Here is a 71252-nt window from a genome sequence, read left to right as displayed (position 1 = left end):
ATCAACAGTTTGGTTATGAAATGGATAAAAGAAAATGAATGATTAAAACCAGAAGAGTCGACTGATCCCGAACCCAATGCATTATTCATGTGTCACTTAACAATAGCAAGTTGTACACAGCATATTATCTTTCTGCACTTCAGATCAATCCAGATTATCTGTTTACAACTAAAGCACAGTCAAAGATTACACATCTTGACAGACCCAATTTGGGGGGACCATATTTTAGAATTATTTTGTGAAATTTCCCTTCAGTTGAAGTACTCCTTGAACTAGACAGACGGAAGAATGAAGTCGATACCTGCTCACTTCTGAAAGGCCATCTGATACTTTGAACAAAAAATGAACTCATCGTGAAACCATATATACATATTTGATGTAAATATACACATATATATACATATATAAATAATGAGTTCTTATTGTCAATGCAAAGTAGGGTACAGGTTGACTAACTACTTGATGCTACCAAGTTAGAATGTCCTACAACACTATTTTTCTTCTCCACAAGGAAAAAAAATAATAAAAAGAGTATTCTGATGACCTGAAAGTCTCTGGATTTGTAGGAGCAGGGGAATTATTCGGAATTATCTTTTTATCAGGAAACAGTAGCTCATTTTTCAGAGATAAAATGTCTCAAGGTTTGGAGATGTTTGGGCCAAGAATATTGGGGGTGGTGCCAGCTATCTATGTCATTGATATCGGCTGACATCTGGCAAAGCCTGTCGATCTATGTTCGTATCTGCACAGAATTCATGCCAGTCAAGCACAGACAGGTATCATTTGGAAGAGGAGCATGGCTTTGCTATTCCTCTTTGTCTGGCTGCTTTGGTCAGATCTTCTCTTCCAGGAAGACTCCTAGATTTCAAGTTGAGCAGGCTACTGCAGAACAGGGCATTTGGACAGCCCTTTCTGTGCGCCTTCTCTTTGCTTCAAAACAAGTCTGCCATGATGCACAGTTGGGCTTTTTCAGACTCCTTGGAGGAGACAACTTCATCACATTCTCCAGTGAATCTCAGGAATCCCTACAGCTTCCTTCCATTTAACTAATAGGCTATGTCTGCAGCATTAATTTTGGAAGCTCGTCTTTTTGCTGAGATCTCTAGCTGAGCTTTCAGCTTTCACCTCCACTTATGAAAACCAGAATCAACATTTAAGCTGAACTCTCAGAGCCTACTCATGAAGTTGTATGTTTTCAACAACCAAATCTCGTTTAAGCTGGTATTTGCCACGTCAAGCATAGTAATTTGTAAATTGTTTTCTTCTGGATGTCTGCACTGACTGGCATGTTATTGCCTGAGGAGGCATTTACAAAGCACGAATTTGGTCTAGGGACACTAACCCCCCAGCTTTCCTCTAGACTAACTGAAGGTAGCTGCCCCCTTGAAGAACAGTTGTTTGGATCAACTAAATTTGGCTCCTTCACTAAAACCATGTTTATGTATAGTATTTGGCTCTTGGTCAACCCAGTCAATGGGAGTATAGCACACCAACATTAGGGACTGTCCAGAACTAACCCCCTTATTTCACACTATCACTGGAACAGAAAATGGACTCCAAACCCAAAATCATCTTGTACACAACTGAAAGATGATTTTAAGACTTTTTACATCCATTTTATTCTTCACTTTTGAATTTTTTTTCAAAGCTACTGCTATTTTGATGTGAGAGTAAATAGCAGCTTCACACTAAATGAGTGATCAGTGATGGAGAGATGAGGAAACAAGAACTTGTACAGTTTCCATGCTGATGCTAGTAAATGTATCTTGGAACTAAAGGCAGCAGCTCACAGTGATTAAACAACATTTCACGCACCGAGGAAGGCTAAAGCCCACCTAGAGATGAGGCTTGCAAAAGAGATAAAAGATAATAAGAAGGGTTTTTTTAAGTATGTAAACAGTAAAAGGAAGACTAGGGATAATGCGGGTCCCTTACTGAACAAGGGGGGTGTCCTGGTAACAGGAGACGCCGAGAAGGCAGAGATACTGAATGCTTTCTTTGCTTCAGTCTTTGCTTCAAGGACTGTCCCCTGGGACTCCTCAACCCTGGAGGGAGAAGAAAGGGGCTGGGAAATGGAGGGCTCCCCCCTGTTTGAGAGAGTGGTTCGGGAGCATCTAAGTGGGCTCAACGCACGCAAATCCATGGGTCCCGATGGGATGCATCAACGTGTGCTAAGGGAGCTGGCAGAGGTGATCGCCGAACTGCTCTCTATCATCTTTGAAAGGTCCTGGAGAACAGAAGAGGTGCCTGAAGATTGGAGGATAGCCAATGTCACTCCGGTCTTCAAGAAGGGCAAGAAGGAGGATCCGGGAAACTACAGGCCAGTTAGTCTCACCTCTGTCCCTGGAAAGGTGTTGGAACAGCTCGTTCTGGATGTCATCTCCAAGCAACTGGAAGAGAAGAATGTTATGGGGAGTAGTCAGCATGGATTCACCAAGGGGAAGTCGTGCTCGACCAACCTCGTTGCTTTCTATGATGGCATCACCAGCTGGGTAGATGGGGGGAGAGCAGTGGATGTCATCTACCTTGACTTTAGCAAGGCTTTCAATACTGTCTCCCATGACATCCTGATAGCAAAGCTGAGAAAGTGTGGGATAGAGGAGTGGACAGTTAGGTGAGTTGAGAACTGGCTGACTGGCCGAGCTCAGAGGGTGGTGATCAGCGGTGCAGAGTCCAACTGGAGACCTGTGACTAGTGGCGTTCCCCAGGGGACGGTGCTGGGTCCGGTCTTGTTCAACATCTTCATCGACGACCTTGATGAGGGAATAGCGTCTGCCCTCAGCAAGTACGCCGATGACACAAAGCTGGGAGGAGTGGCTGACACACCAGAAGGTAGTGCTGCCATTCAGCGAGACCTGGACCGGCTGGAGAGATGGGCAGGAATAAACCAAATGAGGTTTAAAAAGAGCAAGTGTAGAGTCCTGCACCTGGGAAGGAACAAGCGGATGTATCAGTACAGGCTGGGGGACGACCTGCTGAAGAGGAGCGCTGAGGAGAAGGACCTAGAGGGTCCTGGTGGACGACAGGTTGACCATGAGCTGGCAGTGTGCCCTCGTGGCCAAGAGGGCCAATGGGATCCTGGTGTGCATTAAAAGGACCGTGGCCAGCAGGTCAAGGGAGGTGATCCTCCCCCTCTACTCTGCCCTGGTCAGGCCTCATCTGGAGTACTGTGTCCAGTTCTGGGCTCCCCAGTACAAAAAAGACAGGGATCTCCTGGAAAGAGTCCAGCGGAGGGCCACAAAGATGATACGGGGCCTGGAGCATCTTCCCTATGAGGAAAGGCTGAGGGACCTGGGTCTGTTCAGCCTGGAGATGAGAAGGCTGAGAGGGCATCTCATCAATGTGTATAAATACCTGAGGTGTGGGAGACAGAGGGATTTGGCCAACCTCTTTTCAGTGGTTTGTGGGGATAGGACAAGAGGCAATGGCCACAAGATAGAGCACAGGAAGCTCCGCACCACCATGAGAATGAACTTCTTCACAGTGAGGGTGACAGAGCACTGGGACAGGCTGCCCAGGGAGGTTGTGGAGTCTCCTTCTCTGGAGATATTCAAGGCCCGTCTGGATGCCTACATGAGCAGCCTGGTCTAAGGAACCTGCTTTGGCAGGGGGGTTGGACCCGAAGATCTTTCGAGGTCCCTTCCAACCCCTTCAATTCTGTGATTCTGTGATTCTGTGATTGTCATTTGCTTGTGGCTGAGAACCCCTGATATGTAGTTCGTGTTGGTGGAAAGGGGAGGACAAGGTGTGCAGCCATGAGTGAAGTCGTATGTGGGGTAAAGTTGTGTCATGTCACTGACATGACAAGCCAGCTCCTTCCAACTGAGCAATAGGCCACCCTCTCAGGGACAACATGTGTGTGTATATATATGTGAGTTTATTTGTTTTAAAAAAGTCCCCAAATATGAAATGAAAGGCACTAATTTCAGAGGCAATGTGAAAACAAGACACAGCAGAAACACAGCCTGACGTGAGAAGGGAAAGATGGTAATGAGATATGAAAAAGTTAATTCAACATGCAATTGTGAAGCATATTATAGCTATTTCTTTCAAAGGTGTGAGAAGACAGATCCTAATACACTATAAGTGGGAAGGATAGGGCACCAAAGGTGCTAACACAAAACAAAAAAAAAAAAAAAAAGAAAATTACTAGTATGTCAGGAACAGAGAAGAATAAAATGCACTGCTCATGGTCTGGAATTCAACGCAATGCCAACCTGCTTATATTTAATATGCTGACTGTTCCCAGACCTGTTTAACAGTAGTGTGAACAGCCCTAATCTTCTAATTTTTCAGGGTTTCAAAACCATATTCATGTCCTGTTTTGCTGGATATTGCTCAAATAATCATGAGGGAACACTTGCTTTCAGCTTAAGTAATTTTTCAGCCATTAACTGAGAATAATTTTTGTCCGTAAGCTCCGCTGAGGTGGTGCCATATAATTTCCTTTGTGTTTTGATCCTGTACACCGTTTATTCATGATTCCTTTGTGCCATCAGACCCTAGAAAGAAGTTACCAGAATATATCTTATAGGTTATCAGAATACAACTTATCAGAAGTTACCAGATAAGAAAAGGATCACGGTGTGTAGGGTAGGGACCATACCTTCCCAGATCCCTCCAGCAGCACTGGCAGCAGGAAGGTCAACGTGTCAGCAGTCTCCCCAGCTTCAAGACTAGTACCAGCTCTGTTTCTTCTTTGCCTTTTTCCTATGGCCTAGCAATAATTTAGGTGCATTCCTTTCTCCTTTGAATGACAGAACTCAATTCTCTCCACTTTGTGGGAAGTTCTGAACCACGGTGAGAGGTAGCATCACTCCGACGGAACAGGTGAAGCTGGTCCTTCTTGTCTTTGTTCCTTATTTTTGATATCAGGAATAGCATCTGGCAGAACTGACACAGGACAGAACAGGCCCTGGTTCTGATGGACACAAACAGAGATGTTTGGCACACAGGGTCACATGGAATGGCAAATGCTAGAGAACCCTTTTGAACACAGGCATGAGGATATTGGGTAAAATCCATGCAATGCTCTCTCCAGTAGAGTCCATTAACTGCATTCTTGCTTGTGTAGTGTTGCATGCTTCACTGGAGGAGGGAAAAGAGGGATTTGTTTTGAGGGGAGTTTGTTATATTTATTTAAATGTAGTCAAAGGAAAGGTTACCAGACTGAAAGACAAGAGGTCAAGGTATTTTTAGTACCTTTGGGAGCAGATCTGAAGTACGTACTGATATAATTTACCCAAGCAGTGTAAACTAGTTATGTTGACACCCTGGAGCCTCTGGACCCCATCTGGTCTTACAAATGTTCTAAGGACTGAAGCTCCGAGGTGTACCTGCCTCTGTTCCACCTCCTGCTTTCTCCAGAAAGGCAGGAATACAGCAGAGCAGGGATGTGATACCAGGTTGTGATATATGGCTGGGTACCAGTGCAAACAGACAGCAGGGTAGGGTTCAAGGGCACAGTCAGGAACTCAACCACATGGCACTACAGATGAACTTGAAGGTCCTGCTCCGGCCCTGCTATTGCCTACTGTGTGACACTCATCGAGTTACTCCCTTCCTCTCTCCACCTCTGATTTATCCGCTGAGACTGCACAGTATCCAAGGTCTCAGTGACCTCCTACTATTTCTCATCAGTGTCTGGTAACGATGCGGTGCCATTATTGGCTTTCGCCCCTCAGCACCATTGTAATGCAACAACAATAGTTTTAAGAAGGAGGCCAATTTTCTTGCATATTAGGATTTGGCTAATTTTACCGTTACTAATTTCTAAATGGACCCACACTGGGAATTCAGAAATGCCAGGATTACAAACTACTATTTAGAGAGAAAAATAGCTGAGAGACTAAATCCTGTAAAAACTGTAGTGGAAAATATAAGTGGAAATTCATGGAGATGCTTCTCTTGGATGGAGAAGGACAGGTTTCCTTGTTTGACCTGGAACATGGTGTTTAATAGAGAAAGAGGACAGAAAGACTGGGAAACAAAGGCACAACAGAGAGAAATGTTGATAATAAATCTCGTATTAGGTGGAATGGTGGAACTTCTGTTCTACAATAAGCTGAGGTAGCACCAAGAGTGCTTTTTAAAATGGCCCTGTCAAGGATAGCATTCAGTACAGCTGCCTGCTTGTCAAATGCTAGCAAAACCCACTGCTAAGGCAACTCCCCTAGCTCTTAAGTTCTTGTAAAAGATTTTGCTTGGCCATGAGTTCGGGTGTCCTGAACAGGGATGGCACTAGGACCCTCATATCAAGACCTTCCGTCGCTTTTGGGCTCTTCATCAAATTTGCAAAATCATTCTCAGGTCTCTTTTTCTGCCTTCAGGTTATATTTACATGAGTGGCAAAAGTCACAGCTCTTCTGTCTGACTTCCTTCCCACGGCCTTTTGCCCCTTCAAGTCAAATACTGTTTCATCCTTGCTATACAAAACAGCCAACTTCAAACTGGCAGGAAATACAGCAAAGAGTAGGACTCAATTAATTGCAAGGAAAAGAACAGAGATCACTGTGTTACTTTCTTGATATTATTAGATCCTAGGCACTGACATTTTAATTATTTGACTTTTCTAGGTTTACTGAGCTGCAGTTACATGTTGCTTTCAGAGGGCATATCCCACACTGCATTCACAGGTGCCTTAGGGTTTACTTCCTGGCACTTCATTCCCTCTTTGCAATGGTGTGAAGTAACCTGTGCTGGGATGCAAGAGATCACCTAAATTGCAAAAAATAATTCCATCAAGTGTTATCAACTTGCATTCAGGTGCTATGCTCATTTCTCTTGATACTTGACTGGAAACAAAAGTGGGAACAAAAGTGGTTAATTTAAATGTTTAGTGGATAACCCCTATATTTGCAGAGAGAAACTTTCAGCTTTTTCTCCATCTTCAAACTTTGCTCAGCTATGCTTTGCTAATATTGGGATGCCTTTCTGATTACTCTCCAAGGACTACTCTACAGTGAAAAACTAGAAAGAAAATAAAAGGCCTCAGTAAAGCTAGGCATCACTACAGACTGCTGCACTTCTAGGTAGGTGTTATATATATATATTCCTCTGCTGTTTAAGTAATCTCCTGTGCATTGGAGAAAAATATTGTCTCACTCTAAAGATGCTGGTTCTGGTTATTCTGTAGTAGACCATGCTTAAAAACAGCAACAGCAACTGTGAATACTTTCTGCAGTCAATTACACTGAAAAAACAGAGATGAACCTAGCCTGGGAAAAAAACAAAGCAGTCTTGTGGTGAGGGCCCTGGGGAGTGCTGGGTTCAGTTCCTTGCCTTGCCACAGCCTTCCTGTCTGCTGTTCGGCAAGTGACTGAATTTTTTTCTGTGCCTTAATGCCCTCAAATTAAACTATGGATGTCAATAAAGCTTTCTTCTCCTTTGTATCCGCTAAATCACTAGCACACTCTGGGGCAGCGTTGTGGCCTCTGCAGATCACCCTTCTCTCAGGCAATGTCTGGGCACAGTTCGAAGGCCGCCAGTGGACAGGGACCATTTGTAGCAGGCTGTTTCTCTCCTAAGTTGGGAGGGAAGAAGGTTTAGGCCCATACATCCGAGCTGTGCTATGCAACTACTGCTTAGAGAAGGGCTGATGGCTTGTTCTACTTACACAGAGCAACAGAGGCCACCACGGCACCCTTTGGCTTATCTAGAAGTATAGAGATGTTTGTCTCTTGGAGAATCCCTCCCCACAAGCATTTGCTATTCAGTCTGTGCTGCAAACACATTTGTTTGTTTGTTTGTAGGCCCCGTCTCCTTAATTAGGAGAGGATTTCTGTATTCATTCAGAAGGGAAAATTCTAGGCCATCTTTACCCATTACGGTTATTAGGAAAAACTCTGACACTGTGAATACAACAGGCACAAAAACCATGAGGTAAATAAAGAACCGTAATTATGGTGCTTTCTTCATTCCTTGTTTCTGTGATCCTGACTTGTGACCACTTTAGTGCGTGGAGTTGACAGGATAATATCAATGTTTTTGCTTGTAACTGAATATATTAAAATATCTGTCTGTCACATGTACTTAGATGGATTTTATAACCCTAACATTAGAAGCCAAACTACTGGCTTCTAACTAAATATATTAAAATCTCTGTCTGTCATGTGTACTTAAATGGATTTTATAACCCTAACATTATAAGCAGAATTTATTTCAGCTAAATATAACCACTTAAATTTTTTAGATTCTGCTCTGTTGAGGCCACACCTTGAGTACTGTGTTCAGTTTTGGGCCCCTCACTACAAGAAGGACATTGAGGCCCTGGGACACGTCCAGAGCAGGGCTATGAAGCTGGTGAAGGGCCTGGAGCACAAGTCCTGTGAGGAGTGCCTGAGGGAACTGGGGGAGTTTGGTCTGGAGAAGAGGAGGCTCAGGGGAAACCTTATTGCTCTCTGCAACTGCCTGAAAGGAAGGTGTGGGGAGCTGGGGGTCGGCCTCTTTTCACAGGTAACTAGTGATAGGACAAGAGGGAATGGCCTCAAGTTGTGCCACGAGAGGTTTCGATTGGAAATGCGGAGACATTTCTTCTCAGAAAGAGCAGTCAGGCAGTGGGATGGGTTGCCCAGGGAGGTGGTGGCGTCACCGTCCCCTGGGGGTGTTCAAGGAAAGGTTGGACGTGGTGCTTAGGGACATGGTTCAGTGGGTGACATTGGTGGTAGGGGGATGGTTGGACCAGATGATCTTGGAGGGCTTTTCCAACCCTAATGACTCTGTGATTCTATGATTCAAACTGGTCTTCCAGACCTCGTCTAAAGTCAATGGTGAAAGACAGACACTCTCAGTGGAGAAATGTGCACCTCATCTGAAGCACCTTCTGATGTTACAGGGAGCCCAGACAACTGTCTTAAACCAGTCATGTTTGAAGTGGCTAGACATGGTTGAACTGGATACTGTCCTGGGAGATTTATTCAATGCAAAGCCAAAAAAAAAAAAAAAAAGCGATAGCAGAGTATGAGTTGGAAAGTAACCGTCTCGTATCTTGAGTTAAGGCTTTAAAATTGGGTATGTTCTTGTTTCCACTACTACCAAAATCTGAAATTCCTCAGACCTCACAGCAGCAATGAATCCTGCTTGCTATTTAAAATGAAAAGTATTTTAGCTGTGCAACCTTAACACTGTTTTCCCAAGGGTTTTAAATGACCAGTTTCTTCCTGCAGAAACAAGATCAGGACTAATGTTTTATCAGTATTTGAATGATCCCAGTTTGACTGTGAAAGACATTACACTGGCCTGAACAGCAGGGGGAACATGGGTTTGCCACTTTGCTGCTGCAGGAAATCGGGGGTACCTGTAAGGCTCTGCCAGTAGGGCAATAGCATGTTCTCTCAGGCATTCTCCATCCACAATAGAGCAATCTTTCCCAGAAACTGAAAAGGAAGATTGGAGCAGTGGGGTGAGTAAAAGTATTGCAAAAGAACCCACAATGCCACAAAATTAAGATAAATCCTTAAACCTTCATATTATCTCTCCAAAGATTTCACTTGCCCCAAAAGCTACAATGTCCTTTCATGTTACTTATGGTTGATTAATGAAGTTTTAGGCTTCAGTAATGCAGTTCAATGATATATTTTGTCTTATCAGTTCTCCCTTATATATACAATATCTCTGGCTGGCTGGCAGAGAAGAACACCATGCAGTTTGCTCTGAAAAGTTTTGTATACATTGAATTCCTATCAAAGACGCTTTCAGTCCCCTCATCACCAGAGGTAGTTTATTTAATCCCTCAGACTTGCTACTCAGATGTAGCTTCAAAGTGGCTGAATGACGGAAGGGTAAAGATTGTACACCAGGGAAGCAGTTAATGATGGATTCAAGTTCTGGTTATAGTGCTGTAAACTCCAGTCACCCACAGGCCCCTCTCCGTTGTGGTTTACCACTGATAGGCAGCTAAGCACTGCACAACCGTGCTATCACAGCCCCTCCTCAGCGGGATGGGGTGGGGGGAGAAAATGAGGTGGAGGGAAAAATAAATAAATGAATAAATAAATAAAAACAACTTGCAGGTTTGTGGTAAGAGCAGTTTAATGAAAGGAAAAAGCAAAAGCCATGCAGAAAAAAAAAAAAATTCTTTACTTCCCATCAGCAAGAGATGTTCAGAGAGGTTTTGGGAAGTGGAGCCTCAATACACATCGTGATTGCTTGGGAAGATCAATGCTTCCATAATGAAAGACCTACTGGTCTTTGTGGGAGGGGGGTTCGGAGAGCCAGCCTTGGTGTTGCACCAGCTCTGCTCAGCAATAGCCAAGTGTGATGCCGATGCTCTTCAAGCTACAAGTGCAGAGCACAGCACTGTGTGGGCTGCTGTGGGGAAAGTTAACCCCCCCTTACGGCACTGTCAGGGACAGGCACCCTCCAGATGAAGCATCCTCCCATCTCCCTTCAGCTGGAGCTGACCTGACCTTCACAGATCGTAACAAGGACCTAGCTAAGCATTTTAAAGCAGACTCCCAGATTTACTCCTGTTTCTGGTGAGCCAACTGATCAGCCTGCTGAGTCTCTGACGAAGGGGATAACACAGAGACTGGATGGGGAAGCTGCTCTTTGTAAAGCACAGGCCAGTGGTTGCCTTGGATTAGATGGACAGGGGTTAAATATTGATTGCTGTGATAATGAAGACTGTGGACTAGATCCACCAAATCAGAAGAGGCTCAGGCACTACGGGAAGGGATTGTTGTGCTGACATATACCCAGCCTTTACGGCTCACTGAGCCCCCATACTAGTCTATGACTCACTTTGCTCTGCCAGCTCTGCTCTGAGAGTGGCAAAACATTAATAATAAAAAACAGAAGAACGATGTTATCTTAAATTGTGGCACCCAGCTGCTAAATTAATGTATGCTTAAACCCCAGGGCTCACAGAGCCTGCTGAAGCAAATGGAAAGATTCCCGTTGACCTCAGCAAGCTGTGAATCATTCTCGAGTGGGGATGGAGCTCCAGTTCCAGTGGCTGCTCCCATCTCCATGCAGATTAGTCTTGGACCAGATCTCATATTGGCCGTGGTGTTTGTTGGGTGATAAAGCCATTTGCTGCTGATAGAGCAAAGCATAACCTCATTGTGCTCTGAAATGGGGACGGGAGGAGTTCATCTAATCCCGTTAGACATCTACGTCTAAGCTAATTGCCCTCTGCTCCTCTGGTACTCAGTGAAGAGAAGCAGCATTTCATCTGCAACTCATCACTCCAAAATGGACATCTAAAATAGGTCAGATGACTCACACTCTAAATGCCTTTTTCTTTCAATTGACAATAAAGGGAGCCTGGGGTAATTTTCTCAGATTCAGACATTGACATGTGGTCTAAAGAATTTCACTCCAAGCATCTTCATTAGACAAGCTTCAAAAATGTTGTGTTTTTACATCTGATTGCTAAATCAAATGGCTAAGTCAACACAAGATCTTCGCAGAGACAGGTTCAGGTAGTTTTCAGTCTTGGTTAACTAATCTGAGTCAGCTTTGCCTTGCACAAACTACAGAGTTTTGTCCTCCATAGCAAATTAACAACTTAAAAATATGACAAGTTATTTAGTGACAAGATAGCCTTGCTCAGGGTTTCATACTCTAGATATGGGTCCAAAATGGTCTCAGGTGTATTCCAAATACACATAAAAATATGAAATGGACAAGAAGCTTCATATTCTTGCCATTATTTTCTTCTCAGTAGGCTCCTACCCCACTGGTAAGCAGTGCATTTGGTATCAGCTTCAAACCTAAATGGACCTGTACCCAATATAGTCTAGGCTCCTGTTATAGTTACTGGAGAACCAGTCAGTACAGGCAATAGAAACTGGAAAGCAATTCACCTGCCTAAGAGTAGGTATCTACTTTAGAGTGACTTGGATTACACCTAGACTTGTTGGCTGTAGAAAATCCCTCATGAGAGCAGAAATATGATCAGCAGATCCCATCTAGACACTACATAATGAAGACACCCTAAAACTGCAGCTGAATTCCACCCATAATATTCGGAACTACCCAATCCATTGTCCAGTAATAGCATCCTTATCCGGAGCATAACCTGACAGGATCTCATCTCAACGTGATAAGATAAGCCACATCCCGGACCACTAGAACTGTTTTGTCAGGAAATAAAGAACTAATTCAAAGATAAAAAGAAAAATAAGTTTTGAATCAACCATTTCATTTTGCAGTGATTTTTTCCATGCATGTGAATACGTGTGTGTGTGTGTTATTTTTAAAGCAACGCTTTTCTAAATGGGCACAAAGTTTTTTATTCATGTGTTGTTTTTTTTTTTTCATCCTGACAATAAAAATACATTGTGAAGTTTCAACATTTGTCATGAAATGGAAATGCTCAGTTTCAGGCAGCTCAAGTAAATTCCATAAAGCCCTGCAAAGACGAAGCACAGAACATTTTTAACGTAACCAGGGGGTTGGACAAGATGATCTCCAGAGGTCCCTTCCAATCTCAACCATTCTGTGATTCTGTGAAAGCTATAAAATGACTCCACAAGGAGACACGTAAGTATGACTGCCAGTCTTTGTTGTGTAAGTCTGATTTGCTTCCACTAGAAGCAAATCAGACGGATGAGAGCAAATCTCGGATGAGAGTCCAGACACATCAACATAAAGCTTCTCAAAAAATTACCCCAAACTTGTAATAGAGTCCTTACGTAGTTTAAAAGGTCTATTCAGGAACACAGCTTCTAACTTGGCACTTGTCCTCAAAATATTCATGATTGTCAGCAGCTATTAAAAACAAGAATAACAATGGCTATTTCCATAATAGCGGTATTTGGAAATCTCAAAGGACTTTGTGAACTTAACAGACTTATCTGAGATGTATGGACTCGTACCAACTCTTAGGGAAATGTGGCTCCCTCTGGGATAAGAACTGAACATTCGTGTTCAACAGCTCTATAAGGAAAAAAAAGATAAGGCATGAATATAGACTGGTGAAAAATGAGCCTAGTTTGGATTTTTAGGTAAGATGAAAATTAGTTTTTCTCTCAGAGTGTTGCCTAAAAACTTCACTTAACATGTGAAAGAGTGGAATGATTTCTTTTTTAATGAGAAGCAGTAAGTAAAATTTCTCTCTTGTGCACAGTCTTGCAGGATGAGGCAAGGGGACTGGTACAAGGAGATAGCATGGGCTGCAGAACGGGACAGAAGGACCGTGTTCCAGGTTTTTCTGCTTAGATAGGAAAGTCCTTTCCGTTTTCATTTCTCCATCTCTAAAATGAGATCCCTCTTTTGTAACATCTTCGATGAGAAGTCTGTGTAATACAAAGATGTTTTGTTTTGTTTCCAAGTGTATTACAGTGACTCCTGGTAACGTTAGCTAGGGAGAAGTGTATCAGTGTGAACTTCGCTGCTTATGGAATATGTGCTAAAATGCAGGCACAGCAAATGACCCTGTGGAAAAACAAACAAGCAAGTTTTTTTTTTTTATGCCAGGGAAAGAATTAAGTGTTTTCCTGTAGTATGTTGCATGTGGGTCTCTGGAAAAGCACAAGGCAGGGCCTTGGGACAGTTCAGGGAAATCATATGGCCCAAATAAGTTTCATCCTAGACCCTTTCCTTGAAAAGCTCCTTCAATTCAGCATTACATGAAATGTATTCTTTTTTTCAGAGCAATGCTTGCTTGTGGGTTGTGATCTATGTTTAATTACAACATAGCCATGGCAAATATAATGTCTTTTGACTGACAAGTCATCCTAGTAATCGTTCTGCTCTAATGAGAAGTCCATGCCAGTTGGTGAAAGCCTCAATCACTTCTAACATGCTGTGTAACTGTCACTTATGCAAACCAAACTAATGGAAAAAAAAAAAAAAAGTATTTTGTCTTTCCATTTACGAAATTTGCTTGAAGTCAGACTCGGTACTCTGCAACATGCAGGGGAAAACTAATACCGGAGAGAATTTTCGTATCATATAAGAAGTCCTTCCTGTATTTTTCCATTAGTAAAAGTATAACCTAAATTATTTTAGGATGGAATAATCTAAGCCGGAAGGAAATTACAGAAACAGGCAGCAACAGACCTGACATGTTTAGCTGGGGAAAAAGTTGCAAACACAACAAGCTTTGTCTTCTCCTTTTCCATCATTTTTCATTATTTTCACTCCTGACAGTGTGAATAATATAGTTGATTTTTTGTTACAATTATGAAGCAGCTGCAGACTACACAACAAAGTTGCAAAAAACATGAAGAAACATTTTGTTTTCAATCCAGATGTTCCCCTCAACTGCAGAAAAGTAACCACACCGACTAAAATTCTGAAAGCCACATCTAAATAGCATATTGTTCAGGTTCTGGAGGAAATTTTCAAGCAAGATTTTGAAGAAGAAAAAAAAAAGTTATCTGTGAGTTGTAGTCAGACAAAATACCTTTTTTTTGTAGTCAAATGAAATATCCTTTTTGCAACCCAAAACAAAGGTCCTAACTCCGAAGTTTCTTGTGCTGAAGGGGTCTGTCTAATTGCTGTTGATGAGGATTTTAGTGATTAGTGGCCTAAGTTTGCAGGTAGAAGCTTCTCAGGAAATTACAGAGGTAGGTTTGGATGGAAGACCTCTAAGCTCATCTAGACTCCTTTTATACTCTACAACAGGTATTTCCAGGTGATTCATCTGCTTTTAATGTAGAAATGTAACGGTCAGCTGCATCACACACTAGGGTGTCTATTTCTTTGTACCCACAAGGAGGACCTGAGGACCTGTCTAGTTTAAAGGATGCCTTATGGAAGGGTAGATAGGTGACACATCATTCTAAGTATGGACAAAAGAGAAGAAAAAGGTGGATGCTTTTCTGACTGGCACGGTTTTAACTTATTTGGTAACAATCCTGATTCTAGATGACTTCTCTGGTGCTAGAGGTTTTCTCCTGATTTACTAAATAAATGAATCTTCTCTGGTCATTCTCCCTGTTTGTTTCCCTGTCTTACTCTCTGTACTGGGAAATTGCCCCTGGCCAATGCTAACTCTTAAACTGTGCCAGGGAATTGCTTAGGAGGCTTTAAGTTTGGCTGGACCCAAGCCAGGCCAGTACCTTGCTGGCTATTTACAATATAGACAGATCGAGTTCTGCAGCCTGTGCAGGTGTCTGGTACTGTCTAACCTGTTGGGGTAGCCTGGCAGAGGCAGACAGGTGAATGGACAATTTCCAAACAGCCGCTGAGATCTGGCCACCTAATTTCGAAGGGCAGGAGGATTTCATAATACGGGTATGACCAGATCATGCCAAAAGGCCTCCAGTTAGCAAAATAAATGTGAATGTTTTAAGTTATTTTAAATCCATTAGGGATAGATTAAAACTAAAGGAACTTGCTGTTGTTATTCATGTTGAGCCAAGTGACCTAAGCCTCCAGTCAATGTTATCGATGGAGTCTAGAGAGTCAGCTGATCAAATGCAGCAGCTAGACTGCATTGCCTAAATAAAAGCGTCTGAGGTCATTTGAGATGCCCTCATTTATTTTGTTTGGTCTAGGGCTCATTTCCCCATCAGATCTGTCATAGCTGTCAGCCCATACAGATGTCTCATTTGCCCTGTGGCACCTCAAATAGTACTAAATACCACGTTTAGGTAACTGAACCACGTCTGTAGTGACTGATTGGCTGAATTATTCCACGGGGTTTGCTGCCTATAAATAGGAGCTTAGACATCAGGTATACCTGTAGACGTGTGGTGCAGCACATGTGATTGAGCTCTGTAGCTCAATCTCCTTTTAAAGACTTGAGCCAGTTCATACAAGAGCTTCTAGCACCATTTTAAATGCCCAAGTATTTCAAATGTCCTAGGATGGGGGAGACATTGTCACAAGGCTGGCCAGTATGACACTAAAGACCGGCACCGGGAGGAGGGCTTCTCAAACAGCTCAAGGCACCAATGTGCAGACAGCTGGACTGGGCCTCAGCGTGCCTTAATGATGACCTGAACTCCACCCACAAAGCGGGCTGCATCTTGTCTGTAAAACGTGTCTTTTCGTCTCTCATGCTCCACCGCAGAAAACTTCAAACAGATGGTAAATCACTGAATTCTTTCCCTTAAACAAACATACTTTCCTTCAGTTGTGGAGTACCCGGCAACTGACAATTAAGCAGTAGTACACTTATTTTTATGATTAACCTTGTCAATCCACAGGAATTTGTTTTCAAAACAGCTGACCTTTTCCTACGATATTATTTTTGACAAGTGATGGCTCATTACTCTCTGTTAAACTGTCAGTGTTTTAGTATTTGGTTTTCAAATTATTACCATAGGCAGAGGTACCAATATCCTATAGTAAGATTTCCTCACAATTTCCACAGTAAAATCTTGCTAACCTTTAACTTTCAAGTTGAAATTTCCTTTACCACATTTACTTCATATTTATATTTTTTTTTTTTCAGAAAGCCTCAACACTATTTGGTTATTTCTAAGATCAATATTGAGAAGTACCTTATTTTGTGTATTAAAGATGATAATAATAATAATCCAATCAGCCCTACACTACTGCTGAAAAGCTTTAGCATGTCTGTGCTTTGAAGCAGAAACATGAAATGTAGCCACATTGTGACCTTGGGGACAATGTTGTTTCTTTGGCTGTTTTCATGATGTTCTCCAAAACATGACATAGCTGAGCCCCTGGAAAAATCAGTTTACATGTGCTCAGGGGAGACTTAGTTTGACAGCTATATTGTCCAGTGTGCTGGCACTGAGCTCCTCCCAGCACAGCTCCTTTTCCCATTTCCCCTTTGATCATCAGGCACATCCACATGTTCTAGGGGGCCCTGCTTGAGCAGGGGGTTGGACCAGTTGATCTCCAGAGGTCCCTTCCAACCTCATCCATTCCGTGATTCTGTGAAGAGTGCACTGGGGCTTAATGTGACTTCGATTCCCTGCTGCATTTCTCTGTGGGCATTTGGTGTTAGAAGGCTCTGTCCCTAAGTGTTACTCATTTCTTTGCCAATGACTAGCTCCTCACTACGTGTTTTCTTCTCTTCCCTCTGGAACAGAGTTTAGTGAGGCTGTTTGGAGGAGAAGAAAAAAAAAAAAAAAGTTTGAAAAAGAGAAAAACAACTCAGCAGGTTTTACAATAAATGAATCTATTTAGTTACTAAGTCTCAGTTTGTTATTACAACATCCTGGATCCCTGAAAGCTGTTAGTCCTACCTCACAGTCCTAAAACAGCCAATAGTGTGCTGACCAACCCTTCTAGGGAGAATTTTTCCCTCTTTACATTAGCTGCTAGACGAATGATTTCTTTCCCAAATCATCCAGTCTTTTTTTTTTTTTTCCCCCAGATGTATTTCTACGTAGCTTCCCCTTTTCCTGCTCTAATTGCCAGACCATAACTGCCCTTACATTACTTTGCTAGGAACAATTGTCTGACTTTTCTTACTCTGAAAGTGACTTTATCTTTTATCCCTAGGGTTTCAGGCTTTTTGCTCAACAAAGATATTTCAAGCTTGATTTTATTTATTTATTTTTGTTACGTGTCAACCCCCAAAATTTCTGAAATTACTCCAGGAGCAGTTGATGTCCATGGCCTGATGACGATCTGAAAGTGCCTACAGCTGACCATATTTGTCTTGAGGTTTAAAACAGTACCTTTTAATGCCTAGGAAGAGACTCGTAGTTGCCACCTGCCAGCATTCACAAATGGCAGGTTGGGCAGGTACCTTTGTGAGTGCTAACAACACACAGCCACTCCTAGAAATGGAAACAGGAGCAGGAGATAGGAGGTGGCATATGCAACAATAGGGCAATAATAGTGCTTAGACAGCAGCAGCAGTCACAGTCTGCTGTAATCAGACTGTGCTCCGCAAAGCAAGGTGTTACGCAAACAAATACAAAAGCAGAGGGCCGCATGTATCCTACCTCCTCTTTGCTTAAAAAATTAAGAATGGAAATAGGTATCAATCTCCCTTCAGGGTGAATATGTAAACCAGAATATTCCCAATTAAGTTGTTTTTTCATTTTCTTCTTTACCTCAGATGCAGACCCAGGTTACAAGAAGCATCAGCTGTCTGTGTTGTGACGAATATCCCTTTCAGCTGTTAACCACTGTGCTTTTAAAATGCAAGTCTGGAATAAGCTCAGGAAAAACGATTCAGCAAATGTCTGAGACGCACAAATCACTGTGAGATATCAGTGTACATACACATCACTGAGGATTCAGACATGACTCATAGCCCAAAAAGTAATCTTATTCACAGTAGATTTCTTGCAGGTTAGTCTCTTTTTCATAGCTGGGTTTTGTGCATTTTGAGACACCTGCTAATGAGAACAACAAATGTGTGGGATATTACCTTTTGGCTTTGATAATCACAACTGATGTGATGTATTTTTCCTCCTTATTTTCTATTTGAAATTCAGATCTTATCTGCCTCCCTTTCCACAGGAGGTGTTCTGGACTGGCTAAACTGGGACAGGATTATTTGCGATCTCCCATGTATTTTTATTTTTTTTCGTTGCAGAGCCTTAGACTGAACTCGTGGCTGCAGAGCCCTCTTGTGGCGATTCAGCCAGTTCTGGCAGGAGGACTCTGGTACTATTTTTTGATTGTTTTTCCCCGTAGGAAGAAAACAAGATTGTTCTATGGATTGCTGTGACAAGCAAAAGTCCAGGACAGACATCCAGCCCATCCTGGCAGCTGCTTCTCACAAACTTTCTAATTATGTAAGAGATTCCCTAATTCCTTGAGAGTTGAAACACAGAAGGCAATATTCCTCTCAACTTTGCCTAAATCAAGTAGGAGTTTTCTCGTTTGTTTGTTTTTGATAAAGTTTCTGCCTAGAGGCTTTGTTGCTTCTATTTGAAAATATAGCCATGCCACCTGCACCGCACAGACTGAACCTATAGGTTGGAATATTGCCTGCAATGGCTGGAGAAAGGCAGGTATTCCAGCCATTTGTTGTTACCTGGAGTTTCATCTCACCGTTTGTTAACAGGAGGCTGCAGCCCTGTGTTCAGGAAGAGCCATCTTGTTTTAAAAGTGAGGGCTTCTAAAATAAAGGCTACCAGCATGCCAATATGTACAGGAAAATCAGTCTGCACAAGTATGTACCTGTAGCATTTACAAGGAACAGAGAGTTTGCTGCCAGCAGCACCTGAGAGCTCATGAGACCAATAGATAACGTTATCAATCTTTTTAGGGCAAACGTTCATTAGATCAGTTGATACGTTATCAGCCTTTTTAGGGCAAAACCGACCAATTTCACTACTGAACCGCTTTTTAGCTCAATTTATTTCCTTTGCTGCCTTTTCTCACAGAACGGATGGGGGCTGACGTTACAAAACGTTTGAACTGCCGGCGGGCGGGCACCGCCCAGCACCCAACCCCTCAGGGAGCCATTTTAGTGACGGGCCGCAGCCCCCTCAGGGAGGCGGGCAGCCCGCCACACGCAGGCCACGCCCCCAAATCCGGGCCACGCCCCCAACCGACCCCACGCCTCGCCCTTGAGGCCACGCCCCCACGCGGCTCCCTCCAATCAGACGATGCCGCCCCCGACCTCCTCCCCCTCCCCTCTCAGAAACTGCGCGCCGAGCGGCACCACTCTGGGCTGTGCGCATGCGCAGTCGGGCCGTTGTGGAGGCCGAGCAGGGTTTGCTCGCTGGTAGCGCGGAGCGGGCTGGGCCCGGGTTGGGTCCGGAGATGGCGGGGGAGCTGGCGGGGCTGGGCCCGGCGGGGCTGGGCCCGGCGGGGCTGAGTCCGGCGGCGGAGAGCGGTACGTGCGGTGTAGGGGGGGTGCGGAACGGCTGGCGCGGAACGGCTGGCGGCGCGGGGCGGGCCGCGCTGGGCTGAGGGGACGGGAGAGGGGGGACGCAATATGGCGGCGGTACGGGAGCGCGCATGCGCAGCGCGCCGCTGAGGGTCTGTCAGGCGCAAACTGCTCCAGCACGGGGCCCCCACGGGCGGCAGCTCCCCCCAGAGACCCTGCTCCTGCGTGGGCTCCTCTCCACGGGCTGCAGCTCCGGCCCGGGGCCTGCTCCTGCGGAGGCTCTCCATGGGCCGCAACCTCCTCCAGGCCACATCCACCTGCTTCACCGGGGGCTCCTCCACGGGCTGCAGCGTGGAGATCTGCTCCATGAAAATCATTTAATTTTTTTTCATAAGTAGTCTCAATGCAGTGTGTTTTTCTCCTCAGAGTCGGATGTCTTTGAAATCATGCTCCCAATTACGATCCTTGTGCTGAGTGATGATGACTGTCTCTGTAATGAGACCGAGGAGCAAACAGTGACTGTTCCTGAGCTGAAGAAGGAGGATAATCAGGAGGCAGGCTTCAGTACCAACATTCTCCTAGAAAGCAACACAGCGCCTTCAGATGCCAGTAGTGGTTTAAGCGTTTCGGAAGGAAAAGAGATTGCTGCAGATAAGGATGATTGTGTGAAATACTCTGAAGAAAAACGGGTTGATGAGAGTTTGTGTAATGAATTGATGTTATCCCTAAGTGATCAGTGTGATGCAAGCAAAGATAAGTGCAATCAAAATGGATTGCCAACATCACCTTTGAAAGCAGACCTTGATGAGATAAATGAAACCAGTGACAGGAAGGAATGTGTTGATAACGACACTTGTCAGAAGATTCCTCTCTTAGCAGCAGCTGACAGTGAGGGTAGAGATGTGACCATCAACACGGGTGAACAGATGATTTTAGCAGTAGTGTGCAAAGATGAAGAAGAACATGCTGATGTTGCAAATGTTCTTTCTGCTGGAAGCCAGGAGAAACAGCTGGAAATCCCCACAGAGATGGAGGCAACTGTTAAAGTGGAAGGTAACTGGTTAATAAGATTAGTGCAGTGGTTGAAGACATCCAGTAAATATCAAGCCTGAAATAGGTGGGAAAACAGGAATAATCCAAAATCATTTATTTTAGATTAATCTTTCTAATATAGATTTTTATTACATGCAGCAGAAAGAGACTGAAGTATGCGTAGTTCTTTCATGGACTGATGTGAAAAATAGTGGAACACCAAGAAATTGGTACTGTTTCACTCTGCTGCACTTTGTGAAAGGGCTGCCTGTGACTAGGGGAAAAAGATCTGAAAATATAAACTCAGGGTACATTTTATTTTCCTCTCAGGTACTAGAAAGGCATAAAGGAGTAACAAGACTACTTGCACTCCTGGCAGACAGGATAGCAAAAGGGACATCATGCATGCACTGTGCAAGTTGCCATCTGAAGAACTGAGCCCTAGTGCAGTTCGGTGGCGGTGCTTTACAGCAATTCTGGCATAAAGCTCTGCATAAAATTTGCATAGATTACACTTGTCTTGTGAAATTCAGAGCTCCTGAGGAAACAAAGAGTGAAAAGATGAAGTGAAAAGGATTTCTTTCCAATAAGAATCCAACAAGGATTTCTTCTCTTAAAACATGATTTAAATATTGGAGGAAGGGTGGGGGCAAATGGGCAGAGACATTAGGAGGGAAGTAGGGATAGGAAAATGTTTTCCTAAGTGAAGGGCATGTATAGCAAGGTGATATACATTAGGGTATTGGGGGTTATTACTACCAATTAATTATGAACATTGGTTGTTGTGTGATACGTCATGCATGTGACTGTTTTTATCCCAATAGATACTGATTCTTCAATGAACGGAAGTAATGAAGCTGACAACAAAACAAGTAAGAGCGGCAAATTTGAAGCCCTGAGTTCAGTTTTGGAACATGGCTTGAAAGAAGAACCTGAACCTACCCAGAGTCATTCTGCTCTGTTTGCAAATAGATATTCCCCTACTTCAGAAGAATTGTTAAAAGATACAGGGGACTTGGAGATGAATGCTTCTATTTCTGCTGAATCAAGTGCTACCGAAGAGCATATTTATAAGTCATTAACACCGTTTTCTAAAAAAAGACATCAGCAACAATATATTGTTTCTCCTCATGAAAGCCCAAATGAAATACAAGGCCAGCAAGAAGGTTTAGCATGGCCCAGTAATAGTCTGAACATCAAACCTTTTTCTGAAGCATCTTGTTCCATAAATAAGCATGAAAAAATAAATTTGAAATGCAGGTTTTGTAGTTCTGTATATAAATGCGCTGCACTTCTGAAGAGACACGTTCATTCAGCTCATAAAGATAAAAAAATTCATAAATGCTGCTTTTGTAAAAGAACCTTCTTCTTTTCTGTCAACCTGAAGAATCACATTAAGTTTCATAAGAAAATGACTAGGTTGCGAAAGGTAAGAAAAAATAGAATGAATGCTAGAAAAGTTAGGCAGAGAAGAACTGAAGAAAGAAAATCAGAGACCAAGAAAAAAGAAAGTAAATACAAGAAGTTTTTCATCAAAATTGAAAGGGACTTTACATCTCTGGGCGTTCCGGTTGTTTTTTCCTGCAGACTTTGTCTTTTTGGTTCATCAAATCCCAGGATTTTTATTCATCACATGAAGGGACATAAAGAGAGACCACCTTACCAGTGTCCCCAGTGTGATTACTCCTGCATTAGCTTATCCTACATGTTAAATCACATGTACTGGCACGCTGGGTATAAGCTGTACAAGTGCAGGTTCTGTACCTTTTTCTCGTTGTATTTTGCAAGCATGGTGAGGCATAGCTACATACATACAGGGGCTAAGCCCTACTCCTGTGAGTTCTGCCAGTCAGCATTCACGAGCACCAGTGGGTTAAAGAGGCACAGAAGATTACACGCAGGCGAAGGAACGTGTCAAGGGCCGCAACTCGACTTTGTACATGAGAGAAAGAGAAGTCGAAGACCTTCTAAGAGTTACACGTGTGATGAGTGTAACATCGTGTTTTATACAAGAGGACATCTCAGCTTTCATAAGAAATTTCACGAACAGTTTAAGGTGACTGATAATGGTTATACGAATCAGAGCAACGAATATAAAAATGAAGCGTGTGAATTTGACAGCGATTCCCAGGACCGTGTTTCTCTCTCTGATAAAGATAATAGCCTCACTGGGGGATTGTGTAAAATGCTGGCTTCGGAAGTAGACTTTGAGCAGGCAGACGATGAGCAGGACGATAAGAAAATATACTCTGGAAACATATTTCCTGAAAGCAGCCATGGAAGCAATACTTTACCTATTTTTGGGAGTAGATCAGAAGTCCTGGATTCATACGAAATGGACGCTGTAGTTTGCAAAGAAGACCCTCTGTTCAGCCCTGATTCCTCTGAGTGGCAAGTCAAAGATGGTGACTGGCAAGCTGAAGATGATTATGAAGATGCTGCATATTATACATCTGAGGATACGTGGCCTTCCAGTTTGTCTATGTATAAAACGTACAGGTGCCAATACTGTGACTATGCTACTGCTGTTCGTAGCAACTTTAAGGTGCACCTCAAAATGCACACAGATGAAGGACCATTTGTGTGTCAGGAATGCAATAAGACATTTAAAACTTCAGACCATTTGCAGAGACACAGGCTTCTTCATGTAGAGAATCAGTATGAATTTGGCACTTGCCTCTACATGGATAGCCGTTTGGAGGAGAATCTTGGATTTCATCCTGAAATGCACGTAGGTCTGTGTCCAGAAAGAGATTTTGGTTCTACAGAGGGTTCAAGTGCTGTCCATTCCATGTTTGGTTCAGAAGTCTATGGAGAGCAGACAGTTATCCAGAGGGATGAAAAAAATTATTCACTAGCACAGAGTGAGCCCCAGTTCTATCAGTGTGCGGAGTGTGAGTATGCTACTTACGTTTTAAGCAACCTTAAACTACACATAAGGACTCACACAGGTGAGAAACCGTACAGCTGCAGCGTTTGCCAGAAGAAGTTCCGTACCTCCAGTCACCTGAAGCGACACAAAATAATGCATTTTAATACGGAGCACCTCAAGTGCAGGAAGTGTGACTATTCCACAGACAAATGGCTGTCCTTGAAACGGCATCTGGCTTTGCACTCGGTTAGTGAAAGCTCCTCTGCTGTCTGTCTCTACGAACAAACGCCTCTCCCTGTCAAAACGTACACGTGTGAGGAGTGTGGCTATACCACGGTCCGCAACAGCAACTTCAAGCAGCACCTGAGAATTCATACAGGGGAGAAGCCGTTCAAGTGCATGCAGTGTGGTGTCGCTTTCCGCACGTCGAGCCACCTGAAGCGCCACGTGCTGACTCACTTGAAGTTGTACTGCAGAAAGTGTGACTTTTCTACAGTAGATAAAAGAGCTTTCCAAAAGCACATGAAAGCACACAAAAAAAAAGTACAAGTGTAGCGTTACATCTCTGTAATGTGGTGGTGTCTGCCAAAAAGCTTCTCGAAGAACATAACCAACAACGTGACCGTGGTAGATAAGCTTGGGATTTGCAAGCTGGCACTCAGGTCTTGAGAACTGTACACGTCTTGCAGTTGTTCGTTGTTGTACATTCCTCTGCTGTACTCGAAATGCTGGCTGGTAATGGGTGCTTGCAGTGTTTTGGTCAAGAGAGTGAAACCCAGGATGTTTCTTTGCTTCAGGTTCTGCTGGGACCTTCAGTTTCTAGTGGAGGCTGTGCTGAAGAAGAGCTTGGAGGTGCCTCTTCATGCCTGTGTAACCTTTATATTCCAAGAGGTCAGAGTTATGGTTTGGCCTATATTCGTCAGTGTGAACAGTTATTTTGCTCCATTTAGTTTCTTTTTTTTAAAAAAAAACAACCTAACTAAAAGGATGTTTAAAGGGAGGGATGGAAGTGTACATTCTGTTGTATAGTAATAATTTTTCAGTTACGAATCATCAGTATGTTTGGAGGCTTACTCCCATCTGCTGTAAGTTGCATTCCCTGCTAGCAGGTTCTCCTGTAACACCTGCAAGAGAACAAGTTAGCGTCTTGTAAAATTAGAGGTACGTGAATTTTATCCCATCACAGGTTAAATGGGATACGAAAGTGTTTTCTATACATGTGTGTATATGTAAAAAGTTTAGTAGGTAGCTCATTGAGTCTGCAGTTACTCCAGGTAATTCTCTGAGTAGTCTCACAGAAGTAGTAATATCCTTAATGAGATATTTTATGATCCTAAGAATCCTTAAGTTAATCTTCACAAGCTTTATGTAGATGGCTAATGTTACTTCAGTATAAAATGCCTTCTCTTTTCTCAGGCTGGTAGTCAGCTGTGCTCTGTTTTGCAGAATAGGTAATATTCTTTTCAAAGAACCTTTCTGGTGATTTAATTATTTGCTGACACATTGCAAAAAAATACTGCTTACGTTGCAAACCTTAGCACCTAGCTTGAACTGTAAAACTTATTTTGTTAAAGAGCTTTATTGTGCACATATTACCACATGGAAGAACTACTATGCCCCCCAAATGGCACTTACATGTAGTATGGTGAAGACTGAGATGGATGTTTCTTCTACTCTGCGTTCAAATCTAGATGAACACTTGTGCTCCAGAACTATATGGTGATAGAAGCTCCTGTGTGGACAGCACTGACCGTATGTTCAGTGGGATTTATAAAAGCGGTGTTACTCCCTTGTGTAAGGAAAGAAAACAAATTGCAAAGGGATAATACTAATTTTCCCTGATGGTACAGCTCAGACCACAAAACAGCAGAGTAAGCCTGCAGTTTAATTTAGAGGATGTAAACATGAAATTGCCACTGCTATTTTACTTCGCTCAAGTTTATGCTGTTCTTCCTAAATACAGATAGTGTATTGAAGAGGCTTTCTGGTGACACAAGGAAACAATTTTACAAGAGTGGATGGAAGCTCATGAATTGATTCACTTATTTAAGGCCAGACCAACAAAGGTATTTATTACGTGATCTAGTTCTCTTGAGTTTCAGTAGTCAGACAAGTCAGTATCTGTGGCTGTGAACCCTAGTGGTTGCAGATGTCTTTACTATAAGCTGGGAAAGCACTATTTGGAAACAAGAGAAGGATTCAGATTTTAAAATGATAGAGCTATCCAGCTGATGCACTTGTGAGAAAGAAGAATCCTAATCTATCCTAATGTGAATAATATAAATGTTTCTGGGAAATATTAATGGTATCGTGCAGGAATTTTTACCTGGATTACTGTATGGTTCTGATCACTTGAAAAATTCAAAAGAACACATGCAGAAAAGAAACAAAAAATGGTAAAGAGAATTGCAGCCGATACATTATATGAGACTAGGAAAGCTGAAGGTGAAGAATAATTATTAAAAAGTATGTTGTACAACAGAGAAGAAGGAGACCGATTTAAGGGTGATAAATTTGCTAAAGACATTTTTCTAAAAAGGGCTCGCTAGCAGCAGAAGTTTCTTTTAGTTGCAAGTAAGGAGTAGAAGACATTTTCAGATGGAACTTGAGTTTGTAAAAAAAAAAAAAAAAAAAAAAAAATATTCCAGGTGATTACCTCTAATAAAAGAATCAATAAAGTGTTTCATGACTCCTGAGCTTCCCCTCTGTTCTTGATGCAGTGCACTGGACGTTTGGGTATTGAAAATGAATCTGTCTGCCAAGTCAGAGGTATTTGAACGCAAAGGCATATTCATTTTAAAATAAGGACATTGGCTGTTCATGTTGGGTTTTTTTGTTTGTTTTTAATTATTATTGCTATTATTCTACCTAAAGGTGTCCTTCCAGATTTTTTTTTTTTTAAAGCTGATCCTCTCCTAAGGCATCCTGTGAAGTTTTCTATTTGGTTCAAAAGATTTGCTTAATTTTCTGGCCCTCCTAGCTGCCAGGACATGCCACTGGCTCAGATCCAACTTGCTGTCGGCCAGAACCCCCCCGATCCCTTTCCGCATGCTGCTCTCCAGCCTCTCCTCTCCCAGTCTGTACGTACAACCAGAGCTGCCCTGTTCCAGGTGCAGAATCTGGCCCTTGCTCTGGTTGAACTTCATGTCATTGGTGATTGCCCAGCTCTAATTTGTCAAGATCTCTGCAAGGCCTCTCTTCAACGGCTTCTCCTGATTTAGTATCTTCTGCAAATTTACTTAGTACTTACTCAAGTATTTACTTGAGTCCTGCGTCCAGATTATTTATATAAACGTTGAAGAGAATTGGGCATGAAATGGAGCCCTGGGGAGCCCACTAGTGACTGATGAAACCCCATTTACTGTAACCCTTGGGATACTGGAACTTCCTTCAGTTGCTCCTGCAAGCATTGTTATCTGTAATCCGGGAAAGAAACCATCCTTCTCCGTGGACTTGTTGGTAAAGCCACTTTTCCAATGGGCTAATATAAGCCCTTCTGGAGGGTTTGAAAGCCTTTCTAGGCAGGATAGAAGGATATCTACAAGGATAATACAGCAGCCACCTAGAACCACTTTGCATACGTTTTACTTTGTTTTTAATAATTTCCTTTGTGTGGGGATTTATTGACAGAAATTAATTTGGGGAAGAAGGCAGCAAGAATACTTTTCTGGAGCGTGAGGAAAGAAGTATAGCTCCAAACCTATGAGGGGGGGACAGCAGGGACTGCCCTGACGTCAGCAGGATCTGCATTTTCTCCTGTCCATGACACATTTTCCCCACAAAATTCACATCTGGGGCTGTGGTAGAAGTCTGAGAGGCTGACAGGCAGAAGAGAAGTCAGGGATGTGGGACTTGGTCCCCCTGTTGCAGTGGGAACGGGCTGTAGGGGTTACTTTGGGGACAGAAACTGATTTGGATGAAGTGATGTGGTTACAAAAACTCGAGTGAAGGACGATGGCAGAACAGAGACATGAGGAAAGGGATCAGAAGCCAAAATGCAAGATTTAATAGCAGTTAAAATCTGAACGCCACCATGCCTTACTACCTCAATTTTTGTTTCGGTTACAGTGTGTCAATGTAAATAGGGGTTGGTTTGGTTTGGTTTTGTGGTGTTTTTTTTTTTTTTCAGATTGCTCCTACACAGTAAATGTCGGTGAAACCCGGCCACCTGCAGCCTCCTTCCTTCCCCCCCTTTTTCTTTTTGTCCCTTCGGGAACTTGACAGAACTTAAGGAATTTATCCTTTGAGAGCTGACGACCTTCCCGTACGCCTTCTTTTTTAATTATTATTTATTTATCTATTTATTTAGGAGAGGAAAAAGAAAGGACAAGAGAAAACAAACCGCCGCGAACGGCTGAGGCACCCCCCCCACCCCCCTTCGACTTCCCTCAGGGGCGCCAGAGCGCAGGCCCCCTCCTCACGGGGAGGGGGGGGGCCCGCTTTGCGCATGCGCCTGGCAGCAACACCCCCCTTCCGCCACTATGCGCATGCGCAAGCCCCTCCGCCGCACCGCCCCCGCCCTCCCCGCTCCGCGCCTGCGCAGAACGCGAGCGGCGCCTGCGCTGGGTGCAGGCCCGGCCCCGCCGCAGCCGCTGCCGGCCTCCCGCCGCCCGTTTCTCCGCTAAGCCCCTCGAGCCCCTTCGCCGCCAAGATGCCGCGGATTATGATTAAGGGCGGCGTGTGGCGGAACACCGAGGTAGGGCCCGGTTTGCTTTAACCCCCCCCCAACCGCCCCCCCCGCTCCCCCCCCCACGGCTCAGCCCTCAGCGGTGTGGGGGAGGGGCTGCCCGGCAGCACTGCGCAGGCGCGGGCGGGGGGCGCGCAGGCGCGGGGGGGGCTGGTCACGTGGTGCGCAACATGGAGGCGGGGGGGGGAGTGGTGCTGCTTGGATGGGCCCAGAGAGCAGAGCTCAGCGCCTGCCCCTCCGCTCCACTCGTGAGGGAGCCGCAGGCCGCCATGAGGCCTCCCCTCGGTCTGCTCTGCTCTGGGCTGAGCAAACCCAGGCACCTCAGCCGCTCCTCACACGCCTTCCCCTCCAGACCCTTCACCAGCTTCGTAGCCCTCCTGAAGGTTGCGTGCTGGGGAGCGGAGGAAGCTCAGCCGTGCGTAGGCTCACCTTTGCTCCACAGATGAGCCACCCCCACAGTAGCTGAGGGATGTATGTGGGCTACGTTGTCTTCAGAGATCACAGAATGGCTGAGGTTGGAGGGGAACCTCCTGAGGTTCAGCAAGGGCAAGTGCAGGGTCCTGCACCTGGAGAGGTATAACCCCAGGCACCAGTGCAGGCTGGGGGGTGACCTGCTGGAGAGCAGCTCTGCAGAGAGGGCCTTGGGGGTCCTAGTGGACAACAAGTTAACCACGAGCCAGCAGTGTGCCCTTGTTGCTAAGAAGGCCAATGGGCTCCCCGTCAGGAGCAGTGTGGACAGCAGGTCAAGGGAGGTGATCCTCCCCCTCTACTCAGCACTGGTGAGACCACACCTGGAGTGTTGTGTGCAGTTCTGGGCTCCCCAATACAAGAGGAATGTAGAACTTCTAGAGAGAGTCCAGCATAGAGCTACAAAGACAATTAAGGGATTGGAGCATCTGTACTATGAGGAAAGACTAAGTGAGCTGCGCCTGTTTAGCTTAGTGGAGGTTGAGAGGGGATCCTGTCAACCTCTATAAATATCTGAGGGGACCATGTAAAGAGGATGGGTCCAAACTCTTCTCACTGGTGGCCTGTAATAGGACGAAGGATAATGGGTATAAATACAAGGGTAATAAATACAATTGGTATAAATACAAGGGGTATTGGGTGTAACATGCTCCAGGTGACCCTGCTTGAGCAGGGGGGTGGACTAGATGATCTCTGGAGTTCCCTTCCAACCTTGGCCATTCTGTGACCTCTGAAGATCATCTGGTCCAACTTCCCTGCCAAGCAGGATCACCTAGAGCATGTCATGCAAGATGGCATCCAGGCGGGTTTTGAATATCTCCAGAGAAAGAGACTGGACAGCCTCTCTGGGCAGCCTGTCCCAGTGCTCTGTCACCCTCACAGTAAAGAATTGCCCCCTCATATTGGGCCAGAACCTCTTGTGCTTCAGTTTCTGCCCGTTGCCTCTTGTCCTGTCACTGAACGCTACTACAAGAGACAACTGAAAAGAGACCAGCACCATCCTCTTGACACCCACCCCTCAGATATTTATACACATTGATGGGGTCTTCCCACAGTCTAATCTTTTCCAGCCTAAACAGGCCCGGTAAATGGGCCTAAGAAAGATGGCCCTAGAGTAGCGTGTTCTGTACTGCACAGGGAGGGGTTTTGTTCCCTGGGAAAGCAAGGGCGTGAGAATCTCTTCCCCATGAAGACCCCTTCAGGTGGAATTGGTGCAGATGTGTATGGGATCTTCAGCTGCAGCCCCGAGTGTCTTGTACCCAGGAATCTGTGTCTCCCTCAGGAGAATGAAAAACAGCAAAATGCCCTCCAAAACCAACAAAACTCTCTCCCATTTTTGACATCTTGTGCTTTCAGAACTGCAAGTGATAGTTAGGAAGAAATATAGTAACAAAAAATGAAGACTGTGAAATGTATTTATTAGGTGGCGCGTTCAAAGCGAAAGGAGGTACCCTGCGCTGTAAAATCCAGAACTGTGCCGCTATGTACTCTGAACACTAGACATGTACACAGTTCCAGAAAACAGTGAGAAAAATTATCAGAAAATAACTGTATTGTGTACTTTATGTGCTTTGAAGCCCTTGTGCTATACCAGCTCTGTGTCAGGAGGCTGCTACAACTGGAGGCCAGCAGAGGACAGGAATAGCCGTGTGCGCTTACCCTGGGCCATTATTCAGCCATTATTGACTAACTGTGGTGATTATTAAAAGAAACAGCAGTAGGTTCCATAGATCATTGTTTCCCCGTTTTTTTTTTTTTAATCAGAGATGAAATAGCTCATTTTAGTGTTTTATTTATTTTTTAAAATTAATATTTCAATTATATGTACAGTGTTACAGATGTTCAAAGTGGTATTAGTGGATACCAGGTCATCAGGAAAGCGACTGATTGCCTGCAAAAAGCCTGCTAATGTCATCAGTATGGCAGCAGCATGCCACATAACACCAAGTAAAATTCAAAAAACAAGAGAGGATCTAGAGACATTGCGGTAATGCTGCGCTTTTAATACAAATGACGTGAATTGTTTTGGGTAGCAGCTCAAGCCAGAGCTCCTAATCAGTTTATTTGCAGCTGTTGTGTGCTCTGAGAGCTGTCTGTGCTGGACAGAGGATCCGTCCTTGATGGCTCGCATCTGCATCGTGCAGCTGAACAGATGCAGAACACAACTACGAGTACTTACTGGGATATAGAAGAGAAACATCTGTGGTGGACAAGGCTATAAGAATAGCTTTGAGGCATTGAAAATTCTGCTTTCTGACCTTTGAGGACATCAAAAATCGCGAATCCGCTTATCTGGGGAAAGGGAGAGGGGGACTTATGGAATGTAAAAATTATTTGTTAGATGAAAAGTTCAAACCAAAAGGAGGTACCCAACACTGTAAAATCCAGAATTCTGCCAGCAGTTTGTTGGATATGAGCAGCCTGGCTCCCAAGCTGAATCCATTTATTTTTCCCCAGAAGTTTATGGGCTTCAGGATCACCACTTCTGGGTGTAACACTCTAAACATTGAAGTGATGTATTTTGAGATTTACTTGGAAAAGAGAAACTTAGTACAAAGTTTCTTCATTTTCATGAAGCATATCTATACATAATAGCATATTCAATTGATAGATTCCATTTGCATCAACCTCTGCAAAAAAAGAGAAAAAATTTTTATTTAAAAAAAATTTTATTTAAAAAAAGCCACCCAGAGGTATCTGGTTTTTTCCAAATGTTGTGCCATCACCAAATGGACCAACACTTCTCTACCTCTTTATTGTTGTTCTCAAGGAAGACATGCAGAACCTTTAAAAAGAAGTGCATAAAGAGAGCAGTGAAACAAATCATTTTGGAACTCTGTCAGGCCTGTGAAGTAGGGCCCAGTAATCATCTCTTGTCTTTTTCATCCCTTGTATTGATTTCTGTGGCCTTTGGAATGCAAATCCTCATTCATCTGGAGAGTAAAATGTGGAAAAGCAGCAGCGATGCTGTTTGCGCTGGGTCAGCCAACTACACGAAACCCACTGTGTTGGCTGCTTCAGCTCAGCCTTGCTGCTTTGTGAGTGCTGACGATCCATAACAATATAAATTGTTTTTGTTTTAAGGATGAAATTCTGAAAGCAGCTGTGATGAAATATGGCAAAAACCAGTGGTCTCGTATTGCTTCCTTATTGCACAGGAAATCAGCAAAGCAGTGCAAAGCCAGATGGTAAGTGACAAATGTCATGACTCGGAATATGAGGTTCATAATTAGTGGCAATTTAAAGCTACTGCAGATGAATTTATGTCCAGAATGGAACAATAGTTTAAGATTGTTTGATTCTGTTATTGTTGATATTACAAATTACTGTTGATTGACACTAATGGGAACAAAAGTTTAAATGTTCACTTTGTCAGTGACTGTCAGGAAATGCAGGATCATGTAAGTGTGTACACGATTTTTTTTTCCCTCCGTATTACACATTTTAAATGAAAACACATATTTCCAATGAAGTAAAATTAGAATCATTGGAATATCCTGAGTTGGAAGGGACCCACAAGGATCATCGAGTCCAATTGTCAGGTACTAAACTCTCTTTCAGATAATTTTCTGACAATGACAGTTTTGGCTTGAGGATGAATGCTTAGAAACTGCACTGTGAAATTTCAGTTTATGTCAAAAATCGGAAGCCTAAAACTGATGCAGATAGGTGCAGCATGAACCCATTTCAAAATCCAACTGATCTGACTTAGTTTCTGAAGTAGTACACGTATTTATTGGAATACTTTTGCATAAATTGTCACAGTTAAAGGTGAGTGAAACAGTCATTGAAAGCTAGACCAAATGAGTCTATTTCTGTTAACTTTGGTTGTGATTTTTAACTTTCTTTCTTTTTCTAAGTTAATTTTCTGGCTCCTTACTTCGTCAGAATAGAACAGGGAAATGGACTAAGAGTCAATGTCTGTATTAACGGATTAAAAATACATTTTAAAGCTAAAATCCATTTTTTATAAAAATACCATGTAGTAATACCTCCTTTTGTACAGAAAAAAAACTTGTCTGAAATATGCGTGACAAGATTTTGATATCTCATTGTGATAATTTGGGGAAGCACTGCTGTGAATTAATTCAGGACAAATCAGTGGGTAACTTGGAATTGTCCCTCATTTTGTTTTTTTCACTTTTAAACAGGTACGAATGGCTAGACCCGAGCATCAAAAAGACAGAGTGGTCACGGGAGGAAGAGGAGAAACTGTTGCACCTGGCCAAGCTAATGCCAACCCAGTGGAGAACCATTGCCCCAATTATCGGGAGAACTGCTGCGCAGTGTTTGGAGCACTATGAATTTCTGCTGTGAGTTACCGTGCTTTGCTGGAGGTGCATTGCAGGAAAATGTGCAGAATTTGTTGTGTTGATGTCATTTGCTTCTCCCATGGTGCTGAAGTTGACGGTCCTTTTGTAAGCAAGCCCTTACGGACTGTTTCTTTTCAGTTAATATGTCTAACTTCAAGGAAGAAGCATCTCAAGTGTTCTTTTTTTTTCACGAGGATTGATTTCTTGTCCTCATTGTTAAAGGTTACTGGAGCCGAGTTTTCTACCATCGGCTTTGTCAGTATTGTATTTTATATAACGTTTTATTGCAGTAATATAACACTATGTTGGTTCCTTTATCTCTCATCTAGTTTAACATTATTTATCTAAATTTACCATGTTCCTAAATCTTTCCTGCAATTATTAATTATATGACAAGTTTAATTACAATACATGGTACAAGCTTAATTTTTCATCTGTTTTGGGGGAGATTTAAGAAAGGGGTGGTTGTTACGCACCTGCGGGAATACAAAGCCAGTTCTGACATACATGCAATGTGTTTTTAGGGACAAAGCTGCTCAGAGAGACAATGAGGAAGAGACTGCCGACGATCCTCGGAAACTTAAACCCGGAGAAATTGATCCAAATCCAGAAACCAAACCAGCCAGGCCAGATCCTATCGATATGGATGAAGGCAAGAAGAATTTGTTCACTGTTTTTAACAGAAATCTGATGTCTTTGGTTTTTCTTTTTGCTCAGCTTCTGTACGCTGGGAGTTTTTTTGTCTTACTTTTAATTAAAGAGATCATTTTTTTCTTTTTCACGTTTTATCTTATTCATCTGTCTAGTCAATTGGTTGTAGTTTTTCAATCTTCTCTTCCTCTTCTTGGTAGGCTTACGACCTTCTCATTTGTTTTTGTCATCTCTTGCCTTGACTGCCTCTTTGTTGCTTCAACGACTGCTCTGTTCATGATAATCGTTATTTCTGTATCTTCATCTTTTTCCACCAGCTGATACCTCCTGGTCAAATCCCTACTGAAGCACAACAGTGCATGGCTTTTTTCCTTGCACATTACAATTTTAGGAACTAAGAATTGCACATTGATAAAATTGTATGAATGGGCCAGTGGTGGTTTTGAACAGTCACAGGTTCACAAATATATCACTCTTGGATCTAGGTGTAAATGATATTAACCAGTTAACCAATACAGTACTCATGGATCTAGATGCAAATGAAGTTATTTCATTTTGTTAGTGCAGTCAGTTTGCCACTTTCTAAATATATTTTGATTTGCTGTAGAAATTAGTTGAATTATTTTTAGCAGTAGGCATTTTAACTTGAAATATTTGCTTCATCAGGCTAATTAGAAAATATATTTGGAGCAACTTGGAGAAAACTGAAGTTTAGCGATCATGCACAATGCCTGTGAAGCATTGATTCATTTACCTTTTAAAGATTGCTTTCTGATCCTAATGTCACATTTCCCCTTACTGCTATTTTTAAGTATGTTGTATTTATCTACGCTCTTGCAGATGAACTTGAAATGCTGTCTGAAGCTAGAGCTCGTCTGGCTAATACGCAGGGAAAGAAGGCGAAAAGAAAAGCGAGAGAGAAGCAGTTGGAAGAAGCTAGGTAAGCTTGTGCTTAGCTTCAGATGCTGGGGCTTCTTTTCTGGACTCTGGAGCATATAAAATGTATATAGTCAGGCTTAAGTCGTCACAGAATTGGACTTTTTCATAGCTGTCTATGAGAAGAAGTCACATTGTATGCATACATGCAGTGCTATCACACCAGCAATTGATTATAGAACCAGCTCTTGGGATAGAGGAGCCACCTATGGGTAGGCACTTCAAATCACAGTATTACTGTTTCTTTAGACGGCTTGCTGCTCTTCAGAAGAGACGAGAACTTCGAGCTGCTGGGATTGAGATACAGAAAAAAAGGAAAAAGAAGAGAGGTGTGGATTATAATGCGGAAATTCCCTTTGAAAAGAAACCCGCGCCTGGTTTTTATGATACATCAGAGGAAAACTACCAGATTCTGGATGCAGATTTCAGAAAGCTACGTCAGCAAGACCTGGATGGAGAATTAAGATCGTAAGTATGTGTTATATTAGGGAGGGAACAGTATATTGGGGGAAAAACCAACAAACACACAAAAAATATGTGTATATATATGTATGCTTATGTGTTTATATACATATGTATGTGCTTATATATTTTTATGTACATTATATATTAATAAATCATATATAACATTTATACAAAACAATATATAGTCAAAAGTATATAAATTTATAAACAATATTCATATGTTATACGTACATATATAAGCATGTATTTGGCATATATATAAGTATATAAAGATAAATACAATAAATAATAATGAAATTTGTTAGGTCCTGGAGGTGTCTGAAATAGAACTTGGGCAGGGGTTGTGTTTTCCATGTGGCAGATGTTAGTGCAGGTCTTTTTCTGCACTTTTTTGTGCAGAAAAAAAAAAGATTTTTTTTTTTAATCTTTCTAAAAGATCTTATTAACCTTTTCTCCATGCGAATAGACGACCTTATAGACATTGGTGCTCTTTATATGGAAATCTTGAGTTTGAGATTCATTTTCTTGTAGCAGTAGATTTACTCATAATATTTGCAGTCCTTTCTCCAAGTCAAAACATTATTAATGTTGCTTACAGGAGTAACTTGTATTTGTTGCAGTAGTACTCTTGATAGGAAAACAGTGTAATAATTCAATCAATAGTCTTAAGTAGAATTTCCTTAAATGCTTAATTTCTTCCCCTGCCACAAACCCTCAAACGCTCAGTTGAGAAGTCAAAGGCACGTCTTCAGCAGCAGCAGTATGGCACATATTTAATCATACAATTACATTACACCCTGTTGTTGTAGGTTCTTGCAGCAATAGCTGTAGACCGTATCCAGTCAGTTAACTTCTACACAAGTCAGTTCACTCTTCCCAAAACATGCTTTATTTCAGCATATCCAGCTTTTGCTAGGGTGCAGGCTTTTTGTTCTTTGTTTGTTTTACTTTGTAGTTGTTCTGAAATGATTCTCTTGTCTGTATTAACAGTGAAAGGGAGGGAAGAGAGCGCAAAAAAGACAAACAGCATATGAAACGGAAAAAAGAATCGGACTTGCCTTCAGCTATTCTACAGACCAGTGGAGTGTCAGAATTCACAAAAAAAAGAAGTAAATTAGTGCTTCCAGCACCTCAGGTAAACAGCGCATTGATCAATAAACAACTTAAAAGGCCAGTGCCAATCAACAGTTTCTGTCAGTTGGATCTTGTGATCATACTTATCTTACTATACCTTGGGATTTTCTCTTTTCAGGAAGACATAATCTGATCAAAACCCATAGGCCTAGGTGGAACATTGATCTTGGAGTGGTTTTTTTTCAAGTGGAGTTGGGAAATGTCAAGGGAGATGCATTGTATTATGTGTTTGAGCCTTCTGTGCATGGGAATAGGGTATATCTTGTGACCATGATATTTTAGAAACTGGTGGTTTTTTCTTTAGCTGGTTTCAGCATGCAGGTGGCACTAATGTACACACCTGGGAAGGGGGAATGGTGTGAGGAGACTGTTCTGTAGTGCTTTTAAAACAAATGTCAAGAACCTCCTGATGTACGACAAGCATTTTGTTTTTCTAAAGATAATGCGTTTTTGGTTTTTTTCCTTTTACAGATATCTGACACAGAACTTGAAGAAGTTGTAAAAGTAGGCCAGGCGAGTGAGATTGCACGCCAGACTGCTGAGGAATCCGGAATTACAAACTCAGCTTCCAGCACTCTGCTGTCTGAATACAACGTGACCAACAACAGCATAGCCCTGAGGACTCCGAAAACCCCAGCAGCACAAGACAGGATCCTGCAGGTAGAGTATAAACGTACAGAATAATCTTGTGGGTTTAGTGCAGTGGTCGGCTGAATAAAAGATGTAAGTACCATCAAAGCATTCCTTACATGTTGTGTGTTACTGGGGTTTGAACTGGTGCGTGCTCTGCAGGACACACTGAAAGGCATAGATGCAGACCCACTTCTATCTGATCAGTTGTTTGTTAGCAAGTTTAGCTTTGACCATTCTCCTGGTGCCTTGTATAATTTGTGTAACTCACATCCTTGAAACAATTTATTTTATGTTCTTTGCAACTTAGTTTTGCTATCCAGCTTTTGTTTTTCAGTTAACCAAAAGTAATTAACTAAAACAATAAAATAATATTTGTCTAGCACTTTATTTGCTTAAAAACACTTAAGATGGGGATTCTCAAAAACCCTAGCTTTGCAACTCTGAATTACATCCGTGTTGCACTGATTGTGTGAATGTCTGAGTTCTTTTAAAAACTGGTAGCACCAGGTGATGTTTTGTTGTGTGGGGGGAAATGGCTAAATGAAATCATTGCAGCTATTTTGTAAAAAAATAAAAGAACACGTTGATAATGACTTGAGTGTTCAGTCACTAATGAATCTTGGCAAACCAAAGGAATTAGAAACATCAGTCAACCCACTCATTTTTGCAATTCCAATGGATAACGTATATGACCGGCAATGAAGATTAAAATCATTTTCAGCAGAACTGGAGGGTTTGTAAATAACCAGTGTATTGATGTTAAAAAGGGTTAAACATTTTCTACAAACTGATATTCAAACAACCCTTCAGCTGTTGTTATTGCTACTGAATCTGTGAAAAGTATAGCAGAGTGACTCTGAAAGTCTTAGTAACATATTGTCTGTGTTGTCTGTTCCACAGGAAGCACAGAACCTGATGGCTCTCACCAATGTGGATACCCCCCTGAAAGGAGGTCTTAACACACCCCTGCATGAAAGTGACTTTTCAGGGGTAACCCCTCAGAGGCAGGTTGTTCAGACTCCAAATACTGTGCTTTCCACGCCCTTCAGGTAAAAAAAAGTGTTGTTGTAATGGGTGCTTGGCTGAGCACGTATCTGATGGAGTGGAGGAAGTGGCTGTCAGTGTGTGAAGTAATAGGATATGACCAGTGCTGCAAAACAAATTCTAACTCCCTTTTATTTCAGTCTCTTGTTGAACAACTTTCTCCTTTTCTGTGTCTTTTGCAAGCTCAGCCACATTATCTTCATCTGTATTTGTATAGTTTGATGGAATTTTGGTCCAACGTGAGCTCTTCTGCGGTCTGGAGCAATATAAGTTATACTGGAGTAATACAGGAGTATAAATAGTGAGATGGCATGTCATTCTGCGTGTGGATTCTAGCCTTTCCAAAGTATTACCTCTGAGCTGAAGGTGTGGGAGGTCCCTTAGCCAAACCCACTTGGAACTGTTGAAAAGCTGGGGTAAATATTTTATAAGCCATATATATCCAAAATAAAATATTTCTTATACTGCCAATCTAAATAGTGTGGAATTGTTAGTTTAACTCTTAGAGTGGGTCCTGAATAAATATATATCCCACAAAAGCCAAATAGCATAGAGCTAAAAAATATTACACTTTGTACGTTTTGTCTGTCAAATTTTTCAACTTAGCTTCTATTTATACTTGTACCATGCCATTAGGAAAAGCGGAGAATGAAATAAAAGGGACCTTTATGGCAGCTTTTCAAAAGCAGCTTTATTTTGTTATTGAAAAGTTGTATGCAAAAGCCCTGCTCTTTTAATTGGATCTACACAAATGACCTGTTGGAGTCAGTGGAGTGCAGAATGAATATAGGGTTTGGCCTGGAGTGATCCGGCTGCTCATTTGGGTTATTTTATATCAAAAAAACAAAATCTAAAGACGTTCTGATTATTTTTTGGGTCTGTTTGTCTTCTGCGGTGTGAGGTTTGGGTATTTCTGTGTGTGTTCTTAGCTTCTGAAGTTCAGATGTGCCCCTGTAAGTATGGTAGCTTTGTGTCCGTTTGGCTTGCTATAATTCATAGTTCCATATCAGTTTGAAAATCTAAGACCTTGAGAGGGAAAAAAAAATCCACTAAGTTAACAGTAAATAAAAGGAAGCTCTAACTTTTTAAGCAGTTGGAGTAGTAAAGTAGAGCCATTGTCTAATGGCAAATAGAGGAAGTATTTAGGTACATCTTTTTTTCCTACGGTGTCATGAAATCTGTAATATTTTGATGAAGCTCCTTATGGAAGTTGTTGCCTTCCATTAGATTTTGTCAGGTTGTAGTAGTAAGAATTAAAAGGTTGAATCTTAACCTGTTGAAAAATTTAATGGGTCTTTAAACACTGTATATAACTAAGACAACTGGAAAAAAGGCAATCCACTTGTCTAGAAATTGTTTCTCCTGAAAATTTAGCATAAAGCTTTTTTTTTGCTATTATAATCAACAAAGTAAATATATCCTGTGAGCAGTCATTTGAAAACACAAAACTGATTTTTCTTCTCCTTTTTTGTGGGTGTCATCCTGCAAATGTTATTGGTTGCATTTGTTATTCTAAAAGAGTTCACTCACAGGAGTTTGAACAGCCTCAAGCGAAAGGAAATTTTCACTGGCTACTCACAGCCATGCCCAGTTAATAAGGCACTGTGGTGTCCCTTAGAAGAGGACAAGCAGAGCATGTCAGGCCTCGTATGCAACAGTTTATCCACTATTATGGCATCTTACTGGCACTGCAGAATTACAGTGACTAGTAGTGGAAATAATGTATTAAATCATCTTGTTCAGTTTGCCAGCATTATTTTCTACAGCACATTCAGGTTTCATTGCTACCTGAACGTGTTTACTTAAGTGTAGATGAGTACCATAACGTAGGCTTTTTTGTACCGATTTTACCCCTTCCTGAACCTGTTTTCTTTGGGATGTTTAACAGTGTCTTAACCGGTTTTTTTATTTTTTATTTTTTGTTTCTCACACTGTGTTGCTAAGAGAAAACTTGTAAGGTGTGCAGATGTGGCCTTGGATACAGTCACAATCTTTCATGTAGTAGGTTATTGGGATGGAGAACACTATTTCTTGTCAGTCTAGAGAAGAAGAAATTGAGGCCTCCAGAATCTAAAACTTAATCCATCTTCCCCAACCTTGGGTGTTTGAAAGTAATTAAGTATAATATAATTATTCCTTCAATAATCAATGAAAGAGAGCATCTTCAGAGCAATTCATTAGGTTGTAAGATGGGACAGCTGTTAAGCCATCTGAATTCAGAGTGAATGACTTGCCCCAGGTGGTAGGGATGTCAGAGGTTGCAAGTAAATCCTGACTGCTGTATCCCAGAATAGTGACCGGTGACTGGGTAATCTCTTCTCAAAAGCAGCACTGGGAGTTGATGTAGTTCCTGAAACTTCTCTTAGTGTATTGATGTGCCTAGGTTTCAGACCTGAAAGGTCCTTGGGTACACTTTGATAGGTTTAAACAATTTATTTGATTCTTTTAATTGCATATTATGTTTTCACAGTCTCACACACGTGAACTGGCTTGAATGCGTTAATCGTATTGTGTAATTTTTTGCAGCACTCAGATGTTTGAAAGTAAAAATATTTTGGGGAAAAAAATAACTCAAAATTGTATTTGCACTTCTTCTAGAACACCTTCTCAAGGACAAGAAGGCTTAACTCCTCGTGGAGGACTAACTCCTAAGCCTGTGGTTGGTACAACTCCTGGTAGAACTCCATTACGTGATAAATTGAACATCAACCCAGAAGAGGGAATGGCAGACTACAGTGACCCATCTTATGCCAAACAGCTGGTAAGAACTATATAAGGAGTGGAGGTGAATGCTCTGTTAACTTTTAGGTTTTTAATTTCTCATCTTCTGACCAGAACTTTATAACAAGTGTTATCTCTACCATTTGTCTACAGGTCTGTACTTCTCACCTGATAAAATCAAATCTTTGCATTGTCATAATGTCAAGAATTTATTTGAAAGAACAGAAATATTGCCAGTTAAAACAGCTTTGACTGTGCTCAGTGAAAGCACACCAGAATTATTCATGAAAGAAGACATAGTTAAGTTTCAGTCTTGTATCTTTGAAGCTGAGCAGGAAGTATATCTGAAGATTTAGTTTTCTTGCAGTCCTACTCAGCCCTCAAATTCCTCATCATCCTGGGTTTCCAGTTTACCTATAGGGCCTTTTAATCAGTCTGTCTCGTTGACAATATTGAGCTGAAGGAGTTTAATTTTTGCCATGAGGAGCACTCGGTTTTGAGATGTTCGGTAATCTGAGTCCATCGTGATTCTCTCATCACCTTTGGCAAGAGATGTTTATGTTCCTGAAGATTCAGCCAGATGTATCCTGCCAATTAGACTTGGTATAAAAAGGGCGTATAACTAATGGGTAGCGCCCTGGGAACTCCTTTTATGTGGCTGATTCTGTAGCCCTAACTGTGGCTTTGGGTATCTCCCACCAGAGCTATTGACATGTTTCTTTTTAGGCCTAGCTAAGAATATCCTCTTCAAGTTTTCGGCATGTTCTTCTTACAGAAATAACTCCTTTAGTTCAGAATTTCTCTTAGCTTGAAGGACAAGGCTTATTTGATGTCCTTACATGTATTTTGGTTCTATCTTAGCCTTTTTGTCATAAGAAGGAAAACAGGGAGTTCAGTTTCCTTATGGACTCCATTGCCTTCCAGATCTGGTGGTGTTTATGTCATTTTTGTACTGTGCAACAATCCACAGGTGTGTGAGCAACTGCTGTGAGAAAAGTTCTAGTTAGCCTTACAAATAGTCCCATGTCCATTCCATTTTCACATATTTTCACCTATTTTTCACATATTTTCAATTTTTTGAAAGGCAGTTATGTGAATCTCCACAGTTGTACTGACGCTACTGGGAGGGGAAGGTGCCAAGCTGTTGTTTTGCGTATTTCAGCCTGTTCGAAGGTTTCATTATCTGTCTTTAAGAAAGCTGAAAGTTGTCCTTTAGCATCAGAAAGTTTCTGTGTATATTATGTGAATAAATTCCAGATAGTGGTGTATAGGCTAGCCTGGATTAGTAACGTGTCCCCTTTTGTCAGACCTCAAAAATTCTGTTTTTATTTGATTTGTGTATTGCCTGTGTGTTGTTCACATCTGTTGATGCAGATGAATGGAATTTTGTCATATTGTGCATCGATGCATGAATTCAGAAACACATCCTACTAATATTCCAATAGGAGAGGGAGTCTCGTGAACACCTGCGCCTCGGGCTCATGTCCCTTCCTGCTCCAAAGAACGACTTTGAGATTGTTTTACCTGAAAATGCAGAAAAAGAACTTGAGGAACATGAAGTAGATGAAGCCTTTGTAGAAGATACTGCTGATGTAGAAGCCCGCAAGCAGGTAGGTGCATGTAATGCAGATAATGCAATTTAAAAAAAATAAAATACGTTCCTTTTATGGTTTCATAGTATCATACATGTGAAGTGGAGGTGGTACAGCTTCTACAGAATAACAGTAAAACGTACTTGTTTACTGTGGTGGCAGCACAGGAAACACATACGTACAAGTAAAAGCAGTTTTCTCTCTGAACCCTCTTCTTTGATGTTATGTAGCATGCCTCATTTTTTGTGATAGTCTTTAAATGTGTGCATGTCCTCTCTCCTTTTGTTCTCTCAAAAGATAAAAATATAATTAAAAGCATTTTTCGGCAGATGCATGTGCTTAATTTTATGCATGTGAGTACTATGCATTTTTCAGTTTCAGATTATACTCTCAGGGTTAAAAGTTACTGTTATAAAATAGATTCAAATTCAGGCAGGCTGGTGGAACACACAAAGATCTACTAAGGAGTGAATTGTTCCCCATTTGTAGGGGGTTACCACAGGATTACTCAGACAGCCAAGTTGTGAATGGGTCCCTGTTGTTGTTTCAGAATTAGAGAAGCCTGGAGAAAGTAATAGTTTGATTGCTTTAATTATTTTGTTCACTGTTAAAACCACACAAACTATGCTCTGATATCTGTTAGTATATCCTAAAGCATCCCATTTGGGGAGGAGCAAGTTGTACACATACATGCGTCTGTTGCGTGTAATAAAATAATAAAAGTCTGCATAAATATGGATAATTTAGGTGTGTGGAATAGAGAAAAAAATACCTAATATCAAGTAAAATAATAGCGTACTGCCTTTCAAATGAAGGCATGACATATCTAGGATCAGAACTTGGGAGATACTGGTCATCAACTCTGAAGTTCTAGGCAATATTTCCTTTTCATTTTGTATGAAAAAAAGAATTTAAGGAAAAAAAGCAGAATGTAAGAAGAAATCTCATGTTTTCACATGTTCACAAGTATTGTTTCATTGAAGTATGTCATAAAAGAGGACAAAGATTTAAGAGTCTCTCTCTTACTGGCAGGTTTCCTATTTGGAGAGTTAGAGCAGAAGTAAAACTTAACATGGAAAAATTTATAAAGGACTAAGTCTGCTTGGGATGAAAGAAAATATGATAGCTTGAAATAGCTTTTTAGGATCTCTGTCACAGTCTGCTGTACTCTTCTCGTTAACTTGAGTGGCAGTAAATTATGTTATGTAAAGTGTGACCTGCTACTCTGTGTCTTTGTACTTCAAGGAACTTTTGCTGCAGTAATTAGTTTTTATATCACATATTTGTAAGAAGCATCCGATTTGGAGTAACACTTAGCTTATTTGTCTAGGCTCTCCGAGAGGCAGAGCGTGCAAAGGAACTCAAGAGAATGCACAAAGCTGTTCAGAAAAATCTGCCACGTCCCTCAGAAGTAAGTGGAAACAAAATTCACTTTGAAGAAAAAAATTGCAGGTTTTAACCATTGTAGGAGGAAATACAGCCTAGGTAGATCGTGAAAGAATGAAATCCTTATTTGACTATGCTGATTTCAGCTTTTCATGTTGAAAATGTTCTGAGGTATTTCATACGTCCAGCCGAAAATACGACTGGGTTTGGGTTGCTGTATCTGTTTCATGCAGCAAGGGTTTTTGGCACCTGTTCACGTGGTTTAGTTGATTTAAAAAAAAAAAAAAAAATCACGTTTAAATAGAAGTATATAAATTTTAATGTGGTCTTTGGTAATACGGTGTTTATGGTTTTTATTATTATTATTCTTGGGCAGGTTAACGAAACAATATTGAGACCCTTGAATGTGGAGCCACCTCTAACAGATTTGCAGAAAAGCGAAGAGCTAATAAAGAAGGAGATGATTACTATGCTTCATTTTGATCTTTTACACCATCCGTTTGGAGACCAGTCTAGTGGTAAGAAGGGGAAAGGCCCAGGATTTGGAACCAACAATGCAGAACATATGGCTTACTTGGAACAAAATCCTTACGAGAAGTTCTCCAAAGAGGATCTCAAGAAGGTGAGAATTGTGCAGCCTAATTACCACTGACCTGAAAAAAAAAAAAGATAAAAAGTGAATTCAAGCCTGTACAGAGTTCGGAAATCTCCAGAGCATTGTGTGAAGAGCTGTAAGGGTAACTTACGTGTATGTTTTTTTTTTTTCCTATGGGCTAATGTTCATCTCGACACTCAGCAGGATGATGGTGATGTATTTGTCCAGAGACGCAGTCTTCTGGATACAATTTTGAATGTGTAGTGATCGTTTATCATTTGAAGTAAGAGTAGGAGCTATAAGCCCCCCACATTTATCAAATTCTACTTTGCCTGTCCTATAAAGTGATATTAAAGTACAGACGCTTTAATTCCATGTGGTATCCACCCTATGCTGCCTGTGTTGACTGTTAATCCAGGATTACTAAGCGTTTATTTTCTTCATAGCAGTGCAGACTAAGTGTGACAGTGGTAGCTAGCTTATAACTTGGAGCAGCAAATGGGGTTATTTAATGATGCTTCTCAGGCTTGATCCAGCATAGCAGTGCCTCCTGCAAAGCCAGCTGGGCTGTGGCAACTGATCTTAAAGCACCCCTGGCTAAAGTGCTGAATAGGCAGAACAGGTTGTCGCTGGACAAAATGAGGAGAGTGTCTAGGCATTCTGTCCTCTTCTGCATTGTAATCCCAAGCTAAATGTCCTTGTACCAAGGCTTCCAGTTCGGGCTGTTCATTTATTTAACCGTCTACAGATGTTGTGCTTGCTGCCAAGTGACAGACAGTTTAGACACAAGGCTGTGGTTAGCTCTTTCAAAGAGCTTCACCTGTGAAGTTGTGCCAGTAACCTTTTACGAAATGCTTACAGGAATAAAAATGATTGAAAAGGATAAAATCACATGCCACCAAATCATGTGTTGTTATGCAGACTCCTGCTGTCTGTAACTTGTATTCTGACAAGAGCCTTGGTATCTCAGAACCTAAATCCCATATTACTTTAAAGTGACTCTGCCGATAAACAAGCACATTTTAAATCTATCTCCTTGACCGTAGCTGACCAATGAATCAAGAGCCTAAAACGAAAAACACTAGACAGTATGTACTTTAATTTGCTATTAAATGAAAGACTACACTTGAAAATTCCTTAGAAGGAGAAATTAAAGATGGAAAATGCAGTTAGATCATGAATCTCACTGCTCTGACAGTGTCAGATTGTTCCCTTAGGATCGGCCTCTGAGTGCCCTCTCTTGTTTGTTTTGAAGTGCAACAAGAACTGAGTTTGCTGTCACTTCATTTAGGGACTGTTACGCAGTCCAGTAGTTTTCGTCTGGAAATTTCCTTCAGAGTCTCTAGAAATTTTTCTCTCCTAATTGATGGGCAGTTCTTTGTTCCTACTTGCTCTCCAACATTTACAGTAATACCCCCCCTTTGTTTAAAATCAAATTCAGACCAAGTAGTATTCCTATCTGTACCCCTGTCTGGGGTTTGTTTGCTTTCCTTTTTTTTTTTTCTTTTTTTTTAGAGCATTTTCTACTAAAATCCCTTCAAAAAATGCTCCTTTCTTTTCCTGACGCGTAGTGTCCTTTTGGGAAGGATTAGCAGTGGTGCTAAGTGCATTGTTGTGTGCTGTGGAACTGTTTTGCTGTCACAACTAGTGTAAGTAGTTGCAGTGTACAAATAGCTGCTAATTGAAAGTGAATTTATGTAAGATTCAGCTTTGTCAGGTGTAGCTGGAGTACTCCTACTTTTATCTGACTTGACCAGCCAGGACAAATGATTAATTTGTCTTCCCCTGGTATCCCTGGAATGATTTAATCTAGCAATTTGCTGTTATAAAATATAGGTCGGCTTCCTCTGAGATATCTGTCGATGATGCAGAAATTAGCAGTGCATTTGTAAATCCTGTTGAAAAAGGGTGGAGACACGCTTGTAATCAATGAAATCCAGATCAGCAAAGGTGTTTAGTTTTTTTAGTTACAAATAAATCGTGAAGGGCTTGGTGCCTACGTAGCTCTGTGGGTTAGATTCTCTGTCAATACTGTGAGTTGTGAGAACAACGCGAGTCTTTCCCGTTAATTGTAATGTACTTTGGAAACTGAACTGGTAAGAGGAGAAAGCTCCTATCTCCGTAGTAGTTCTCTACGAACAGTGTGTGCTTGTTAGAGCAGCCTTTCCTGCATTAAAGCTTATGCAGCTCATCCGTTAATGTTTAAAGTTGACTTTCCACACTGTGTGGAGAAGGGCAAGCAAAAGGAAATGAAAAGTGATTTTTGTTGCATAGAACAGCTGCTTCTGTCTGTGTAGTTCTCCCTCCCCTCAAGGTCCCTGCTTTTATCTCTGTTCTTCTGCACCAAGATGAAATATCTGGTTGTGCCATAGCTTTCATTAGCTACAGCAGAGTGATGTCAGGTTTGGCCAAATTATATAAAATGAGGGATAGTTGTGCTGTGAGTAGCCTTCTAGCCTGGGTTACATTTATAATCCACAGCATCTGTGTTAGATTTTGTAGTTAGCTTAACCTGCTGGTGAGCTTTTGGTATGAAAAGAGAAACTGCCCCCATGAATTGTGCGCTGAAGGACTGAAAACAACAAGAGGAATTTTCTTGTACCCCGTGTATTGTAACTGCAATTTATTTCTCATCATTTCCAACAGGCACAGGATCTACTGGCACAAGAGATGGAAGTGGTAAAGCAAGGAATGGGGCATGGAGAGCTCTCAAGTGAAGCTTACAACCAGGTGTGGGAGGAATGTTACAGCCAAGTGTTATATCTGCCCGGACAGAGCCGCTACACAAGAGCTAACTTGGCCAGCAAAAAAGACAGGATAGAGTCACTTGAGAAGAGGCTTGAGGTCAGTGTCATTTTTTTCTGCTTATGAACCTGCTGTTTGTTTATTTATTTATTTATTGCTCCTTTTTTTTTGGTTTATAAGAGTTTTAGGTTACTTTATAAATCATTTGGGTCTCTTGATGGGATTCCTTTGAAAAGGTTGTTAAGAAATTCTCTTAGGGGCTTCATGGATGTTCTTGAGGTGTTCAAATTGCCTTCTGTCCTTTTCTCAAAGTATTCTTACAGTGTTCTCCTGCACAATTTCCCTTTGTGCTATTAGCTGTAAGACTGCTCATGTCACCCCTTTATTCTCACCTGGAGAGAAGGTCAGGCGCTCTCCTGTAGTTCCATGTGGTTTGTTCGCAGTTTTCTTAATCTCTGCTATTAGTGGATCAGATACCAGCTCTCTGGTTTTTCACTTTGTCTCTGGTGGTGGGCAGTACAAGGTATTTCAGAGAAGGATGCTTTAAAACAACCTCTCTGTCCCAAAACCCCTCTCAAGTTCTCTTTCAAATCAAGGGTTGGTTTCTGATGGATGGAAATTTATGGCATACCTTGCCAAGCACTTCGCCATTGACTATTACATACGTGAAGGTTCAGCCAATTCCAGTGGTCCCCCGAAAAGAAAACAGTGGATGTTTGCGTTTCCCCATTACTAGGAAGTACTAGGCTTATTTATGTTTATATTGAATTTGGTGTTAGTGTTTGCTTCACAAACATTTTCTGCAAGCACAGAATGACAGAGGTCAGATGGCAACGTCTCACCGATGTGTCTGCAGGCAGTCTGAGCACTATGGGAGAGTACCAGTACCAGGGGGCCAAGAAATGAAACAAGATCTTTCTGCTGTTTTCTGTGTTGTAGAGGGCAGCATCCTCCAGTGCCAACTTGCTTGCGCTTGTTTCATTCAAAATGCAGCAGTCACAAGCCTTAACGAGGCTTTAAGATTTGATGAAGTGTCCTAGGATTGTGCTTACCCTTCCTGGGTTGTGGCTCTTTTTTTTGAGTTGCTTCACAGACTGTCACCTGTTCATCCTCCAATGTAAGTTTCTTATTTTCCTTTCCATCTCTGCTGGGCTCCTCTATTTTGAGTTCTCCCAACCTCTGTTGTGTTTCTTGGAGGAAGAATGCAGTGTAACTGCAGCTAAAGGGTTTTGAGAGCTTGTTTGAAATGTAAACTGCAAGGAATACACATGCACTCTATTTACTCACCCATCCAAATCCCATCAGAGTCCTTGTCCGGGGGAAAAAGAAGAGTGTTGCAGATGGCTTGTGCTTCTTGGAGCAGTTTCTCGATCTGCTTTGTGACATAGCGAAGGTGTCCACAAAGCCAACGGTGGGTTTACTGAGACTGGGTGACTTTTTGTTTTGAGGCTTTTGGTTGGTTCAGCAGCAATTGTCAGTACTGTGTGTGTACGTTATACCTAATAGCAAAGAGCAAGCTTGCAGTTTCCTGATACGATCAGTTAGGGTTGTTAGTGGGGAAGAGATCATCTGAGGTATGGTGCACTAAGAAAGAGCCATTCAAACCTTTTGACGCTGATTTCCCTTGTCCTGCCCCCTCTGTAGAGTGTCACCCAAACACTCGACACAAAACGCAAAGGTACACAGCTTTCATGATAAAAGGTAAGCTAGGTTTAAATGGGGTCTTCCCACAGAACGTTTGTTCAGACTTGCAGTAAATCGTCAACTGTTCTCCAAAATACCATTTTAGCCTAAAAGATTCTCTAAATTATGCAGGCATGCGATTATTTCTCCTTTTGTTGTAAAAGGAAACTCCAGTTTTTAAGTTCTTCTGTATTTAGCATCAACATAGCTACCGGTGCTGGAAGTAAACGTCCTTAGACAGATACTACCACAGAAATTACATGAGAGGGAAACCAGAAAGGCCGAGTGTTCACTTGGTTCACACGTGAAATACAGAATGAACGTGTGTTTTGTGAAGTCTGTCGGTCGTGACTTGTCCATAGCCTCCCCAGTTGCTGGCCTCCCGTTTGGGCCACCAGCCGTTCACCTCCGTGCTGATGCTAAGCCCCTGTCGTGCTGCTGCTCGCCCAGCAGAGAGCACCATCGCCCTGCCGAAGGCTGCCCGCCTGTCACTGCTCTCTCCGGAGCTCTGCTCTGCTGCATTTCCATAAAAAAAAAAAAACACAAAACCTCTCTGAGCACAGCAGCACCTAGCTTTCGGGGCAGCAGGGGCTGCGCTGGCCTCGAGCCAGCAAGCCAAAGGCTGTACCTAATTTGCGTACGAACGCTTTTGAAATTTCAATATTTTACGCCCCAAACTACATTAGGGGAGTGCGTTATTATTAAAAGTTGCAAAGTCAAGCGGTTGAAGTTAGGGAATGCACAAGCAGCCTTCCTCTGGCAGCCTTGATTTGCCTACGCAGATGCATTACGAGACAGCCTTTAATTTCGTGATTACAGCCTAGTTTTTTTTTTTTTTTCCACAGACTCATTTACTGCACAGGATGGATGGTGCTTGCTTAATGAGTAGCTATTGAATATTTTGTTTTCTCTTCATTGTTCAGTGTGTGGCCCAGTGCCTTTATGCTGCAGATTGTTGCTGAAGTCTGAATTGGTTACTTCTGTGTGGGCTTCCTCGTGCAGTTAGTCTATCTCCTCCCAATATTTGAACGAGAAGTTGCCAGTGGCGTGCTCACTGAGGATATTGAAGCAAAGACAGATCAACTCATCCCTTTGTCAAACTCCTGGTGCGTTTGCTCGTTGCTCTGTAGGCAGCTAGGAAATGCAGTACAAATTGAAGGGTCTGTCAATAGAAAACTGTTTTAATTCGCTTACCAACATTGCGTGGGGCTCCACAGAAGGGAGAGTGAACAAAGTGCAGCTAGCTCTGGCTGTGATCACTTGCTGCAATCACAAGACACCGTGACTCTCTTAACATCTTCAGATTATCTGGGAATTTTGAGATCTGCTAGGCAAGGTGTCATTGCTTAGTGTGCCGATAGTTATGTGAGAGAGCAAGCTTGTGGCTGCCTTCAGCATACCCCAAACCCCAGCCAAGTCAGGAGCTGGGGCCAGTGGAGCTGGCTTACAGGTGCAGTGGAAGTCCTGCTTTGCTTTTCACTGCTGTTTGTTGAGTGCAGGTGGACTTCGTGCAGTTAAATTTGAGCTGAAAATTTCCCCAAGTGTGTGCAAACTGCGACGCAGTGCAGCTCCGTTGCCTGACCTCATTTTAGAAGGCCCTTCTGAAAAGCAAGATACACAGCATAGGTCACCGGCTGAATTGTTCTAGTTTATAATAAATCTAGCAGTTTAATGAAGAAATGAGTGTACAACAGAAAAAAAAAACAGCATTTTTTTACCCTCTTTTCAGAAATGGCAAAACCCACCTTCATTTTAAGGTTTTTTCAAGTAAAACTGTCTAAAAGCAGTATCAGTTGAAACAGCTCTTCCGATGGGAAGTATCTGACAGCCTTAATGAAAAGCAGTGATATTAGCTCTGCTTTCAGTACCCCAAGATATTTGCTTGTGCTCTTAACTTCCTTTGAGAGAAGAAAGGAAACTAAAATAGTTTGCCAGCAGCAGAAACTGATGCTGGTCAGCTTCTGGGGCCGCCTGTTCCCTTCCCTACTGCACTGAGTCTGGTAGGAAAATCCCGCGAGTATTCCGTGGGAGCTGCTGGAGACGGCTGCACGTTAGGTAGTCGCTGTCTAATACTTCCATATGGGACTGCTAACACCCTGCAGATCCTCTGGAGAGGGGAGTGAAAAAAAAAAAAGCAGCTTATTTCTAGCACTGTCTTCATTGCTCAGAGATTACTGGGTGGATTGATGGCGTGGACAAACGCTCGTCTTCCTCTAATTGGCCTGTTCTCACTGCCTGAGAGGTTTAGTGGTGGCAGTCTTGTGTATGCTGACATGAAACTTATCTTTCTGGAACTGCTGGTGATATCACAAACAGATTTGTGCTGTTATTGATGGGCTTGAGCAAGCGAAGCGGAACAATTGTGGACGGCTCCTGTTTGGCTGGGTATCCTCTCCAGGCATCCGCAGCAGGAAGGCACAGCACACTGATAGTTGTACTAGTGGAATGTACTGCCACGTGGTTGTAATACTTCTCGTTTCTCGTCTGTTTTGAGCATTTTAGACTCTTTGGATGTGTTACTTACGCACCTTAAGAGTGGGAAGGGGTTAGTATGTGAACTTCTTTGCCTTAATAGCGAGTGCTTCAGGTCCGTGCAAGTGAATCCCTTTGACCTCACTGTGAGTCAGGGGCACGGCTTAGATTTGCTTGAATCCAGGTTGGATTTTCTGATCTTTGCAGCAACTTCTGGAGGTCTAGCATGTTTGTTCGAGGCTACCTGCCCTGCAGGATTAGTCCTTTCAGAAACTGGAGTTTTCTCATGCACAGTAGCATTGAGTAACCAGTCCTCTGCAACATCTCGTGCTCATTTCTCTTCCAAGCAACATATTTATAAAGCAAAGTATTCCTACCTGGGGTATTTGTTAAGCTAGGAAGCTGATCAGGTGCAATGAGACAGTAGAGGCATCTGTTTAACAAACTAGTTGTTTCCTTTGTAATTCAGAACACAGGAACTTCCTACCAGCGTTGCTTTGTATTTGAAAGGAGTTCATAATACTGGCTTGCAACATTCAAATATTTTTCTTGCCATTGTGGTAGTTATGTCCTCGTTTCAGTTGACTGCTAAATTATCCCTCGTGAAAGTCTACAGAGGAGGAAACTAGATCATTGTATACACAAAGCATAGTCAAATACCCATCCCACAGCAAGGTTTGCAATATCTTGTTGTGTAACTACGGTGTGCGCTGTCCCCATGAACAAGCTGGTAAGGCACCAGACCGAAGCAGCCGGTTTTTGATTGCAGCCTACGTCCTCTGAATTAATTTTCATTGCAAACCAGCGTCTTAGCTGGAGATTTATGGATTGTGCTGCACTGCAAGGTGTATCAGCTGTTAGTTTGTTGGAGATTGTGTTTTTATCTCTAGTTTACGTGCTTTTAAAGACTGCAGTTTATTTTGGATTTTCAGACCTGCTGTTTCTGAGAAAACACCTGTAGAAAATAAGAATTTGTAAGACTAGGAATAGAGAAGTTACTCCTAAAACTCAAAAACTCTGGTGGAATCCCTGAGTGCTCTGCTTTTATGGTCACACATACTCATTTGTACTACTGTGTTGCTATTACGAAGTCTGCTCTTTTATTTTTTTTTTAAAAAATAAGGTCTGTTGAAATGTAGTTGGCACCAGAGAAACACATTTGAGGCTTATCAGTGGTCTCCACTGTCAAGCTGTTCAGAGTTTGACAGATCTGACTGTTTATGCAAGACCACTACTACAGTGCCTGATCTCTGCTTAATGTGCACTTGCTCATCGGGTTGCAAATCTATTTAGTGTTGCAGTTTTGTAGGGAATATACTTTTTTTTTTTTTTTTTTTTCCCTGGGCGACACAGATGGATAGCAGATCTCTTAGGAGCTGTCTTTACCTCTGTGTGAAAACACTTTTAACTGCTTACCAGCATAGTTAGCATGCAGTTTGTGTTGTAGCTAGGATGCTCTACTGTTTCAGCTCATGCCAAAACCCACCAGTGCTGCTCCCTTCTCTCCCAGAGCCCCCTGCCATTACCTCTGATCTTGTACCCGTGCTGCTGTAACTCGGCATTAACCTGATTCAGTTCATTGACCTATCAAAAAACAAATTGTTTTTAGGTCAAGAAGCAGACCCCTTTCCATAGCAGCTGGTTATTAGATCAGCTTAGGCTATTACACATCACATCTTTGCTTGTAGAATTTAGGAATAGTTGTGAGATCCGTAATGAAATTATTCTCCGTATCTATGATACAATAAATAAAAGTTTGTATGTTGCCAAGGATAACTTATGTGTACAGCAAGAAAAAAATGCCCTGCCAGGGAAGATAAATGGATGCAGCCAGAAATTGTGCGCTCTCTTTCTTGTGCAGGTGGCTACCCATTGTCTATTTTTGAGCAAGTCCCGTGAGCTGCGATTCAATACACCTCATCGTAGCGTCCTAACTCAAACAAAACTGCCGTTGCCTTAGGCTCCCTGTGTTTTTGGTAGCGAGACAAGGCTCCTCCTGAGAGCAGCTTGGCCTGCCTGAGGGTTGAATTTCCCCCTTGGGCTTCCTATTATTTGATTGCAGAGGCACCTAGAGCACCTTAGATAAGCGAAACACGCCTAGCTCTTAATGTCTCCCTTGGTTCCTCTGTCACTGGAACAGGATTGATGTCTACCTTACGGAGCTCTGTGAAGTCTGTTTGCAAAGCACCTGCAGACCTGTGACTGAAAATCACTGAGTAAAACCTCTAAATCTTAAGTGTGCTTTGTAATACCTGGAAAGTAATCTTCAATTCATAGCTGGTTGAATGGAGCTGGAGCTTTGCTTGTTGTAAGTCTGGAACAAAAACCATTGTTTGCTTTCCTTTAGGTAAATTGACTTATTAAGTCCTTGGATTTCCCCACAAGTTACATTTCCCACTCTGAAACCTTCATCACCACGAGCAAGCAGGAAGAAAGCAGGTGTAGTTTTACTCAAATTTAGCTGTTCTCTAGGACTTAAAGGCCTACAGAGATGCTATTGCTCAGGCTGCCAGTTGAACAGCTTTGAGAAACAGAACTATATTTTTGCTGTTAAACTGTTATTTTCAGAGAGGAATGCAAATACTTGATTTTTATAGCAATTTTCTTACTGTTTCTTACTGTTTGGGGACATTTGGAAGGAAGCAGATGACTGCCAGTAAGAGGGTTCTTCGTATTCTTATTTCTGTGAACTTGCCTACGTCTCTGAAATTTGGCTTCAAATTGGACCGGTATGTTGTGGTTGCCTTTCTCCTAAGGTCATGTTTGGGGGCTTGGTAACTCTTGTGTGGAAAAACGCCTTTTTCCATTTGCTTACTTGATGTCCTCAGTCCAGTTCTGCCAAAACATTTTAAAATGACAGTTTAAAAAAAAAAAGTTCTGTAAAAATAAACTTGAACCGCGTAGCAGTTACTTTTTTGTGGCCACTTGCTCCTAGTATGGGGAAATTTTTCCTCTGTGCCTAAAACAATTGTCTTCCTGTACGTTGCCTGGTGAAATCAGGTTTTGCATGTGAAAACGGAGTTCATAATGGGAAGCTGTGTGCTGAGGAACAAAGTTCAGCATCGGGAAGGCTCATCATTGCTAAAGGTCTTCACGCACCATCACTTTTGTAAACTGTTTTTTGACAAAAAGAGGGAAGAATTGATACGGTTTGTTGGTGCAAGCCACAGAGCCTTTCCGAATGTGAAGCCGTGTCTGAGTCTGTGGATGTTGTGCCAGTGAGAGCTGCTGCTGCTGAAGTGACTTGCTTCACTTATGCTTGTGTAGTGGTGGCTGCTGGAGTGGAGCACTAGTGACTGCGGTAAGCTCATCGTGGGGCTTCTACTGTATACGAAGAGGGACCCAGGCTGCCTGCTAATGGTTTGTGGTGTGAGCCTCCACATGATTGTTGGCCTTGCCTCTGGAAGAGACTGGTCTGAGAACGCTGGGTTTGCAGCGATGCTTTTTGAAGCTACATGTGTGTTTGCTGCCCTATTATCTTACCAGATGCAGCAGTAACTCACGTTTGCTTGCAGCTAATCAAAGCTGTTAGCCTGAGGTGGCAGCTGCTGGCTGGGATCTTACGGCAATTTCTTTTTTCCAGGGGCAGGTGGAGAGTTTTCAGGAAAGCTTAGTTAAAATATGTTACTTGTTTTTCTTCTTAAGCTGTGCTCATCTAGCTGTGTTTCTTCTGTGAACATGATAGCTGGGTATCGTTGGTAATACTGATGAGCCCTAAAAGCAGTTCCCAAATAAAAAGATTGAGAATGGGCTTCTACATTCTTGCAGATCAGCAGTGACTGCTAATTTATCCAGTAACTTTCTATAAAACTAGATAGTTGGAGGTTATGAACTTCTGTGGGACCTCTTGCTCTTTATATACCCTACAGCATCACTCCACAGCCCTACCAACTCCTGTTGCGATGCTTGAAAGCGAGGCATCGTGATTTCTGAAACGGTTCACATGGAGACTGCACTTGGGTTATTGGTTTTGGCTGGGGGCAGATGGAATGGCCTTCTGCAGATATCTGTAAATCATAATGCTAATGATCGTTAAGTGGTAAAATATTTTTAAATAAAGCATCTTTTCTTAAAAAACATGTTACCGTAGAGGGTACCTTCTGAGCTGGTTAAGGCAGATCACCTAAACGTGCATAGAGGGTGTTACAGTCATCGTCAGGGAAGGTGTGAAATGCTGTCAAAAGCCCAGCATGATGTGGCATCCATCTCGCTGCACGTTATCTCCTTCCAGCTGCTCTGGCTTACTGAGTCAAAACGAGGCAAGTTCACGAACCCTGTGATTTAAATTAAGTTGATCCAGCTCCCGCCAGCAGAAATGAGTATGGGAGGGCTGCTTGTGGGTCTGAGGAGAGGAAGGAAGTTAGAGCGGTGTTGGGAGTATTCCTGCGTAGGTTTTGAGAGGAGCCTGTTCAGCCACGCAGGAGGAGCTGGCAGAAGATTTCTCTCTGCACAAGCTAACCAGTGATGTGTTGATTCTCCAAGGTCATGAGATAAGTTGGTTTACTTTTGACTATGGCTCTGGTAAGAACATACAGCAGTTCTGCTTCCACTTTTTTTTTGTCTATCAGGCACGATCAAGCAGAAAATAGGAATGCTTGCTGCTGCTTAGGGATTGCAGGAGGCTCCAGGTTTAACGGAATGAAAGGAAAGCAAAACAATACAGGGAAAAACCATCCTTCGAACTGAGGAGGGTAGACTTGGCCTCAGCAGACACGGCAAGATGAGGAATTGTAAAAATGTGTTTTAAACCTGTTTGAGCCCTTCCTTCATCAGAGTTTTTTTCCTAAATCTTTCCTGATGGATGCTTGTCCTCATACGCAGTCTTTCCCTGTTCTTTGTTGACCTTGGTTAAACCTTACAACTAATCTTCTATCTAAAATTGCCTCACCAAATTTAAATCCTCTTTCCTTTCTGAGTGGACATAAGAAAACACTAATTTCACAAAGATCTTCTGGATATCTAAGGCATGTTTTTATGTCTTCTGTCATTTTCTGTGTTATTGTTAGATGAAAAAAAAACAAACTTATTTTTCGGACAATCTCCCTTTATAGATGATGGTTTTATTACATCTGTGATTACATCTTTTACTCCATTTTGGATTCTCTTGATTTCTAGTCCAGTGTCAAAAACTGGACACTGTTCTCTAGTTCAGGTCTTACTGAGCATGAAGGGGAAGGCACTTCCCCTAAGATCAGGCACCATTTTTATCCCGTGTCTGTATTTTCTATTCCCATTTTGCTAAAGCTGGTACAAAAGTCAACCAAACCAAAGCTGGCCAAGAAGTCGTACAAAATAAATAATGAAGTGGAGAAATCTTTGAAATGTCTTTACATTTTCTGCTAGGTTCATGAGGGAAATGGTTGTCAGATTTTACTGAAATCCATTTCTTAGCTTTAAGCAAATAATGTAGACTACTGTTTAAACACACCTCTTCATAACTGCTTGGAATTTTTAGCTTGGTATCTGAGCCTTAAAATTTTACGAAGCTTGAACTAAAATTATATGCAGTTATTGGCATTAATGCAGAAGTCAGCAATTTTTAATAAATAGTATTTGTTACAAAAGCTGAGACCTCCTTTTGACCTTTTTGTAGTAGGTCCTAAAATCTTGTAGTTGGGAGAGAGGAGGAAAGGTGGTGAGTGTTCACATTTCTCTGTAAGTAGGGGGGGAAAAAGGGCTGTTATTTCTGGTTTTCAAAACTTGAGAGGATTTTTTTTTTTTTAACACAGCAGTGAGGCCCATGGCCCGTGATAATCCAAGATAGACAAGGAATTGACCAGAAAAACAAGGGCTGAATAGCAGCCTACAACCTAAGGAGCTGCAGTAGTTAAAAGCAAGAATGTGTATCCAGAAAAAACTTGGAAATATTACATCCAGTTCTCAGTGTCTGAAAACTTCAGAATCCTTAAATAGTCAGGTGTGATGTTTTAACAAGCATTAGATTTGAACTGTTTTGTTTTTGTTTTTCTTGGAGAAAGAATGCTTTATCATAACTCGTTGATTAAAACAGTAGGTACTTAGGGTGGGATTGATCTACCTGGCCATAGGTATTTGTGTTGGGGCAGACAGCCCCTGCTCCTCTCTTAGTCAGTGGACAGGAGTAAGGACTGTGGTGGCATCACTTCAGTCCTCTCCTGAGGTCCTGGATCAGGGGAGCCGTGCCCTAGAGCTGCCAGTTTCCTCTCCTGAATATGGGAGGACCTTGGGTGCCATGCTGGGATTGGGACAGGCAAGGTGAGTCCCAACTGCAGTGTGTGAAAGTGTGAGACCGACCCAGTACTGCCACTGTGGGTGAAAATTGCAGATAACTTAGGGCTTCTGACCTCAGTGCCCTGCTATAGTCTCTTTTCTGTACAATGGAGATATTGCTTGTAATTCATGTCCAGAGGTACTCAGTGTTTAACATTCTGTTAGAAAATTGGGTTGTTGAGAGATCTTCATTTAGGAAGACAGGGGAACTTTTCTAAATGGTCTTTTTTTAACCTATTCTAGAATAATGGCATTCTGATTGGAGTTCCATTTCACACCAAGAGTACTCTGCCATCTCTAACACTGTGAAACAACGTGGGGCAATCGGTCTGTGTTACATTAGACCTTTGTTATAAACAAAATTCTCTTTGCCTGTGCATCCATCTATTCCACGATCTCTAAATATCAAGAATTCTCAGCACGCGTTTTTCATCAAGGAGCAGTAATTGGAAAGCAGCTCATTTGCTGCCCAGCTGTATTTGTTGTTGCAGTAATAGCATATTATTTACCAGCGAAGACATTTAAAGCTTTCATACTTTTCCATCAGAGAGTATCCTGACAAATCCCTAATCTATTTATTTAATTTTCTCTAGATTTGTATAAATATTGAAAAAGAGGCGCCTTTCTGTATGCTTAAAGCACCTTGGGCATACTGAAAGCCTACATTGCAAACAAAATCTGAAAAGTGTAGCAGTCTGCATCTGTCTCCCCCAGGAGCAAACCAGGCAGCCTAGGAGGTCAGATTTCTCTTTCACTCCCCCATTAACAGTTTTCTCCCTTTACCATTCACTTTGTTTATCTCTGCACCACACACTAAACCTGCTTTCAATGAGTGAATAAATTGTTAAGGAGTAGAGCATTTTAAAGAAACGTGAAGCTGCATAATAAAGTATACTTCAGTAGCATCAGACAGTCCAGGACACAGTCCTGGACAGGTTATAAAGTAGCTCTTCCCCAAAGAGTTTAGTTTCATAGGTAAAAAAGATGATATGTTCAGTAATGCATGGTAGGTAGGGTTCAAAGCAGTGAAAAGCTTCCACTTTTTGTTTGAGCAGTGGTAATTTATTTGATTTCTAAAGAAGTAAGGCAAGGATAGGTGCTTTAGCCACCGTGGTTCTGAGTTAGACTTACATTCCTACAGCTGAGAAGGCTAAGCGTTTTTCTTCATCTCCTGGGCTAATATACCTGTTACTGTGGCAAAAATCAATGCGAGAAGCCCAAATCCTCTTGTTGAGTTTTGAATCTTTCTTATTTCTTTCCGAAGAGTGTTACTGTTTTTATTTGTTTAATATTTTTAAGAAGGTAGCATAAAAGAACGACCAGGACCCCTTATGTCCCTGTGCAGATGTGCTGCACCTCTCCTCAGCTTCACACAGGTCTATTCTGTGTATTAAGAGTTAAGGATCTCTATGGTGCTATCAGGCTTCAAAACTGCCCGTGGCTATTTCGTGCTTTGCCTGCCCGTTTAACTTTGCCCAACTGCATACAAGTATAAAAATATGCAGAGGGCTCCGGTACCTTTTCTATTTTTAAATGTTGAATGAATCACTTATAGCACGTTAACATGATCATGCTTGCTTATTTGCATTGTATCCCAGGTGGCAGAATTTTATAACGTATATCACTTGTCGGTTTCAAATCCCGATTCTGGATTATGGCTTTAGAGGACTGACGTGGAGTCCTTTGGGGAAACTTTGGGGAAATGGAGACTTTCAAATCCAGGATGCACCAGGCAGCACTTACCAGAATGATACAGGAAAGGAGAGTTTCACTTCTGACGTGCCACTTGCTTTGTGGTTTTGATACCACATTTTAATCTCATCACTTCGTCACATCTGTTGTGTACAGTACTGGCTTGTAAATTGTGGGGTTTTGCTTCTGGCTTTTGCCACTGACCTTAGGCAGCTGATTCATTGTGCTATCTCAGGGCTCGTCTGCTAGCTCAAGATAATCTTACCTTCTTGCTCTGGGATTCTTAAGGGAAAAGCCCTGTGAAAAAGCGGTGTTACTTGAGAGGCCACCGAGGAGTTACCAGGTTTTCAGTATGTCGTAGGAGGGAATAATGTTGCAGCATTATGGTACTGCAGTAAATCAGAATGGGACATCTTGCAGATAGGTGAGGTGACTTTATTTTAGGTCCAAACCGATTTCACTTCTTTGCAGTCTTGTACCCGCATGGTCCCATGGTCCCAAACACAAAACAAAAGATGTGTGCTGGAGTAATCGGTCCAGCATTCAGCTACCCAGACATCTGAATGCCAGCAGTCTTTTCTTCTTGGGATGCCTTATGATGCTACCAGGAGTGAAGTCACCGGCTATTGACTTCTAATCATGTCACCGGGGTTCTTTTTGGGTGCCGAGGTGTCTTTTTTATTAGTGGTGGTGCTTTTTTTTTTATTATTATTATTTCATGCCTTTCATACCTTTAGAAGCCAACAGTGGTTGGTGTCTCCGTCTTGTCACACCTCTGCGAGTCATCAGGATTTACTCTTAGTCCTTTGTCTCCTGATCAGGCTGTCCTAAGAAAGCACATGCAGATAGGTGGTAGAATTTAGTTGCTGATCTGATAGTCCTTCTGTGGTTCCTTGTGGTGATTCCATGCCCCGACGTTGCCATTCATTTGTCAGCAAGAGCAGTGTGAACATTTCCATTGTGGTTCTCTACAACAAAAAGACAGATCCAGAGCTGCATTCAGGCTCCTGATTGCCTCTTTTTCCTTCCAAAATATGATTTAGATTAATCCTGTGGGGGTAGAAGGACTGAAAGATGTCTGGTTTTGCAGATAAAGAATATAATTTAAAAAGAACACACTCTCTTTATTTAGTTTGCCTTTACTAAAGCACAGAGCATCTCCTGCGTGACGGGGAGGTGCCATACCAAGCTGTTGTGTGTCTTGGCTGCCTACTGAGCTCACAACTGCAACAATTCCTGTCTCTAAAACCGTACTCATCCTGTGTAATCACCCTCTGTTATGGTTAGTGGGCTTCATCTTCAATAATCTACTTGCATTGTACAGGTTTTAATCCAGAAATCTCTTCTGTTGTAAAATGTGCAGTGTATGATTTGTTAACCGAAATCAAAGAAATCAATACTGTGTTCTGCAGATTTTTACTACCTCTTTTTTTTTAACTTTTGGATTCTGGATAATTAAAACAATTCCTGGTTTCGTTCTGACAGATAAACAGAGGTCATATGACAACTGAGGCAAAGAGGGCTGCCAAGATGGAAAAGAAGCTGAAGATTTTGCTTGGTGGTTATCAGTCTCGAGCAATGGGCCTCATCAAACAATTGAATGATTTGTGGGACCAAATTGAACAGGCTCATCTGGAGCTACGTACTTTTGAGGAGCTGAAGAAACATGAAGATGCTGCTATCCCAAGGAGACTGGAGGTGAGATTGCATAAATGTGATACCTTAGATCAAATGCAGACGTTGTGGAAAAGATCTTTTTTACAATGCCCAGACTCTGAAGTTAACAGCCTGAGTTTGTACCGAGTTTTTACTGGTCGTCTTAAATTATACTTTTAACCAGACTCCTCTGCTGTTCACTTCAATATCAAAGATTCTGTGACATGTTACAAGCTGGGATCAATCTGCTAGTGTGTTCTTTCATTTTGTTTTTATTATATTTCTAATGTGGTATATTTTATTAATCTTCTGCAGCGTGTATCAGCAGAGGTTCCATGTCTATCTTAATTTGGCTTGTTTTGGTTTTAATTATTGTTAGAACTCAGGGTAGATCAGAAAGTTGTGCAACGACTCCTGTTACCTTCAAAATCAATAGACCAAATGCTAGTTCAGAGTACTGGAGACTCTCCTTTCTTTTCACACATTGTGTTCCTCTCTTAAGCCGTGTTGTTGTTACGAGATTTGAAGATAACTGTTATAAATTGATAAGATAACCCCATTTTGGAGCTGGCTTTTGACATCATGCCTCCCAGTTTCAGAAGCTGAGCAGCCATAGCGTAACTTGAGTTTTGAGCCATCCTCAGAGCTCAGGCTCTTTGCCACGAGTCCTGCTGCGAGCTGTCTGCATTTGGTGATCTGGACCATTGCTGCTGAGTAACAGCAGCCTGCCTTACTGGCTCTACCTGGTCAGCATGGCTTCGAGGAGGAAGGGGCAGCCTCAAAGAGAGATACAAGAGTGAAGGGATATCACATAACTAGCAGCTGGCAGTTTCAGAATGAGCAGTAGTTCTCATTCACATGCTGCATCGTTAGTGGAACGAGGCCTGCGTAAGGCCTTGTTGCAGGATGCCGTGTTAATGGGGAAGGTTACCTAAAAAAAGACTCTGGACAAACTCACGGAAGAGAGGGATCAATAGATAACTCTTAAATACAGGGCACTGCTTGTGGCTGGTTTCTAATTTGAAATCTCCCCTTTTGAAGCATTTCATATTAGCTGCGGTCAAAAACAGGATGCTGAAGTAAGATGGCCATGATTCTTGATACTTTATATTAACTGCTATAGTTTTTAAGAGTAATTTTAGCATTCTTCTATCTCAGCTTCCTGTGAAGGAACTAAAATACAACCTTTGCTAATGATCCGCAGGCATGTGACTGGTTGTTTGTTTTCCTTTCAGTGTCTAAAGGAAGATGTGCAGCGACAGCAGGAGAGAGAAAAGGAGCTCCAGCAGAGATTTGCTGATTTCATGTTGGATAAAGAGACTTTTCAAGCAAAGTATTAAAGCACAAACTTCCTTTTGTTGCTGATGTAACATTTTTAAAGTGTACAGATATTTCTCCTGCAGCTTTTGCCGTCAGTCACAGAAATCAAGTGTAGTCTGATGTTTGTATCTTGTCAAGTTTTGTTCCTTTGATGGACTATTTCAAATGCTCTCGATATGAATGGCCTCATCCAGGATTAAAAAACATTGGATCAAAATGTCCAAAGTTTTATTAAAAGAAGTCACTCTGATATTATTTTAGCCATGTCTTCATTTGCTGGGATTGTCACATTATTCCTAGTGTTTTATCAGTCTTAAGACTTATGAGATAACATGCCTGCAGAGTAATGTCTTTTGAATAAACCTGGAATGTTAAAAATAATTATGAAATAAAATGCTTGTCTTTTAACTGAAACGGAATCCTTCCCCAACCCAGATCTCTTTCACGTTTCTGATAAATTATCGTTCTTCCTCAATTGTGCTTCGCTCCCCATTTCTCCTTCCTTCCCCCGAACTGTCATTTGTAACAGGTAGGACCTGTGGAGAGTAATTTTGGTCCATGTAAAACTGCTCACAGTTCTGTCCTTGGGACAATACATTCCCTTCTATATCGGGATCTTCACTTGCACATACAGTAAGCATAACTCCACCGTGCTTTGGCTTGCCACTGCAGTAGTCACCAGGTGATTGTTCTGTACAGTTCTTAAAATTGTCCTTTGCTCCTTGGTGGCTGTGATCATCCAGCATCTTCAAGCATCTCTTGGACATGGTTTGTGAATTAGGGTGGGCCAGGGACAGACATTAATAAGCAGGGGGTGTGTGGCCAGCCCTGGTAGCCTGATGGCGTGGATGTGTCCATACTGTGCTGGCTGACCTGAGTCCTAGGGCTGAATATTGTTCAGTTTAGTACTGCAGCCACAGCCATGCTGCCTCTCAAGAGGCATCCCTTAGGGGTTTATGGAGTACATCCTGATCTCATAGATGGCACTTTTGAGGTCGTTGGCACTATTTCCTGTTGCTCCTTGAGAGGGGGCTAGGCAGCGTGCTTTGCTGCCCAGAGCAGCCCTGGAGTCGGGTGGGGAGAAGTTTCTTATTTACTCCTCCTCTCCTGCGACTGCATCTCAACAGAATTTCATTTTCTTACTGCTTTGACTTTCTTCTGAATAGTAAGGATGGTTTTATTGAAAGGGGTGGATGCATCTTTTCCTATTTGTGGATGTAGTTTTCTAAACCTTACCCAGAATTTTTCTCTGAGTACTGCTTGGCCGGAACACATTTAACTTAGATGTTTGGTTTTTCAAAATGTTACCAATTATACCTAATGCTTTTAATATTAGCATTTGCCAGTCAAGCATCTAGTTTAGAGGATTGCTTTCAGGTTTTATTTTTGTGGAGGTGTTCATCCCTCTTTAGGGGTTGGTCTTACTTTCAGCTCTTCTGCTTCTGGTGTTTTGAGCAATTGTTTGAGGAAATGCATGGGGAAAAAGGCAAAATTGTGCTAACAACACAGAATTCAGCAATCAAATACATCAAGTTGCACACGTGAGCAGTCAGGGTTGTGGATGTGTAGCTGCTTAAATGCCATCCACGGTGATTCAGTGATCAGAGACAATCTGGGAGGGTTTATATATATTATTAAATATATATTAAATATATATATATATTTAATGCAACCTGTCTGATTTCTACTGATCACTGACAGGAGCAAGTTCTACAGCCAGCCTCAGAATGTATTTCCCCTTACTCACCAGGACATCATTCTTGTGAAGTATTAATGCAATTACAGGCTGCATACTTCTAAAAATGTGTTAAATATTTAACTAAACCAGAGCACATCTGGAAAAAAGTATTAAGCATCAATCTTCGAGCATATGGGGTATTTTAGCTTGGATGGGTTATACCCAAAAGGAAAAATTACATAAATGCATATCATGACAGTTCTTGTGGTTGTGTGGTAGCTAGAAATATTAAGGAAAAAACCCTTGTAGGTTTACCAATACCACAACTGCAATTATTTCTTTCTTTTTAGGGCTGCAGCTGAGCCTCTTTGATGTTTCTTATATTGTTGACAGTTTCAGAGCTGGACAGGTATTCAAACATTCAGCGCTAGCAAATATTCAGAAGCAAATTCAGATGGCCTGATAAGTCACAGAAGGCTTTTCCTTCCTGAAATACATACCTGCTACAATCTAGGATCTCTGACGTTGCTATATTTGAAAGGTACCTGCAGGAGTTTTCTCCAGTAGATTGTGCTTAAGCAAGTTCATGGTTTTCCCTGTCTGTAGTCAGTTTTTGTCCTGAATTTTCTGCTTATCTCGACAGTGAAACAAAGATAATGGACTGAGGTCTCAAAGCTCAATTGTACCTTGCTTTGGCGTTTTTTTCATCTGCCCTGAAGGTGCCAGCAAGGAGGCTGAAATCTGCTGAAACAGCCCCCAGAACACCACGGGGGATGCCGTAGAGATGGGAGTGGAGCAGCAGGGCCTGGCCAGGACACCCTTAGATCAAGGAATTCTGGCGTGGTTAATTCAGATTGGAGCACTTGGGAAATCTATCTGACCAAAGCTGGGTGCTAACAGCCACCGATGCTTCCAACAGCAGGCAGTGACGGAGCTCAGGCTTTATAGATCCCCTTTTTGGACTTAGCCCCAGTTTATATCCCAAACAATGCTCCCTGAATCTCTCTGTAAAACGCCTGGTTATTGGATACAGATGTTAGGTGGACAGCAAAATAACCAGCACACCTCAAAAGCAATTTTTTATTTCAACCTTATGAGTTTAGCGACTAATTTGGTCTTTGTTTCCAAGAACAATAGTAAGTATAACCATGAACAGCGCGAACTAGTTAATGGTTTACTGCAGTGGGGAAAGCATAACTCGATGGAGTGACAGAGGTGGGATGGGGGTTGCGTTGTGTGTGTGTGTTAACAATTTTGCGAATTATTTAACATTCTCCCCGAGAAATTCCTTCGTTGCCTTTCAGCATGCCAAGATATATCTGCAAGTCTTTAAAGAATTTTGAGCCGATGATTTTCTTCCCTTCCTGGAATCAGACTTGGCGTTTACATGTTGGATCAATCCCGCAGCTGGAGCCTGTTTCAAAGCCGGGGGAGTTGATAAGACCGCCACTCACTTCAGTGCAGTTGGAAACAGGTACCTGGCAGAGTTAATGGGACAGCGTAAATTGTAACAGCTGAGTGTCTCATCCATACCCAGCAGATAGCAACTGCAAAAAAAAAAAAAAAAAAGGGGGAGGGTTCAAGTAAAGGGGGAGACTTCTAAGTTCCCTGTGAGAAGTCCAACAGAGCTGGAGCCAACTCTCCAAAACGTGGCAGATTTCCAGGGAAACAAGCACTGTTTTGACATTGTAATTAGTCACTCCAGCCAGCAATGGCCGAGACTCGCTGTAGTTCCCTGGCTATCTTCAGCAGGGACTTCAGGGTGCCAACAGACCGAACGTCTTGTATGTGCCCTCCGCTTTTGCGCCTCCTTTGCTAGATACAAGCTTTGGAGCATGTTTGGCTTAAAATGTGTTAATCCAGCTCGGTTGTCCAATCCACTGCACGGACACCAGTTGGGCCAGCTTTCAAGGCTGAAAGTGCAAACAAACGTGGAAGTGGGGCAGAATTGTCCCTTTCAGAGGCTGTGCCACATCTTTCTCTGATTCAAGTGCCTGAAACAGGGACTGCAGTGCTCCAAGTAGCTAATGTGAGGCAACTGCCCACAATCAGGCACTTTAAGTGATTTACTGTATCTGAGCCCCCGATGGTAAACGCTGGAGACTTAATGCATTTTGCAAGCACGGCCTGACCATAGATTTCTAAATAAAAGGCATCAAAGACCATGATTGAACTTTTTTGTTTTGGCTGCAAACTAGCTAGCAGCATCTTAAACTAGTGTGTGAACTTTGGCTTGCCCTCCATCTCCCAGGACAGTGATGCTGCTGGAGAAGATGACATTATTGTGGTCTGGACTTAATCTGCCTCACATTCATCTCAGGAATCCAGCTTGCAGTTATCTTCCATGCTGCGGGTTCAAAGCAACACCTGTCTTCCAAGCAGGGTTTTAAAGTGAAGTATCAAATAGCATTTCCCCCATTTTCTTCGTTCAGTGAAATGCGTGTTGAAAAATAGCCAGATACTCATCTAAAAGCAAAGTGTCCTTATAACTGGTTCCAGACTTGTATTTTCTGCCTTTCCAGGACTGCAGCTTGGATCTTTGCGTATTAACAACAGAAGATGTGGCTCTGCTTGTCTCGGAGACTTGTGCTTTCATTAGCTCCCACGGGAGCAAGATCAGACCCTGACTCAGAAAAGGACATATAGCACATGCTTAAAGTATATGTAAGCCAATCCATCCCTATAGCTCCACTGAAGTACATTCAGTTGTCCCATCACTTTAAAAATTTAGTATGGTCAATGTTGAACCAGGTCCTTAATGACTTTGAAGTGAAAGGGAGTAGAAGGGGATAAAAAGAGGAACTTCAGTTTTGGCTGCATGCAAGCACTGCTGTTAGGTTTCCTCTCCTCTCCTTTCCAGCTAGCTTATTAGTTTCTTGGTAATTAAAAGAAAATGCCTCTAATTCCTACTACCTTGCTTGTAACTGTGAGCCCTACAGTAAGTGAAAAGATAAAGAAGTGGGTACAAGTGGGCACTTCACAGCATCGCTTCTGCAGCTTCTGGGATTCCTCTTAGTGGGTTTATTTGCCAGTTTTTGGGGGTGTTTTTTTTAATTTTCTTATACTTTGTTAAGAGATGCCTTAGTTTTAGGGTTAGAAAAATCTTGCTTTCAAGTCGGTCAAAAGTTTTTCACATATCAGATCAGACAGGGTCTGCCTCATTAGATCACTTTCAGGTTTCCATGTTACAACTGTGGTTCTGATGTATTCGGATTCCTTAAAGATTCCTCAAAGGAAATGCAAGTGCCTCTTTTCAGATCATTTATGTACATTGAAAGCATTTATGAAATGTGACGCGAGGAAACACAGACTGTTTTCTTATTTATCCAGTTCATATATCAGATCTTTTGCCAAGTATGTGCTACAGGTAAATGCCCCATAGGATCAGACAGAACTGTGTGTTAGATTCCCCTCTTCTTCTCCTCCCATTTCTCCCACTCCCTTCCCTCCTCCCCAAAAGAAACATGGGGTCTATTTTGTATAATTATCATGCCAGTAACTTTTTAAAGCATGTTGTGCACCTTAGGTGAGATCTTGGCCCCAGTGAAGTCAATGGGAGATTTGGCTTCAACTTCAATGAAGCTGCGATTTCCTTTCCTCTCCTCTCCTGTCTGTATTTGATAAGCCTTTTTGTCAGGAGAAGAAAAGGATCCTCTTTTGAAAAATAGTCATAGATGCTTAATAAAGCTGAACAAGCCAGCCAGGATTACATTTTTAGCTCAATGGCCAGCAAAATCTATTCCAGAACTAATTCTGATTAAAGGGACTGAATCCACCGGTTGAACCTCAGACACAAAGGCACCCCTGGAGTCATTCAGCTTATGATTTTTTTTTAACTAATTATTGCACTGATCTTGATAGTGTCTAGCCCCTGTGTAAAGCATTGATTTCAAAGCTGTCTCTCTCTTATCTGTTAACGTTCATGAATTATCTTAAGACTTGGGTAGGACCATCACTGTAGCTGGATCTTAAAAGAGCGAGTTTACTGACTACATTAATTGATCTGCATGACAGACCATAAAATGATTATAAATGGAAGCTAAATTATTCCACGGATTGTCTCCCCCTCTTTTCTTTCTTAATTCAGACTCAACCAAATCAATCTCTAGAACAGAACAGGTTTGTCCCTCCTTGGCCTGAGCTTCATCCAAAGATTTTTAAGGGTTTGGGGGTAGGTAGGCTCTTTCATTAGACTGTATATATGGAAAACACAGTATTTATGGAGTTCTGAACTCTGAAACTAGGATCTCATCTCCCTTTTCCAGCTGTTTTATTCAAATATATCCTCCCTGCAAGCCATGTTTCTTTTATGTTCATCTTGTCTACAGCACTGACCTCAAAGATTTTCATTCTTTTTTGCCTGCTGCTTTAGTTGAAAAGAGACAATTCTGCTCTTCTTGCTTTAAGTTTAGAGGAAAGCACAATGAAACTGAGGAGTAATAAGTCCTGTGGAAGAAGAGGAGGGAACTCCTTAAATATCAACGTCCCCAACTCTCAGACATCAGAAGTTACTCCATTGGCCTGTAGTGAGAGAACACAAAACCTCCCTGTCCATGCTTAGTCTGCTTATTTTTCATCAGGGTGGATGAGCTGAACACGGCTTAAATAGCCTGACTGCAACATTGCCTGATGACCTGGGAAACGGGAGAGGGGAGTTGGACAGGTCTCAGCTCTGCAGCTTAAATCCAAAGGTTTAGCTTTCTGCTGCATCTTCACACGTCTAAATCCAGCCTTGGTGGTTCTGGCGTGCCAAAACCCTGCCTCGTTGCCATTTAATGGCTCCGTAGCTTCTCTTTGGGCTGTGTGCTCCTGTGTCAGCCACCCTAATTTCCAGTGAAGGCAGGATTTTTTTGTCTCTGGCCTCCTGCCAGACGGTGCTAGCTGGGACGGTGGGATTAGCTGGCCATCCTCTGCCTCACAAAGGGAGAAAGTGAGAGGAGGGTCTTTTAGAAAGCCTTGTAAAGAGCTTTTTAGAAAACCTTGGGGAAGGAAAGGACATTAAGACTTGTATTTCATGTGTGTCACAGGCTTGCTGCAACACATCCTGTGGATTTTATTCTGTCATTCTTGATAATGGCAACGCTACTGAAGTCCGGGCAAAAAGCATCCTCGAATCCACCATCAACATAAAATATCCCACCTAGTTCTAAATCACATTAATCTGGTGGCGAGCTTAATTGTGGGGGCAAGGACAGAGTCGTGAATCCAATTTCCTAGCAGCTCCTGTAATGTATTATTAGCAGCAAAACAACCCCTCCAGCTCTGCATTTCCCTCCCTTCCCTTTACTGCAAATGCCTTCGGGTTAACAGCGAGGATCTGTTTTAATTTTACAGTCCCCCGGTGACCACAGGACGCAGATTGTGCCTCGGCAGAGAACGCACGAGCGTCTGCCTGCCTTCCCTTGTTCCAACAGGCAACAGCACTAGCGGGTGAGCACAGGAGCACGGCCAAGGCGAGGCGGCCACGCGAGGGGCGGCTGTGACAGTAATTTAAAAAAGTGCTGAATCAGCCAGCAAGAAGCACAAGGGTTCACAGAGCAAGCCTGAGCCAGGCAGGCGCGCGTCTCTAAAACACCGAGTAAAAGATAACCACAAATGATGACGGAGACTTGGCGAGGAGAGGTGGAGGGATGCTGGCGGGTCGGGAGGCACCTAACTACCTACAGGGAAGGATTATTCAGCAGGGCAGCAACATTAGTGAGGGACACATTTTCCCAAAGGAGAAATTTCTCATTTTCCTTGCCTTGGGATGCGGAGATACAGACTGTGACCTCCAAAAGTCTCCGAGCGTAAGAATGAACGTGGTCAGGGCCATTTACATGGGGAGCTTTTATTTTTAATTATTTTTTAAAGCTTTTTGGGGAGCTGAATTCTCTCTAAGTCCCATTTGCAAGCACTTAGGCCCCATTGATCCCACCAACTGCACTCATGCTGCTTCTGGTTCCTTTGGGAGCACCGATCCAGCACTTCTGTCCCCTTGGTTTCGAGGAGCAGCAGACCCCACCTGCCTGACCGTGCTGAGCATCACCCTTTAAACAAAAGGAAACTTGCCTTAGGAAGCTGGGTTCACAGGGATTTTAGCCTTACAGAGGGAGAATTTTGATCTGCTGTGGCCAGAGTACCCAAAACCATCACGATAATAGCCCCAAACCAGGGAGAGTGCTTTAAGGAGGCTTGGACAGCTTCCGTCAGAGTTTGATAGTATGCGACAACCAACCAGCCTGAGTCAGAAACAGGTCAAAAAAAGGAACCAGATGGGGAGGAAGCAGGAGCCACAGTCAGAGCTGCCCTCTGCATAGGCACAGCGCATGGAAGATCCTTGTGGCGATTCCCCAAAGCAGCTGCTAGACCCTTCCTGCAGTAACGAGGCGGATGAGTGCCCTGACCCACCCTGCTGAAACCTTCCCTTAGCTCCTGTGAATCAATTTAGCCCTTCAGAAGTGTCCTGTGCCTGCTGCCGGCAGCATCCAAAGGGGACCTCCAAACTCCTGGGGGGTGGCAGCTTCTGGAGGCAGCCTGCGGTCCGGAGCAGCCCTTCCCTACCCATCCTGTTAATTTGGGGAGCAGAAGCCCCAGAGCAGCTGTACGGTGGCTGGGCTCCTGTCACAGCCCACAGCTGGAAGCAGTTTTCCTGCAGAGGCTTCCAAGCCCCAGGGTGGAAGGAGGATGCTGCAGGGCAAAGCAAGAGGAAGGGAGGGAAATGAGGGCTGTAACAAAGTGCACGCCTGCGGATGTGTGAAGGAATGACCTGACACGTGAGACGTGTGCCAGGGAAATTAAAAAAAAAGAAGCGCGTCCTGATGCTTTTCTGCTCGTGTCATACGTGCAGGGCTGACCTCGAATGCCTTCTGTCTGGCATCACCACGCTCCCAGAGATGATGGGGCTCAGCTGATGTGTTTGGTCTTTGGCCACCTCTGGCTCAAGTTGCTCAGCAGCACACTTGGCCCAATAAAGACCACGAGCGGGGACACCCTCAGCTTGAAGAGACTCAACCTGAGAGCTCCCTGCTGAGCAGCAGTGCCTGGACCCGGAGCTGCCCAATTTTGCAGCAAGGCACAGAGCTCATCTCCCTCCCTCCCCAGACGAGGCAGACAGCAGCACTGCAAGGGAGAGGTCAGGAGCCTCTCATGTGTCTTGTCTTTGCCTTGATGGCTCTTTAATATATCCAGTGACTGTTAGATGGGAAAAAAAAAAAGAGCGGTTCTTGGACCTGGGTGCAGAGCCTGTGGCTGCTCAGTGCCTGCTGGGTGCAGGGTCCTGCTTGCAGTGCATGGACACATCCACACCAGGAAACTAAACCATGCCTATTTCCACCCCTAAGGTGGAGTGCAGGCATGCTTTTATTAATTTCAGCCTCCCATTTAACTACTTTAATAACTGGCCCTGGCCCTGCTAATGCTTGGGAATTGATGATCCAAGGGAGCATCCCACCAGCCGAAAAATACGAACAACCTCCCCCAGTCCAACATGCTGGTGATTCACTGGCTGCGTCTGCAACTGCTTAATGGAAAGTGGGGCAGCAGCAGCAGCAGGGGAGGGGCAGCTGCTGTCCCCAGAGAGT

At 42.5% G+C, this 71252-nt stretch overlaps 2 protein-coding genes across 2 annotated transcripts; both read left to right on the top strand.

Annotated features, from left to right (window-relative positions):
- Nucleotides 1–19472: 19472 nt before the first annotated feature.
- Nucleotides 19473–26266, top strand: LOC106038195 (zinc finger protein 11-like). Its single transcript, XM_048065735.2, has 3 exons — nt 19473–19672; nt 20093–20719; nt 21523–26266. The coding sequence occupies exons 1-3, from the start codon at nt 19516–19518 to the stop codon at nt 24123–24125; spliced, it is 3387 nt and encodes a 1128-aa protein (XP_047921692.2). The 5' UTR covers nt 19473–19515; the 3' UTR covers nt 24126–26266.
- A 1827-nt stretch (nt 26267–28093) lies between these two features.
- On the top strand, nt 28094–62393 carry CDC5L (cell division cycle 5 like). Its single transcript, XM_048065736.2, has 16 exons — nt 28094–28266; nt 31810–31913; nt 32877–33038; nt 33563–33690; nt 34530–34629; nt 34875–35093; nt 36081–36225; nt 36696–36884; nt 37758–37906; nt 40500–40662; nt 42068–42232; nt 43545–43625; nt 43977–44222; nt 46842–47039; nt 60522–60734; nt 61928–62393. Exons 1-16 carry the CDS (start codon nt 28222–28224, stop codon nt 62030–62032), a joined length of 2412 nt encoding a protein of 803 aa, XP_047921693.1. The 5' UTR covers nt 28094–28221; the 3' UTR covers nt 62033–62393.
- The last annotated feature ends 8859 nt before the right edge of the window (nt 62394–71252 follow it).

The sequence above is a fragment of the Anser cygnoides genome, chromosome 3 (assembly GCF_040182565.1).
Source record: "Anser cygnoides isolate HZ-2024a breed goose chromosome 3, Taihu_goose_T2T_genome, whole genome shotgun sequence".
Lineage (NCBI taxonomy): Eukaryota > Metazoa > Chordata > Aves > Anseriformes > Anatidae > Anser > Anser cygnoides.
This window is presented reverse-complemented; position numbering and strand designations above follow the sequence as displayed.

Bases quoted from the DNA above. Each gene is read 5' to 3' on its own strand.
- LOC106038195 (XM_048065735.2), top strand. From the start codon at position 19,516: ATGCGCAGTCGGGCCGTTGTGGAGGCCGAGCAGGGTTTGCTCGCTGGT. The intron at 19,673-20,092 runs GTACGTGCGGTG...TTTTCTCCTCAG, and splicing joins GAGTCCGGCGGCGGAGAGCG to AGTCGGATGTCTTTGAAATC. The intron at 20,720-21,522 runs GTAACTGGTTAA...TTATCCCAATAG, and splicing joins GGCAACTGTTAAAGTGGAAG to ATACTGATTCTTCAATGAAC.
- CDC5L (XM_048065736.2), top strand. From the start codon at position 28,222: ATGCCGCGGATTATGATTAAGGGCGGCGTGTGGCGGAACACCGAG. The intron at 35,094-36,080 runs GTAAGTATGTGT...CTGTATTAACAG, and splicing joins CTGGATGGAGAATTAAGATC to TGAAAGGGAGGGAAGAGAGC. The intron at 43,626-43,976 runs GTAAGTGGAAAC...ATTCTTGGGCAG, and splicing joins ATCTGCCACGTCCCTCAGAA to GTTAACGAAACAATATTGAG.